This window comes from Apium graveolens, chromosome 3 (assembly GCF_009905375.1).
Source record: "Apium graveolens cultivar Ventura chromosome 3, ASM990537v1, whole genome shotgun sequence".
NCBI lineage: Eukaryota > Viridiplantae > Streptophyta > Magnoliopsida > Apiales > Apiaceae > Apium > Apium graveolens.
The window spans coordinates 2,682,113-2,754,201 of NC_133649.1; the positions used below are offsets into that span (position 1 = coordinate 2,682,113).

At 34.1% G+C, this 72,089-nt stretch overlaps 5 protein-coding genes across 5 annotated transcripts; 4 read left to right on the forward strand and 1 right to left on the reverse strand.

Annotated features, from left to right (window-relative positions):
- The first annotated feature begins 22,236 nt into the window (after nucleotides 1–22,236).
- On the forward strand, nucleotides 22,237–23,254 carry LOC141711415 (F-box protein GID2-like). Its single transcript, XM_074513849.1, has one exon. The coding sequence runs from the start codon at nucleotides 22,425–22,427 to the stop codon at nucleotides 23,001–23,003; it is 579 nt and encodes a 192-aa protein (XP_074369950.1). The 5' UTR covers nucleotides 22,237–22,424; the 3' UTR covers nucleotides 23,004–23,254.
- Nucleotides 23,255–35,441: 12,187 nt separating this feature from the next.
- On the forward strand, nucleotides 35,442–39,087 carry LOC141710520 (cation/H(+) antiporter 15-like). The gene is made up of 3 exons (XM_074513085.1): nucleotides 35,442–35,982; nucleotides 36,497–37,477; nucleotides 37,608–39,087. The coding sequence occupies exons 1-3, from the start codon at nucleotides 35,764–35,766 to the stop codon at nucleotides 38,907–38,909; spliced, it is 2,502 nt and encodes an 833-aa protein (XP_074369186.1). The 5' UTR covers nucleotides 35,442–35,763; the 3' UTR covers nucleotides 38,910–39,087.
- A 707-nt stretch (nucleotides 39,088–39,794) lies between these two features.
- LOC141711416 (putative receptor protein kinase ZmPK1) lies at nucleotides 39,795–42,941 on the forward strand. The gene has a single exon (XM_074513850.1). It carries the CDS (start codon nucleotides 40,197–40,199, stop codon nucleotides 42,591–42,593), a length of 2,397 nt encoding a protein of 798 aa, XP_074369951.1. The 5' UTR covers nucleotides 39,795–40,196; the 3' UTR covers nucleotides 42,594–42,941.
- An 873-nt stretch (nucleotides 42,942–43,814) lies between these two features.
- On the forward strand, nucleotides 43,815–50,097 carry LOC141711261 (putative carbohydrate esterase At4g34215). Its single transcript, XM_074513663.1, has 5 exons — nucleotides 43,815–43,929; nucleotides 44,050–44,276; nucleotides 47,712–47,724; nucleotides 49,049–49,293; nucleotides 49,802–50,097. Exons 1-5 carry the CDS (start codon nucleotides 43,815–43,817, stop codon nucleotides 50,030–50,032), a joined length of 831 nt encoding a protein of 276 aa, XP_074369764.1. The 3' UTR covers nucleotides 50,033–50,097.
- Nucleotides 50,098–55,840: 5,743 nt separating this feature from the next.
- Nucleotides 55,841–58,023, reverse strand: LOC141711417 (cyclin-D3-3-like). Its single transcript, XM_074513851.1, has 4 exons — nucleotides 57,458–58,023; nucleotides 56,805–57,006; nucleotides 56,557–56,687; nucleotides 55,841–56,442 (listed from the first exon to the last, which is right to left on the reverse strand). The coding sequence occupies exons 1-4, from the start codon at nucleotides 57,896–57,898 to the stop codon at nucleotides 56,218–56,220; spliced, it is 999 nt and encodes a 332-aa protein (XP_074369952.1). The 5' UTR covers nucleotides 57,899–58,023; the 3' UTR covers nucleotides 55,841–56,217.
- Between the last annotated feature and the right edge of the window lie 14,066 nt (nucleotides 58,024–72,089).

Below are 72,089 nucleotides of genomic sequence, written 5' to 3' on the forward strand. Positions count from 1 at the left end.
AGGACGTACATCTTTTTTGTTACTTGTTTTTACAACTTGATTTGTATTTTTCTTGAACTAAGTTGAACTTATTTTTAAGTACTTTTGACTATTCATCAAATAATGTTTCATAATCAAAGTTGTGGAAATTTGATATGCACTTTAATTGTGTTATTCAACCTTAAAGTTATTGTATCGATGTTATGTGAGATATGTATTTGTTCACTATCCTCACAAATTGCATATTCTGAAAAAAAATATCATTTTTCTTTTATAAGACCAATATTACGTTTCACTCTCACTTACGTGCGTAAAGATGATATGCAATTTTAATTGAGCTATTCAATCATAAAGTTTTATGTATGTTCACTGAACTTGGTATCCTTTTCATATCCCTACAAATTGCATAAACTCAAAAACCTCATTTTTAGCTATTGTCAATTCTTTGACCAACACAAACATTTTATTGTAATGCTCAATCATGTTTCACTCTCATTCATCCTTAAAATATTATTTATGTGGCGTATAATAATCTGCACATTCACATCAAACATTAAGTTATATATCTTTTCATGGACTTTCCGACTTTTTTTAGCGTAATTATAAGTCTCGAACATCTTACTTAGTCAAACTCTAAGTATTGAATATCATACTGGTTTAATATAAATAAAACTACAGATAAAAAATCGTTGATGGTTAAATATTACCATTCTCTATCCAGCATCTTTGTATTTCTTCAAGTAAGCATGGAAATGGAAATGCTCCTTTATTCTCTCAAACATGCAAATAGGCTGTCATATTCCTTTTGTATACAATCAACCCATGTGACTGTCAAGTCACTCTCAACTGCTATTTGAATTGTTTATCCGTTGAGACTTCAGTGTTATCCGTTGATACTCCACATGAGTTATCCGTTGAGTCTCTAATGGATCATCCGTTGAAAATGTCTTGAATCATCTGTTGAAACTTTGTAGTTTATCCGTTGAAGGTGTTTTCTTAGCAGTTGATACTATTTCACTTATGCAAAATTACAAGACATCTAATATTTACAATTAGTCAACATGTTTTGCATATCATTCTAGTAGCCAACATGACTTAAAATTTTCGACAACTTCTAAACTTCTAAGACATTACAGTATACAGAAATGTGCTACAAAAACTTATTGAAACATAAACTACTTTATCAATCGGATGAACAAGTGTGGTTATCCGTTGATAGTTACAAAATCACTTAATTAAATCTACTAAGGTGTTTTGGTGAATTATCATCAAGCCTACAACATATTCCTAACAAAGATCTTAATGGGCTTCCTTATCCTATTACATTTTGGGCCCTTTATTACATTCTATTCTTTATATTTATCCTAATACAATCTATTTTCACTCCTTTTTTGGGCTTCTTGGCCCAACATTTGTCCCTCCCTATCCATTTCCCTATCCTCATTATTTTCTCTGGATTGCCAGGAAACACCTCAATATCGATAGATTGTTCGACTGGTGAACAGGTGAAATCTTTGCTAGAGCCGGCGATGTCGTGAGGGTCGATATCTATTTCCGTACTAGTTTCTATGGCCAGTGTTTCTTGTTTCTTAGAACGAACTGTCGTTAAATAACATTGTCGAGCAATCGCCTGATCACCCACAACTTCTCTGATTCCGAAGTTTGTCGAAAATTTCATTTTGAGGTGAGTGATTGACGTTATCACCTTAAGAGCCCCGATATACGATAGTGGTTTGGCCTAAGATTGCATTATAGCTCTATGACGTCGCACTGACGACGAGGAATTTGGCAAATTTGCAGATTTGGCATAGTAATGATCCAAATAATATGGGGAGATCAGTGGTTCCCACGACTTTCACCTCATTGCCCATGAACTCGTATAGAGGGTTTTGAACATGTTATAATCTCTTGTCCCTAAATCCATGTGAGAGAAGGCATGATGGTATAAGATGTCCACAGAACTCCCGTTATCGACTAGAATCTTCTTTACCGTGTTCGTGCCAATATTTGTCGTGATAACTAGGTCATCTTTTTGTTCATCGAGGAGACACGAACGATAATCATCATCAGAGAATACAATAACCGGGGACGGGTTACGCCTCGGTCTCTATACTATTTCTGGATTATTATTCAGCACTTCCCAAACATATGATTTTTTATAATTATTAGATGATCCTCAAGCGGAATGACCTCCGAAGATAACATCTATCAAGCAATCATCTTCACGTCGTCGTTCACGAGAATTCTTTGTTGCATTTTCTGTGAATGGACAAATTACCCTCATTTGATCTTGCTTTCAATCAAATTGCTGAGTTGATAACATTGTTCAGTGGTATGGCCAGTGTCTCCATGGTACTCGCAATATCGAGTACTCGGAGGCCGACCCAGGCTTCATGGGACGAGGAGACCTATAATCTATCTCAGTTTTAAGGATTGCCAGTATGTCAGCTTTCTCGGTGTTAAGCTTGATGAATTCCTTTTCTTGTCGAATGAGAGGTTGCCAAGATCTATCTCTTCTTTCAAAAGATTGAGGTTCTCGTTACTTGGATTGAGATTTGTAGCGTGTGTCGCTTCTAGGCTCTCGCTTTGGATATTGTGGACTATAATCTCGATTGCGTTCATAGCATCGGGAAGACACTTATCGTGGAGATTGAATATTACCCACTGCTTCTTAAGGTGTCATTCTATATTCCACTAACTGAAATGCTTCTTGGATTTTTCTCAAAAAAAATCTCGAGGAATGTCGCATGACGGTGTTTGTCTATGTCTTCGGCGAGATAGTTGAGAACAAGCTCTTCAACGAGGTTTGGTACCCGGATCATACCTTCACAGAATCGATCAAGGAACTTTTGTAGAGACTCTTTATGTCCTTGTCGAGGGTCATGAATGAGGCTGTTAGTTTACCTCCTTTGAAATTGCTGGAAAAACGAGATTGGAATTTGGCCTTGAGTGTTGACCAGGAGTCTATTGATCAAGGAGGGAGTTGTTTTACCACTGGAGAGTTGTGTTTTGGAGGCATGTGGAGAAAAATTGGCATCTTGCTATTTCAAAATGGCCGCAAAAAGTCACGCGTTCATTGAATATTTTGAGAAATGATGATGGATCTTTCGATCCATCAAAATGGTCGAGAGTTGGAGTTTTCAAGATCCGATCTATCATCGCGTTCTCAACGGCTCTCGAAAGTGGACTTTCCCCAGTTAAACCAAATTTATCCCGGCTAATAATGTTTTCTCGAAAAATTGACATTTCTTCGTGCAAGCGTAAGATTGCATCAGAATCGATAGACTGAGTATGTTCTGTTTGTTGAAAATTCTCATTAGAGGTCGTGCCCTTTGTTCTGTAATTGAATTTTGTTTAGGTGTAGCCGTATGTCGCTTGACTAGAGATGCACAAAAAGGCCGGGCCCGAAAATCTGGCTCGGCCCGATCCGGTCAAAGCCCGGTCAAGCCCGGCCCGGGCTTCGGGCCTCGACGAGCCCTATATTTTTAGGCAAAGCCCGGCCCAGCCTGGTTAAATGCCCGAGTTTCGACCCCGGCCCGGCCCGATTAAAAGCCCGGTTATAATCTGATTATTCTAATATATTTTCTTATATATTTATAAATTCACATTTACTATAAATATAAATAATACTTTAAACACATATATATTTACATATTTGTGATTAATAATATTATTTATATACTTCGTTACATAAATAATGAAACAAGATATAATAAGTACATTATATATATTTGGATATCATTGTTATCATAACAATGATAAAACATATTATTCTATAAACATGTTTGTTTTTTGCCCAACTTAAATGTTTTCAATGAAGTAATGTTTTCATAAAATATTCCATGTAAACCAATACATTTTTACGATGATCTAGTTGTTAACACATGTATTCTTCGGAATCTCTGATAATACTCGATCCGATTTAATTTAGAAAAAAGCCCGGTCCGGTCAAAGTCCGAGCTTTTCAAGGCCCGGTCAAAACCCGGTCCGGTGGGCCTTTTGTGCATCTCTACGCTTGACAGAACTTTTTTACCGGAGGCCGTTGTGACTCGTTTGGCACGATGATGTCCACTAACTGGCTCGGAAATGGCTGGGCGTTTTTGACGACCTTTACTATTGTAGTTGAAGTATTAAATAGATGTCGAGGACGAATTCCCGAGGGGCCTTGATATGCTCCATATTTCGGGGGCTTCCCCGTATCCTTCATACCTTTAACTTGATTCGTCGTTTTTTCTTCCATTTTTTAGCAAGCTTTCGTTGGATAAATGAGTAATTCGAGAGCTTTTTGTATTGCCAATTATTGAGTCCGTTATAATTAGTTAAAGAATGATCGAATAATTATTATAATAAAAGTCCATAATGATAAACAATAAATGAACTCATGAATAAATTTTTTCTCCTTTATTTAGTCTTCAATTATCCAACCCTAAGGGGATAATAAATATCCTATTGGAAAGTCCTTAGTGGGCTTCCTATATCCTATTACATTTGGGCTTCCTATATCCTATTAAATTTATCTCAATACTTTTTATTTTCACTCCTTTTTGGACTTCTTGGCCCACACCATCCTTAATTATATAAATTTATTAACATATTAGTTTACTCCAACGCCTCCCTTTACCCAAATATCTCATCACTACAGATGTAATCCCTTAATCACAATTCACAAGCCACGGAACTCGCAAGCTTAATGTTATATTATAAGTATATATAGAGAGCAATGGAGCATTATGTCTGCGGACCATCACGTAAAAAGTGAATTTAAAACATTCAACTACCATGATGGATAAATCATGCATTTCGGGTGTAGTCGAAAGTGCAAACAGTTTGAGCGATTAAATTAGTTAAAGTTTGGAGAGCCTGGTGACTCAGAAACTAAAATACATAAACGAAAAATAGTTAAATTATATTTTAACTTATTAACTTCCTATTTATTCTCGTGTGTATATATATATATATATATATATTTTAAGAATTTCAGAGCACCGCATATTGAAAATTTTAATCAAAAACTCGTGTAATTTACCCGGTACGCATCCGAATGGTAGCGGCTGCGGGTTCACTAGGATAAAAAAAATAAAGTATAACGCAGCTACACACTGCTGTAATACGAAGTAGAATTACTTCGTAGTAACAGAACAATCACAAGATAATCGAAATTTAAATAAATTTTCCCCAATTTTAGAAAATAGTCCCAGTAAAAAATAAATATTTCGTATCTTTCATTTTATCTGTCTATTCACTTTTCAGCACACATTTCAAAATATACTGACCGCATAGTAAAAATTATTATTTTTTATTTTTTTTTGTAAGTAAAAGTTTAAGATCTATATTTGTTATTCAACAAATTAAAAAATTAAAAATTATTATTTTAACAATGCGGTCAAAACACTTAGAAATTAATGCAGAAAAGTTAAACGAGTATTAAAAAGAAAAGGAGTATTAGGCCACCATCCTCGTGCTTTCCGTTTCAAATAAAAAATTACTCCGTTGACATTTCTAAATTTTGTGCTCTGTTATAGAAATCGGCCGATTTTTTAAAAATCGTCGATAAATCGCTCAAAAATCGGTCAAAAATACTTGTCCGATTTGACCGATTTCCGATAAATCGCCGATTAATCATCCGATTTTTTAAAAATCGTCCGATAAATCGTAAATTGGTACCTCAACCGAATAGTTCCGATTTCCGAAATCTGTAACACTGATTCTGTGTAATGCATAAAAATAAAAGATTCAGTAAACTGAATTAACTCTTTATATCAATTATCAGTAGCTAAAATCTAAAACAAAAGGTAGTATACTATACAAATTTTCCCATGGAGTAACTGACAATTGTAGCTATCGGAAGGAAGATATTGGAGATAAAAATAAAGATAACATCTTTTCAAATATGTAACTTTTTTTTTTTTAAAAAAAAAAAAAATTGTTCGAGAATAAAGTGAAGAAATCAATTTTTTACATTATTTTTTTTTCTCTCCAAAAAAAATTTCTAGAACATAGTATTGCGGAATGTCTTAGGTCGCAGTATTACAGGGAATGCCTTAGGCCGTAATTATACGGAATTAGATTTATCTATAGTAAAAAAAGGAGTTGATGCGTGTAAATCCTAGATTTATAGATACACACAAATTAATAAATTACTCTTATATTAATATTTAATATATTTGTATTATATTAATATTTAATACAAATTTACTTTTATATTCAGTGAGAATAATTTGATATTAATTTTAATAAATAAATATATATTTAGGGGGTCATATATCATCTCAAAAAAATTACGGCGCCATCACCAGCATCAGTCCATCCAAGTTGCGTTGACATGTGGACGTAATTTTCTCTCATTGGTGCTCGTTAGGGTGTACGCGGTTCTGATTGGATCGATTTTGGGGTAAAAGTTGAACCAAATAACGAAAAGCGGTTTTAGAAAATTGTCATCCGCAACCGCATATCAGTTTTGGGGTAAAAGTCGAACCAAACCGCGAAAAGCGGTTTTAGAAAATTGTCATCGGCAACCGTAAATGCGGTTGCGGTTAACCGCGTCAATTGCGGTTGCAAATTTGCGGTTATTGTGGATCGATTTGCGGTTCAACCACTTATTTTAAAATAATTAATAATTTGCAAAAAAATAAATTCGGAATATTAATAAATTCAAGTTTAAGTTACGTGATAAATTTACATTCAAAAATAAATTACAAATTAACGCTCCGTGTGGAATAACAATATTAAAAACATACAAAAATATGAAGGCGAGAGAAAAGAAAAAAGAAACGGATAAAAATAAAATTACATGTTAATTACATTTTCTATTTATTTTGGTTATATATCTTATAATGATTGTGAATCTTATGAACGAAATCTTAACATTAATCTAAGATTAGTTAATAAATGTGTATACTGATTAATTTATATGATATCAACTAAATTTTTGGATATATATTTTATTATAAATAAATGTTGCGAGTTGCGGTTGCCGTTGTGATTTTGCGATTTTCAAGAATTTAAAACCGCATCCAAACCGCGAATGAACGGTTTTTAAAATTTAAATCCACGACCAATCCGCGTTTCGCGATTATCCTCGCGGTTGGGCGGTTGGATGCGGTTGAGCGGTTCGTCTATACACCCCTAGTGCTCGTAACCGAAATCTTAACGTGCCTCGTTATTATCAAAATTCTCGTCATTTAATTTTTTTTTGTCAGTTTCAATTTTGTTCACAATATTTGTAGTCAATCAAGTATCGTAAAAATCGGGAATTGAAGAAGATCTGTCGAGCTACCAATTTAGGATTAAATGAAAATCGGGGATTATTTAGAAAGATTAATCGGAGTAAAAATCAGATGTATTATAATATTAAATTATATTTAATATATTATTATGATTATATTAGTTATTTATTAACAAATATATATTTATTCTATCATAATTTCTATAATTATTCATTTTTAAATTAATTTAGTATTTTAATTTTAATAAATAATTATATATACTGCAATAAAGAAAATTCGTAAAAATAATTCAGATTTCAAAGATCAAATCGGTCGGATATTTTATAGGGAATTAATCGGGGATTTTTAGAACATTGTCTATCATATCATTATTGATTCCAAAAACATGTCTTCAAGATTGAAATTAATTAGTTTATTATATTATCCAAATAAATGTATTTTGTATGTCTAATTTTAAAGAATGAAAAACATAATAAAAAAAATAATATAATAGTTACATACATTAACCCTTATCGATATACATTTAGCCTAATGTGAAAATCAATTGTACTCATAACTTTAACGAAAACAAACGACCAACCACTGGCAAGAACAATTCTTACTTGTATAAATTTATTAACGTATTAGTTTACTCCTATTATCCTATACCTCCCTTTACCCAAATATCTCATCACTACTCATTTAATCAGAAACCACAGATGAACTCACAAATTTAATGTTATAAATTAAAAGTATATATATAGAGTAATGGCGCATTATATCTGCCGGCTATCACATGAAAAGTGAGTTCAAAACATTCGACGACCATGATGGATAAATCATGCATTCATCCTCGTATATAAATTTTAAGAATTTTGGACCACCGTATATATTTTATTCAATTTTTGATGAAAGAAAAAAGAGGATTTCTGCGTGCGAGAGTTGTCTGAGTTAGTTAAAAAAGGAATAACTATTTTCTGGGTCATAAGATTCGAATCACGTGAGCCATAAAATTTATCCAGTGCGCACCCCAATGTTAGCGGCTGCGGGTTATTTACGGTAAAAAAAAATTTTAAAATATCACAAGATTAATATTTTTGATAATTATTCTTGTTATGCCGTAACAACAAGAATCACAAGATAATCGGAATTTTGTTCTGCCTGTCGCTTAAACGCGGTTTACCTTGGTTCACGAGAATTGCAGGGTATTGCGTGAGTCCGTAAGATTTATCCAGTGCGCATCCGAAGGATAGCGGCTGCGGGTTATATACGATTTAAAAAAAACACAAGCTAATCGGAATTTAAATAAATTTTTCCTAATTTTAGAAATTAGTCCCGGTAAAAAATTAAATATCAGGCGACCTTCCTCGTGCTTTACGTTTCAAATAAAAAACGACATTTCTAAATTCTCCGAGTGAGACACTAAATTGTACAAACATACATATAATGCATAAAATAAAAGATTCAGTAAATTGAATTAACTCTTTATATTATCATTTATCAGTTGTTAAAATCTAAAACAAAAAGTAGTATACTATACAATTTTCCCCATGGATTAACTAACAACATCTAGCTGCACCTTTGTGCAACAAAAAAACTTTAAAAATAAAGCAATTAAAGAACCATATACTTAACATATCATGAAAAGAAAAAAATAAGTTAATAAAAAAGCTAGTGAATTGTTATCTAATGCCCTGGGCCTCGTTTGCTAGGCCCAGAAGCCAATTTGAACATTAAGCTCCTTATGCTAGACTCTCCGTTGCTTTCACCAGCACTAGAATTGTTCTCAGAAGAAGCAACTCCAAACTGAGTCATTCCCATTGAGCCTGCAGCACCTTCGGCTGTTGCTTGATCACACCCTGACCCCTCCGCTATCGTTGATCGTAAAGCTCGACATTCAATAACTCGTAGCTGCGACACGGTGAGCAGAATCATGATCCCGAAAACCAACCAGAAACTCGAACTCTTGTTTGCCATTATACTATTACTCTGTGGATAACTTGTAAGTTGAAAAATGAACGTATTTTCGACTTATAAGTAACTTATAAGTTGCAACCTGCAGACGAACAGATACTAATTTCGTATAGTTTCTGAAGAGTAAAAGAATGTTTATGTGTATGTGTAATTGAGGAAACGAGGATTATGAAGTGCAGATGAATTGCAAAGAATGAAGGATGATGATTTATATATAGGGAGGTGTATAGAAAATATTGACTTGTTCCGCAAGCCTATATACGTGATGTGAACATATATCGGCTTATGTGTGTGTGGCCAAGACCAAGGACTAATAACAAGTTGGAAAGGGTATGCATGAGCTTATACTTTGAAAATTTGAAAAAAAATAGTTTATTGACTCTTTGTTGTTGTTCGAATTTGACATTTGCATATAATGCCAATTTTCATTTTATTATTCTTATCGTAGAGAACCCGGAGCCGATATTCTTCAGATGCGTACTGGGTAAACTCCACGTTCATTATTTCAGTAACTTATATTTTATTTTTGTACCCTCTATTCTAAAAGTTATTGATTTTATCGATAAATCAACCGATTAATCGTTTTAATATGTTGAGTCGATTCGATTTTATAATCCGATTAATCACTGCATTTTTTTCTTAAATTTATTATTTTCATATTTTATTAAACAAGTTTAACTAATGTTCCGATTAATCAATCCGATTAATAATCGATCATTTGATAAATTGCTGAAAATTTAATATATAATGTTTATTAAATTAAAAAAATTCGTATTTTATAAACACATCCAAGTAATATTTCGATTAATAAATCCGATTAATAAATTCGATTAATTACCGATCATCCGATGAATTGCTGAAAGTTTGCTCTACCGAATAACGCTAATTTCTGTTTTTTAGAACAATGTAGCTTATACCAACTTCAGTTGAAACTTGTAGTCTACATTTGCCTCCTACTCTTAATTAGACTAATCAAATGTACGAGAGGAATAATTTGTAAGAAAAATAAAATCAAGTCAAATAGTCAAACTACGAAACAGTTAGTTCATCTTGTGAGAAGAGTCAAGATTGATTGGTGTTCATTCTATAGCTTTGAAGATTTGTACACAAATACTGAAAATCTTGTGTAATCCCCCGGACGAGGAAATGTTCACATGTCAAGACTTAGAAATAATTTCATGTCCTTATTAATTTCAGTGTGTTTAAATTATCGCTTGTTTAATAATTAAGTAGTGATTACTGATAAACGATTGTTGCAATTGTGTATCTTCTATAATTTTTTTACCGAGAGTTTTTTTTATTAATTACACTTATATATTTTAAAATTAAGTATCTGTTCTTCGGGCTGTCAAAAAAATTCGAAAAATCCGATATTCGTCTGAAAAATCCGCATCCGTATTCGAGAAAAAAACGGATATTATCCGTATTTGAGAAAAAACGAATATTATCCGTATCCGAATTTGGTATATTCGAATCCGAAACTAAATACATATATTATATTTAAATTACATAAATATATAATTATATATAATTTAAAATTCATTTTTATAGTTTATAGTGTGTGTAAATGTATTAAATAATACGTTTATAAAAAATTTATAAAATTGTACACATACTTTATACATATATAAATATATTATTTATATTTAATCATAGAAAATGTTCTATAATTATCGTCAAAACGGTAGGGACAACAAAAAATTCAAAAAATTCAAAAAATCCGATATTCGTCCGAAATATCCGCATTCGTATCCGAGAAAAAACGGATATTATCTGTATCCAAAATAAAGCGGATATTATCCGTATTCGAATCTGATAATTACGGATGCGAATCCGTATCCGAATTATCCGTTTCACAACCCTATATATTCTAACAAATCTCGAACTGAGCAAAATCGAATTCAGAACATTACGACAAGATATAAATCATTTAGCACTTGGATTATCTTACCAAGAGTTTTAATGCTGAGAAATTTTATAAAATCGGGAGCCATGTCATTTAGTACTATTCGTAAAAAAATTATATTGGGCAAACAACTAATGACAATTTCCAGGCTGTTAGAGAATCAAGCAATCTGTTACTCTAAAATCTCATGATATTGAGCTCTTATAACATCTCGAAAATCAGCTCAGATAAAATCTCAATATATGAGAAAATGACTCTTTTCGGAATCTTATATTCTAACACGAGCTTCATCGTCAGTACGTTAGTACTTTACACTTAAGTTGTGATTAACTTACCTACACTATGTTTATCCAACACAACCTGTGTGGGAGGGTAGTTAGATGTACACAGGTGAGTGAGATCGAACGCGTAGATTTTCCATCTGTCCCGCGTCGCTATTGTCTTTGGGGGTGATTTTCTTGGTACGTTCTTCAACTAATACTATTATACAAGCATATCTTTACAACTTGTATAAGTTACTACAAAGAAATCAATTGTTTGAAGGATAATACATTAGCTGGCACTCTATCTAAAGGACAGGCAGCTGGGAAGTTGAGAATGTCATGTTTGTATCATGCCAAAGCTTAATCTTTTTGAACTGTTTGTGTGTGTTTGTTTTTCTTTTTGTATAAGACGGTGCAGCAATTAGTAAGCGCAAAAGTCTAATCTCATCCCTTTATATTCGACAAGACGGTGCAAATTTCAGTTACAATTCTTTGCAATAAATAACACTTTCATGTTGACGCACGCAAATCCGTCATACATACATACACCGAAGACAGGTCCGTCAACATACATACACCGAAGACAGGGCTGAAAACGAATTCGAGTAATCCGAGTTTGAATTCAGATTCGACTTGTTAATAAGGAATATAATCGTATACGAATACACAGAATGAGTGAATTCGAATCCCGTTTTAAAATTTAAACGAATATCGAGTCGAATCTCACCATTCTGATATTCAGTCATCTATCTATTTGTATTATATAAAATACGAAATATTGAAAGTTTTGGTATGGTACCTGTTTTTTGGTACACGTTGAATTTACCTAATTAACCTTATTTTACTTAAAAAATTTGTTATCCTTAGTAATCGGATTATAATAGTAAAAGAAATAAAAATCGTTTTCAACTATAACACGTTACCTTTTTTTATTTCTCTAATTAAAACAACTTCTTTTAGTAATCGAATTATAATAGAAAAAGAAATAAAAATCGTTTTCAACTATAACATGTTACCTTTTTATTACTCTCAATTAAAACAACTTCTTTTAAATATCACGGACAAGTTTATTTAATAAAATAGAATAATAATATTATAACCACTAATAACTAATAAATTACATTTTTCAGCTATTTAATTGTTTCTTTTATTTAAATATTGTTTACAAATAGAATTGTAATATGTCTAATGATTTTGATTTAAATAAAATAATGTATAATATCAAATAAAATTATACTATTGATTCAATCCTAAATAAAAAATAAAAATAAATTACATATAATTAGTTGGATATGCAGCCTCAGATTAAAATAAAATAATAAAGATTGATAAAAATTTGAAATCAAATTCTTTTGGTTGATATAATATCGTCAGCCTAAAACTAAAAAATAAATGAGCTAAAACAAAATAAATTATAAGTAAATTCGTTTGGCAGATATAACATCATGAGGCTAAAATAAAATAATACATATTATCAATTCGGTCTAAAACATAATAATATTCATTCCGGGATAAAATGAAATTAAACAAAAAACTAAATATAATTAACTACATTCTGAGATTAAAATCAACATTTGCTACCTGAGGGTAAAACAATATAATAAATACTTCTAATCTAGCTAAAAAATATTTTATTAAACTGGGTTACAACATAATGTGTTGGTCGATATACTGTCATCATAACAAAACAAAATATGTTATCTATTCGGCTTAAAATAAAATAATATTTAACCAGAACTAAAATTAAATTAAAAACAGTGAAGATTTGGTTGATAGTCGGTCTGATCAAGGTAATTATAGTAATGTTTAAAATAAAATACTCTCATAAATAGATTACCATTCACAATATAATTATATTAATACAAATAGAATTGTAATATGTATAATGGTTTTGATTTAAACAAAATAATATATATTATTAAAAAAAATTATACTCTTGATCTGATCCTAACTAAAAATATAAAAACAAATTACGTACAATTAGTTGGATTTGTAGCCTCAGATTAAAATAAAATAATCAAGACTGATAAAAATTTGAAAATAAATTCATTTGCTCAATATAATGTTAGGATAAAAAAAACGAGTTAAAACAAAATAAATTGAAAGTAAATTCGTTTGGCAGATATAATGACATCTGTTTAAAATAAAATTATATTGATGATCAATTTGGTCTAAAACATAATAATATTCATTCGAGACTAAAATGAATTTAAACAAAAAAACTAAATATAATTAATGGGATTTGGTTGACATAATGAGTGTGAGGCTAAAACCGAGATTTGCTACCTTAGGATAAAACAATATAATAAATACTACTGATCTAGCTAAAAATAATATTATCAAACCGGGGTACAACATAATGTGTCGGTCGCTATAATGTCATCAGAATAAAATAAAATATGTTATTTATTCAGTTTAAAACAGAATAATATTTAACAAGAGCTATAATAAAATTAAAAATAAAATAAATGTAATTAGATGGTTTATATAACGGGCCAAGACTAAAACAAAATAATGTATATTATTGACCTACGCTAAAACTAAAATTAAATTAAAATTGAAGGCAACTTTTATATTATTGATTAGTGTTAAGATAAAATTAAAGTCAACCTAATTTGTTGTTAAGTATAACGTAGGCTTAAGATTGTGGGATAACTAAGATCTGACCCTAATAGCCGAAATATTAAAAGTTTGATTGCAGATCTATGCGTGGAATGTTTGGGTTTATATAATTATCGGTTTTTCAATTTTTGTAATATTTAAAACTATTTTAATAAATAAAAATAGGGATGATTCCTTAGTTAGTATAATTGCGTAGGACTAATATAAATAAATACCTGTTATTCATCCGTGCTAAAAAAATTATACAAATGATTCATAATAAATCAAAATTAAAATAAGAAAATAACTATACCGGATAAAATAAAATAATATGTACTTTTATTCGGATTAACATTTTTTTATTATTATTGTACATTAACTTTTTATCATTGATTCGGGTTTAAACAAATTAAACCAAAATAAATTTCAATATAATTAGTTAGATTTGTTTAGTATATCAAAGTAAAGATAATTCGTTTACTATTGATGTGACATAAATATATCTTTTAATTAAAACATAATTATCTTTTGTAAATGCAACTATGAATTTCAATAAAATTAAATCTTACAATCAGTGATATTTCTTTAAAAACTAAACTTTCACTAAATTATACACATGCATATTTAAAATAATTATAAAATCATATTATCAAAAATTTTAAATAAATAAACTTCAGAGCTTAAAATTTTCAGTTCAAATTAAATTCAAAAAAAGTATAATATTAAAAATAATCCGTGCATCGCATGGGTTTTAGGGCTAGTACTATACTATAATAACCGGAATGAGTTATAATTTATATTTTGGTTGACCCCTCATTTTGGTTATCTCTTTATATCACGACCGTCTAATCTTCCTCATCAAATAATCAGAACCGTTAGATCCACATACTAAAAAAATACACACCACAAGTTCTCAGGTTCGAATCTCGTCAACAACAAACATTTATATTATTATTTATAAATATACATATAAGTTCTCATGTTCGAATCACGTTAACAACAAACATTTATATTATTAGTTTTATAAGGATTCGTATAAATTTTCAGGTTCGAAAGTCACCAATAACAAATATTTACATTATTATTTATGAATAAGATCTCATCATTTATATATTTTTATACTATTTGAAATTAAATTGAAATTATATACAATAAAATTATAATTATATAATCATTACTTAGTATTTTAATACTTATATAGAATTTTAATAAAATTATATAAAATAGAATGAAAATATATAAATATTAATAAAAACCCGTGCATCGCACGGGACGTAAGCTAGTATATATAAATAGTAGTTCGAATAATTTCAGAGTAGTTAAATATGTAAAGATATTCGATTCGATTTCGTTAATTATGTTTATAGCATATATTACATGTCATGCATATATAAATGATCCTATTTTAGCTTTGTACTTATTTATTCCGGTATTCTTAATTTTTTTAGTATTATTTTAGACGGATTTGAATTCGAATATATAAAAATTAGTAATTTGGTACATAATCGAGTGGAACCGAATCATACAAGTATTTATATTCGAATTTGAGTCGAACATGAGCAAAGAGTATAAATTTTAACTTGAATTCGGATCAAATCTGAACGAATATTTATAAATTTGAGCCAAATATGACATTACTATTGTTCGTATATATTCGACTTGTTTCCCCTCTTAATTAAAGAAACCATTGTGTGTGTATACACGTATGCTTTATACTACTATATATGCACTAGGATAATTTCTTTAGTGTGTACTCTTAATCATGTATTTGTTGATGATAAAATAATTTATTTTTGTATTTTGTTATGAAAAATATTAGGTATTCCGAACTCGTATCAAAAATAATTTTCAAATACTTATATATAATACGGATGAAAGGTATATATATGTGTTAACGAATTAAAATGTGTCAAATGACATGTCATCTCATTTGAAAGAAAATTGGGAACTAATCCGTAATACGTTACACTCACTTTAGTAGTTGTAAATTGATTTGGCGTAAATTTGAGATTCCATCAAAATAACTTTTCCTAAACTGAATTAAGGAAAATAACAAGATATTTGAAGTAATAAAACAAAAATAATAAGGGTCTAACGAATTAAAACTTTCATAAATTAATTAAAGAAAAATAAATATTCTGATATTTTGCTGCTGTTGTCCAGATTTTATGTTAATCATGTTTTTTTTTCTTTCACAAACCTTGGCCTGATAATAGATTGCAGGCTTGAAGCTAATGCCAGCCTAACAGAGTCGTTTTGGGCCCGCCACAGTTCTGTTTTGGGCCAGTCTCATCATCTTTCGGCTGTCGATTATGTGAAGAACTCGACAGGCTTGTAATTTTTTAATGTTGGGCCAGTGCAGATAGGTCCAGCTTAAATCATCTCCCTCTTTTTTTGATAAGCAAATCATCTTTCTTGATGGTAGTGTACATTTTATAATTTATTTATTTTTACCAAAGCTACCAAAAATATTGTTTACTATATTTTTTTTCTTAAAAAATGCATATAGGAAATACTCAAATTGGTAAACAAGTGGAGTAACTTTTTTGAAAATTAGAAGAAAAATAAAAATGTACCACTTATTGGGTGAAAAATCAAAATACCCTTATTTATGACAAATGCCCAAAATGCATTTTGAGTATATATTCTTCCCAAAATATTGACTGAATATGCATGCGGGAGATGCTTTTACACTTTTTTTAAAATTTTGTACAGAACACATGTGAGACATGCGTGTTGATTTATTGTTTTACTTAAGTACGCTTCTTTTTTATACGTATTCTTTTAGATTCAAAAAGGAAACACAGAATTTTAAAAGTTAAATATTTACCTCATAAATACGTACTTTGTGAGTATTTTGGACGGAACACATCGTCAATCGGTATTTTGAACAACTTCTAGGGAGATGGATTGTAAAAGGTGTTTTATAAGACATGAATCTATACTATACTATAATAACTGCAATTGGGTATAATTTGTAGTTTGGTTACGCCTCATTTTGGTTATTTATTTCGATCACGACCGTCAGATCTTCTTCATCAAATAATCAGAGTCGTTAGATCCAAATACTAAAAAAATATACTCAACAAATTCTCAGGTTCGAATCCCGTCAACAACAAATATTTATATTATTATTTATAAAGATATATATAAGTTCAGGTTCAAATTCTGTTAACAATAAATATTTATATTATTATTAATAAAGATAAATATAAGTTTATATGTTTGAATCTCACCAACAATAAACAATTACATTATTATTTATGAAAGAAATCTCCAATCATATACTATTTGAACTAAACTTGAAATAATACATAATGAAATTTATAATTATATAATTATTATTTAATATATAATTATTTATATAAATTTTTATTAAAATTATATATATAAAAAATATTAACCAAGACCCGTGCGATCGCGGGCCGTAAGCTAGTAAGAATTAATTAGTAGAGTTACTTATATTGATTAATCGGATTCTCGGAAATTAATTGAATATATTTAAAGTATAATAATATTTAATTTACTAAACTTGATATATTAACTTACAAAAGTTATGCAGTGATAAATCATATTCTAAAATGGAACCGAGAAAGTATAGTTTTTTTTTTGAAAAACAACTAATTCATTAACCGAAAGTCATACGATATTTACAAAAATAATAAAAATTGAATGAACATGCAGTAAAATATAACAAATCATAATTTTTTCTTTATTCAATATACGATTGTTGAGCATATCTTCAATTATTGTATATATAAGTAATTTTTTGAAAAGACAATCTAACAATATATTAAAACTATGAGGAACATATATAAATAATTTGTTAAAATGTATCTGAACAATGGACAAATATTGCAATCTCTTTGGAATAATATGTTTGTGATGGAGAAAAAAAAATCAATTTAGCAAGTTTATTACTCTACCGAGAGTAAAAATAAAATATTTTCAATATTTTGTGATCGAAGATAAATACCATTTTAATAAAATTATTATTTTATAAATTATAATTTAATCGAGATTCAATTGTACCTTATAACGATTAACTAATAAATTAATTTTAGAAACTAAAAGCCGCATTTATTTGGGAGGATTATAATCTCGAAATAGTAATTCGGGGGATGACTGATATTGTTATTATTAATTTTATGGATAAAATAATTATATCATGTATTTGTTTGTAAGGAGTAAAATTCTTTTAAAATTTTATACAATATTTATTTTGAGGAATAGTTACCAGAATTTGGACTATAATACTTTAAATTTCAATCTTATATTTGTTTCACGTAGGATTCAACTAGGGTTTTATAATCTTTAAAAACATAACTTGTTAGAAATAATACAACATTTTTTCCTCCCACTAGGTATTAGTGTTATGTTTGTTTGAGGGATTATATATTTGAATAACAAATTCCGGGATAACCCGTCCCATTAATATTAATCATATGAATTAAATCATCTCATTTTATGTTTATTTTAATGAATTAAGTTTAGAATTTGACTTTAGAGTCATGTTCTTCGTAAAACCCTTAGATAAATAATTGATAGAATATATACATCTTAGGCAAGATTTCAACCGTAGAATTTGCTTAATTCGTTAGGTAACTGCAGCAGAGTTGCACAATTGTTTTGGGAAAATATTTTAAAAACAATTTTTAAGTTTACAGAGCGATAAAAAAAGCATGTATATATGTTTTGATTATCATATTCTATTTAAAATTTAGGATTCTGCACCATAATTTTCCTTGTATTGTAACAGTTTTAAAGTTCTATTTTAAGGATTGTTTCTCCCTTGAGCGAAACCCTATGAATTTAATCATTTAAAAATTTATCCTATGTTCGTGAGAGAGTTTTTGAGATCGTACTATAATTTTTTAAATTTTCAATTCTATGAATTTTTTTTAAAATATTTTAAAAAATAACATGCATCAAATTATATCTCATCCAACCAGATATTGTGATTCTGTTTTTCAGATCTAAGATTTTTCTTTGAATTTTTAATTTTTAGTTTCAAATTCGTTTGTTAGTCCTTAGTGCGAGGTGTTTGTTCTCTCCTTAATTTGAGGGTTGATTTTGATTAAGTGACGAAAGTTTGTATGAGATTTTGTTTATAGTTGATGGGTTAACCACTTAACCTGGTTTTAACGAAGCGGATACTGGCAAAATCGATAGTTGTAAATATATCATTTTCAACATACTGTTTGATTGCCTCAGCATGAAAACTGACAATTTAATTTATTTTATATTTATTCGACTCAGTCATTTTTGTAGATGCTAATTTTTTTTTTATTATTGAACCATCTCCTTTTTAATTCAGAACAGTATTGGCAGAGATTATAAAGATTATAATGCTATCGTCTAATCCAAACTAATAAACATGTGATAGAACAATTTAAAGAATTATAATATTTAAATCGAGAAAAATAACTTCTTGTAAAACAACATGTGACTAGAAAAAATGGGGAGTACTAAGGATTAAAGCAAACATGTCCTAGATGGAATCATCGACTCTAACAAAATAAACACGAGACAAGATAGTTTAAGAAATTATAATTTTTAAATTCTCCTTCAATAAATTATTATAAAACAAATATGAAATAAGTGATTTTTTTAAAAAAAATACTTCTAACATAAGTGTATCTTATTAACAAGAAACAAAAATATGGTCTAAGAGCATCTTTAACAGATTTTAACTTGGCTCTTAACATGGAATTTGAGGAGGGAGACGATTTTTTTTGCTTCAAGAGACTCTTAGTGGCTCTTAAATTTACTAAAAGTCTCTCATATGTGATCACTTTTAAGAGTTTTTTCTCACTATTAAACAATATTATGTTATATATTTTTGAAAACAATATATTTTCCCTCTCCACTATCTTTTGTCCTCTATAAACTCAACTTTCATTTAATAATTAAAATTTAATTAAGAGTTCATATATATATTGATCGAAGAATAACATATATTAACATACAAAAAATTAATATTATATATCATATTTAGAGTAGAGATAGATGAGTTACTTGGAGATGCTCCAAGAGCAACTCCAATAAAATGCTAGTCTATTCCTTAAATTTAATATAAAATATTAGATCTTAATAATTTAGAACATTGACAAGGATTGATAAGGACATTGAGTTCCAAAAAATGAGGATTTCAATGAAATAAGGACGTTCGAGCACATTCTTTAATCTTATTCATTAAATTACATCTTAGGATAATAAATATGGAATCTTTTAGAGCAACTCCAAGAGCTTAACTAATTGGAATTCTAAATTAAATATAAGGAATATGAGAAAAAAAGTCACTCCAACAGTATCATAATGATTCCTTAAATCACTAAAATCTACTAATATTTTGTTTCAATTCCTTATCTGTAGCTAACTTATCTACTTTTTTAACTTTTATTTTATAATAAATATTTGAATGAAGTACTTTCTCGTTCTTCACTTTTTGTAATAATGATATTTTTTAATGATAAAATATTATATAAGGAATTGATATAGGGAATGTTGTTGAAGATGAAAATAGATATTGACGTTTTAAATTATTAGGATCCAATATTTTATGTTAAATTTAGGGAATGAACTAAAAAGTTGGTGGAGATGCTCTTAGAGTCATTCTACAGGTCACGTTAGCTATATGTGATCCTAAACTAAAATTTAAGGAATCTTGCAGAAATTTGAGATCAAACAATATGCTAGTGATTTCTTAAAATAATAACATATTTCTCTCATGACTTATCTATAAGGAATCACTAGTGATTGCTTATCTTACTTTTAATAATAAAAAAATTATTTCTCTCCCTTTTTTTATTTCAAATGTGTGACTAGAGTTTAAATATAATAATAAAATATTAATAGAATATTTTATAAAGAATGTTGTTGAAGTTGAAATATAATAAAATATGTTAAAACATTAAAATTTATTTTTATAATAATATTTTTGAGAAAGACGGTAGGATTGTATTGAAGTTAGAGATGTACAAAAAGTCCGGGACCGAAAATCTGGCCCGACCCGATCTGGTCAAAGCCCAGTCAAGCCCGGCCCGGTCAAAGCCTGGCCCGGTCCCGGCCCGGGCTTAAGGCCTCGATGGGCCCTATATTTTTAGGCAAAGTCCGGCACCGCCTGGCCCAATTAAAAGCCCGGGTTTCGGCCCGACCCGGTCTTTGGACCGGCCCGATTAAATGCCCGAAAAACCCGTTGAAAATCTGATTATTCTAATATATTTTCTTATATATTTATCAATTCACACTTACTATAAATCTATACTATACTATAATAGCCGGAATAGAGATAATTTGGTTCAACGGTTTGATTCAACGATAATTACCTAATTTTGATTATTACAAAAATAGATAAATAGTGTTATATATCTAATAAACTGCTAGATTATTAAACTACTACTAAATATAGTATACTTATCCTACTAAACTACGAATACAACTTATCCTATTATTAAAAGATATAAATAATAGTGTTATATATCTGTTAAACTACTAAATTGTTAAACTTCTAGAAATAGTCTATTTATTCTACTAAATTACGACCACATGTTATTCTATTATTTTTATTATAAATTTATAATCATTATATATTTATATAAATATTTTAAAAAATATAATATAACTGGATAAATAAAAATTTAAAATATTAATGGAAACCCGTGCATCGCACAGGATTTATGCTAGTACTATATTATAATAGCCGGAATAAAGATAATTTGGTTCAACGGTTTGGTTCAACGATAATTCTCTAATTTTGATTATTATAAAATAGATAAATAGTGTTATATATCTAATAAACTACTAAATTATTAAATTATTACTAAATATAGTATATTTATCCTACTAAACTACGAATACAACTTATCCTATTATTAAAATATATAAATAATAGTGTTACATATCTCCTAAACTACTAGAAATACTCTATTTATTCTACTAAATTATAAATAAAAATTTAAAATATTAATGGAAACTCGTGCATCGCACGCACGGGATTTATGCTAGTATAAATAATACTTAAAACACATATATATTTACATATTTGTGATTAATAATATTATTTATATACTTTATTGCGTAAATAATAAAAAAAGATATAATAAATACTCTATATAGGCCCGGCCCGGTTAAAGTCAAAGTCCGACCTGGTCAAGACCCGGGTTTTTTCAGGGCTCGGTCAAAACTCGACCCGGTAAACCTTCCATGCATCTTTAATTGGAGTCGCTTTATAGCGTTCTTAGTACAACTTCCCTACATTATGCACACCCCTTTGACAAGTTGTGCAAAAGAAAACAAAAAACAGATGGGGGCAGGCATGAAGTAAATGATAAACAACTAAGGGCACAACCGTCATTTCCCCACCCGCATTCATTTCTCACACTCCCCTTGTCTTCTTCGAAAAGCATCAAAAACGGTTGGCCCATATCATCCCCCAACTCTCTCCCCCAATTTTCAATCTCATCGTTCCCTTCCTTTCAATCATCTCTCTTCACAATGAAACGATCTCTCCTCTCCGGCACCGATTCCGATCATCTCTCCGGCAAAAATTCCGATTATCTCTCCGGCAAAAATTCCGATTATCTCTCCGGCGACGATCGGAAAATGAAGAAACTCAAATCAGACTTGGAATCAGCTGAAGATAAGATAGAATCAGTGTTGTTAGATGAGAACTTGCTCTACGAAGTGCTGAAACACGCCGACGCGCGCACGTTAGGCGTGGCGGCGTGTGTGAACACGCAGTGGCACAAAACATCAAAAGACGAGCGTCTCTGGGAGCTAATCTGCACGAAGCAGTGGGCGAATATCGGGTGCGGTAAGCAACAGCTTCGTTCTGTTGTACTCGCGCTCGGTGGATTTCGGAGACTCCACGCGCTTTATCTCTGGCCGCTGGCGAAACCGGCGGTTGTGGCGCCGGAGACGACGTCGGCGTGGCCGTGTATTCCGGTGGCGAAGGCTGGCACATCGGCCGCTCCGGCGAAGACGCGGTGGGGGAAAGATGAGGTTCATTTGTCGTTGTCGTTGTTGTCGATTCGGTACTATGAGAAGATGAATTTTAGTAGTAGAGGCAAATGAAATGATTGAGTGATCGGTTTCGATTCGTTTGATGTTTTTTGAATTTTTAATTTCGAGTTTGGGTTCGGGTTTTAGCAGTAATAGATAAATTGTGTATGTATGTGTTTGATAGGGAGGGAAGAAGGTTCAGCTATGTATTTGTATGATCAGATCTATTTATCTATCTCTGTTTGTTTAATTTTGCAGTGTAATAGTATTGTTGTTATAGATCTATTCATACTCTAGTATGAAATTTCTGGTGTTTGACATAATTAGTTCTTCATCCCATTTGATTGTTGCCTTGTTCTGTGATTTGATCAGTCGTGATCTTTGTTTTAAAAATTGGTTGACTCGAAAAGTACTCGAAACCAGGACTCTGACCGATAAATGAAAAACAATTACTTGGATTTCGACCAATAAACGAAAAACAATTACTTGGATTTCGACCGATAAACGAAAAACAATTACTTAGATTTTGAAGACGCAATCGAACAAAACCGATTTCCGACTTATTGTAACTTGTAAGTTGTAACACATATAATGAGTTATTGTAACACATACTGGGAACCGAGTTCCCGGTTATTGTAATACATATTGTGAACCGATTAATTTCCGATTTTTAATTTAATCCTGTACTGGTAGCTCGCTCAGCCGATATTTCCTGATTTTTGATTTTTACAATACTAGTAAAAACACGTACGTGAGAATTAATCGTAATGCGAGCTTCGTAACATCTTTAGATTTGCTGCCTAGGTTCCGATATAATCTTACAAACAACCTTGCTTTGGGTAGTTCGATTATGTTGGGGGAGGCAGAGACGGATCTAGTAAGTGGCACCGGAGGATACGTGTCCACCCTAAATTAAATCATATCGTTTTTCACTATTTAAAATTTTCAAAATATAAGAAAGTGCCCCCATACAATTCAAAATTATAAAAATATCTTCCCGAAATTTGTTCGATAAAATATTTCTGGATCCGCCCCTCCGCACTTCCGGAAGAGGGATGCTTTGTAGGAAATAATTACAAAAGGAAAGAGACACAATAGGTATGTGAACATATAATGTTGTGTGGATGCGTGTATAATGGCGCACCTTTAATTGTGCATAGTGTTTTGGCATTTGGTAAGGCCTCTCTATAGTGTTTTGGCGTTTCGTTTGGCTTTATTACACCAACACAAGAGCCATAGCAAAAGCGAGAAGCCAGACAAATGGTGTTTGTTTTGTTAGTGGTACACTTGCATCTTCTTCGTTGTTGTGACTTGCTAGACAAATCCAAGGAATTGGATGGAGAGAGCAAATTGTCACACTCATTGTTTCTTGTCCTTTTTAACTTGTACAGCTCCATCAATTTTTGGATTGTTACATTTTTTTATTTATTTTGACGCTTGCTATTATTTTTTATTTTGTTACTATGCTGCGAGACAGTTCTAATTTCTTTAAGTATTAAAAATGATATCGTGTCTTCTTGGTGTTGTGGACTTAAATTTTACTCCCTCCGCATCCTAGGTATCGTAAAATGAGGGACAAAAACTCGGCACACAGAAACTCGGCACACATTTTAAGTCTCCTTTATTGTTTAGTTCCGTAAATAGTTTTTTTTATTTTAAACAAAAATATGTTGTTTAAAGTTTAATAAAAAAAGAAATTTCAAAAATAAATTTTGAAGAGCACGGTTGAATAGCTCAAGTGGTTAAAAGTTTATCCTCCGTTGTCCTAGATCCTGGGTTCGATTCTCGCTCACCCCGAGAATTTCTGAGCACAGATATCATTTGTAAGACTATAAGTCATATTTGTCAAAAAAAAGAATAAATTTTGAAAATATACATTATATTCACCCTAAAATACGTGTCGAATATTAAAAAAACTAAACAACTAGTATACGTACAATTTTGGGGTACTTGTCTCTTTTTATCAGATGTCGAACATTAGAATTTTATCAAATATCAGGTGGATGTATACGAGCGGGTATAACTTAAAAAGAAAAATAAAAAAACTAAATATTTATATGAAAAGATATTTAAGATATATATTACTACTTGTGCTGTGCTTGTGCCCTGTGTGACTGTCTATATCTTGATGACGTGAAGCGCCGTTGGATTGAGTTGGAGCAGATAGTTAAACAAAGGACTCTGGGCCGTGGCCCGTGGGCTAAAGGTTAGCCCAAGTGTTTCACCAAATATTAGCCCATCGAATCAAGTTTGTAAACAAACATAATCCAGTAACAAGACTACTGATATGACAACAATAATTCTTATTTGTAAATCGAGAAAGTTTCTATGACGTAGACGTGCATTACTGAACTATAAATAAGTTTGAATTAAATTTACGAATTAATTATCATAGTCTCGTATATGCCAACTTCAATAGGATGTGATGTGACTATAAGCATCTTTTGTGTCTTATTAGATGTTAGGGTGTCAACAAAATTCGAAAAATTCGATATTCGTCCGAAAAATTCGCATCCGTATCTGAGAAAAAACGGATATTATCCGTATCCGAATTCGGGATATTCGAATCCGAAACTAAATACATATATGATATTTAAATTATATAAATATATAATTGTATTTAATTTAAAACTTATTTTTTTAGTTTATAGTATGTGTAATTGTATTAAATAATACGTTTATACAAATTTTATATAATTGTACACATACTTTATACATTTATAAATATATTATTTATATTTAATTTTAGAAAATGTTCTATAATCATCGTCAAAACGGTAGGGGCAACAAAATATTTAAAAAATCCGATATTCGTCCGAAATATCCGCATTCGTATCCGAAAAAAACGGATATTATCCGTATTCGAATCCGATGATTGCGGATGCGGATACGGATATAGGCATATCCGTATCCGAATTATCCGTTTGACAGTCCTAATTAGATGTTATAATCACAAACAAGATTATTATAATTTTTTAATTGATTTCGGTTCTTTATAAAATCATAAAAACCTATTTATTTCCAACCGAGTCGGTCATTGTTGGACGTGACGCGAAAAGTTCATGACTGCTGTGCATTATAAGGCGAGACATATTAATAACATAATCAATTGAATATCGGTTGATTTCGATCATATTTTCAATGAAATATTAGTTGATTTTAGTTGGTCAGAAATGAAGAGCATGACCGATCAACCAATCATGAAGGAACATGTTGGGTTGAAAATGAGTATCAAAATCAATTAACATGTTACGATGACGTTTAAAATACGTCACTCTCACTTATAGCCTTATTTCTTGAAATGCAACCAACATAATATCAAGAAATTTTAGTCATTTATTATCCAGTGATAAAACAGAATTAAAATATGCGGTTATTTTTAATAGCTTAAATTTTATTAATCAAACGGAATAATCCAATAATAAAGACTCCAACATGCAGGAAGGAGGAGAACTAAAATAGTTCACAGTTCTTGACATACAACAGATTCTAGCTATGCTACGAGCTACCCTATTAGCCTGTCGTCGAACATGTTGAATTTTGAAATCATCTATTTGACGAATAAGAGACCTACAATCTTAAAAAACATCCCCTATATCAGACACATACAAGGTATTGTTTCTTAACGCATTAACCATACTGAGAGAAACGCTTTTCACAGTCACCTGCCTAGTTCCCAGATTAGATAACCAAATGAGAGCTTCTTGTACTCCTATTGCCTCTCCTTCTAGAATTGACACCTTCTCGTCTCGACTAGTTTTCTGCCAAAAACTCACCATTAGCATTTCTCAACACCATTCCAATCTTAAACTCACCATTAGCAATTCCTTGCATACTGACATTCAACGAAAACATGACGCAGCGTTCAACGTCCACATTGCACATATGACATAAAAATAGGGGTATGAACACCTTTACCTCTCAAAGAGTTCCTTACAGGAATGTTATTTTTGCAGATACGCCAGAGAAAGTACTTCATCTTATTCGATATTGTTGTAGTGTCTCTCTTGCCAATAAGAATACCCAGATTTAGCTGTATACCTGTCATCCATCGTTTGAATCCAAGCTAGTCTGTTCTTAACCTGGTTTTGAGGAATTCTAACCTTCAAGATGCACTCAACATTAGTGACATGAAAGACCTGCTGTACTTTAGTGTTTACTATCAGAACAGAAACACTCGCACACTTTGTCATTCTTGTTGTCGTTTACATGTTGATCATCCACTCGATAACTAGCTTCCCGTCTTAACCACTGGCCCGAGAAGATATTAATGCTTTGCCCATCTCCCAAGACCGATCTAAATCCTTCAAATAGCTCGTCTCTTGCTTCACAATGACCCGACCAAATGAAACCATCGTCAACTCCTTTTTAGCTCTGAGGACATGATCATTGCGAAAATATTTTGCCTTGAATACTCTCACCATCAAGGACCCCGGATTATGCATGAAATTCCAAACGTGTTTACCTAAAAGTGCAAGGTTAAACCCATATAAACTTCTGAATCCCAACCCTCCTTTCAACTTCGACTTACACATCTTGTCCCATTCCAGCCAACGTAAACTCTTAGAGCCATTTGAGTTACCTGACCACCAATACCCATTCATAGCTCTCTCCATCTCCTGAGATAATGATTTAGGAATTAAGAAACAAGACATGCATTATGATGGAATTGTCTGGGCTACGTTTATGATCATGACAGCTTTGCCTGCAGCTTTCGATATTTTACACCTACCCCATCCTTGATGAACTCGGTTGCACATTCTCTCCTTAACATAGTTGAAGACTTTTTTCTTTGATCTCCCAATTAGCGATGGCAAACCCTATTGTTTATTATCCTTTAGATCACTATGAACATCCAAAATCTTAGAAATCTCCTTTTGTTTATCTCTTCTAATACTAGCACTGAAGAAGATACCTGACTTATTAAAATTTATTAAAATTTACCGTCTGGCCAGATTGTTGTCCATAGTCGTTCAACAGACTCTTAATAATTTTTGCTTCTCCTGGATAGTTAATTCAGTTAATTCAGAATAGTTTTTATTTGAACTACGTTATATATAAAATGACAAAAATAGCCGGTTTTTTAAAAAAATTAACAAAAATAGTCATTCTGAAAAAAGTGGCCAATTTTAGCCGATGGAATACTCCACTGTCAGTTGGGTATCCCAATTTGTATAAGACACTACACTGGTAATTGGGTATTTCATATATGGGATACTCCACTGACACTTGGGTATCTCATATAAAGTTAATACACCACTGACAGTTGGGTATCCCATCGGCTAAAATTGACCAACTTTTTAGAAATATGTCATTTTTGTTAATGTTATATAAAAATAGGCTTAATTTGTCCTTCACCCGTTATATATATAGAGTAGAACCCCTCTAAAGTGATACCCTTGAAATCAGGAAAAATTATCACTTTATCACATAAGAGAGTTTGTATTTTTTTAGTGTAAAAATAATTTAATTTTAATTTTAATTACTAATATACATTGAACCTCTTATATGTCTATATTCAACTAACTAGAATTATAAAAAATGATTATTCAACATATTTCTATATTCAACTAACCATAGACTAGTAGTTTCTTAAATTTCTAAAAAATTAATGACCATTCAATCACATTCATGGACTTGAATCTTTTCAATTTTAAAAGTTACGTGTATAAATTAGAGAACCTTATCAAAAGTTATCTACTCTTCTAGAAAATATGCCTCCTAAACAATCTTCCCATGTTACAATGACCGATAAAATTCGAAAAAAATTATGTCAGTACAAAAAAGAGCACCCTAATGTAACTCAAAAAAAATCTATAACAGTGGCCGAAGGAGAAACATAATCTCAAAATTTCCCAATCTACCATATCCAATAGGGGTGAGCAAACAAAAACCGAAAAACCGAAACCGGACTGAATAACCGAAAAACCGCACCGAAAAAAACCGAAACCGACAAAAACCGAAAAAAACCGTAACCGAACCGAACCGACCGGACGATTTGGTAACGGTTACGGTTTTATCCTTAAAACCGAACCGAAAAACCGAACCGCTAATATTATTTTAAAATATTTAATATATATTTATTTACTTATCTATTTTATACAAATATGAGTATATGATACTTGCCAAATTTATATAAGAATTTTAAAAACCTTTTGTTGTTGGGCCTGTAGATGGATTATGATAGTCATTTACTTGCACTTGGACTTGTCGATAGTCATTCATATTATAGCTCTATTAATTCATCAATACGAATCCCTCATTTAACGATGCTACTTGTTTGTTACATTATACTAAATAATTAATTTTCTTAGATCTATATTAAATAACGTCTATAAATATTCTTAGTATTATATTAAATAATTATTTTTTTTAAAAAAAAAAAATCCGAAAAAACCGAAACCGATAAACGGTTAACCGAACCGAAAATAACCGTTCCGAACGGTTCGGTTACGGTTAATAGGTAGAAACCGAACCGAACCGACATACACGGTTCGGTAACAGTTTTCGGTAAAAACCGAACCGAACCGAACCGAACCGTGCACACCCCTAATATCCAATACACTTCGTCGTAGTGCAGAACTACTCAATGTTAGTAAAGTAAGTGAGAGTTCAAGGCGCCAAAAAATGGTTACATGCCCGCTCATGGAAACGGCGATGTTGGAGTGGGTTCATACGTATCAAACTAAGATTAACATCATTGGTGATATTATGAAAGAAAAAGGTGTGTTATTTCTTAATAAGTTGTATCCTGATGCAAAATCATTTGACTTCTCAAATGGGTAGTTGGAGAGATTTAAGCAACGACATGGAATAAAATCTTTTCGACGTTTTGGAGAAAGCAGAACTGTTGATGTGCAAGCAATTAAAAATGTGATTCCTAGTTTGAAGAATGTTCTTGATCAATACGATTGGAAAGACATTTATAATATGGATGAAACTGGACTCTTCTATAGAATATTACAGGTAAAAATTATTTTTAATATTTAATTTATTTGCATGAGTTTTCATGGATGCATGTACTTTAATAAAAATATGATCAAACTAGGCTGATAACTCTTTGGAAACGAAACAACTCGAAGGTTGCAAGCAAAACAAGGAAATAATGATTGTGGTTGTATGCACTAATGTAGATGGCAGTGGCAAATTTCCCTTGTGGGTGATTGGAAAATACTTAAATCGACGATGTTTTAAGCATATTAATCGAGATAATCTTGGTTGTCAATATCGAGCAAATCAAAAGTCTTGGATGACATAAACTCTCTTCCTAGAATGGCTTAAAGATTTTGATCAACAAGTAAAAAATTGAAAAGTGTTGCATCTCCTTGACAATTGCAGTGCACATGTACCACTGGGAGAGCTTCAAAATCAAATCAATCTTAGAAACACTACAGTGCATTATCTCTCACTAAATATGACATCAAAATTGCAACCATGTGATGCTGAATTATTCGTAATATTAACGCATACTATCATCGTCGTTTCACTCTTAAATTTCTTGAATGTTTAGAGACTAATACTCCATATCCTGAAAAAATTGATATCCTGGAAGCAATTCGTATGGTTGTGGCAGTATGGACATCGGATGTTAAACCACAAAGCATCGCAAATTATTTCCTTCATTGCAAAATTCGTACTGTCCCACCAAAACAGGTGGTTATGGAGAAAGATAATGACACGCAGGTTGTTATTCAAGGGCTAAAAGATTAATACAGAACATGCAGTATAAGAATCCAATGAATGTTAATCAATTACTTGATTTTCCGGTCGAGCAAGAGATTTGCTACACTTCAACGGAACAAGATATTGTTGAGACATTGCTAAGTCAATCAAATAAATATGAATTGTAGGTGGATGGAGAAGAAGATGATAGTCACGAGATACCTAAAATTCCGACATCTAGCGTTATTCAAATGTTACAATCAATAGAGATATTCTTATGGCAACAAGAGGGTGATCAAAAAGATGTGGTGAAGACAATTCAGAAGATATTAGATAATGTAAAAGTTAATGGACAATCAAATCTAAAGCAAGTTAGTATAATGAAATATTTTTCTGGTTCATAGGGGACATGAAATATATGTATTTAATTGAAATTATCATTTTATGCGAAAATTGAGACCGATATTTAACACTAAAATTTTCTGAAAAAATATTAATTATAACGATAAAGGGTTTATTAATTTTTAATACTGATCCCGAGTCGGGACCGGAATATTTTATTAATTTAAAGAGATTATCATTTAGAGGGTAATATTTAACAGTGTTCCAGAAATCGCTAGGCGTGCCAGGGCGGTTAGGGTACCTTCGAGAGATTAATCAGCAAGTCGAAGATTAATTGGACTGATTAATCGGAACATTAATCGGAATAATATAAATAATATTTTTAATTTTTATAATTATATAATGATCAATATGTCAAATATTTGTTTGAAAAAAGAAATTCGAATGGTATTAAATAATATCTACACATTTGACATTAGTTATGTACTAATTATTGAATTTACAATATTAACTATATTTTAATTCACACTTTTAAACTAATTACAATATGTCTTTTTTTATATTTTAATTGAGAAAATAAATATATTAGATTACTTGTTACTTCATACCAATACTTTATATTAGAAATTTACATGATATTGTGTGAAATTATGAAATTAATGAATTAAAATTATAAAAACATAAAAAAATATTTTTTTAAAATTATTTCCCGCCTAGGACCGATTTTTGACCGCCTAGCCCGCGTAATCCCGATTTTGACCCGATTTTTTTTAAAAACGCCCAAATCACCGCCTAGGTCCGAATCGGGGCGTTTTAACACCGCCTAGACCGATTTTTAGAACACTGTTATTTACACGGGTTATACTGTAACAAGGAAACATCTCGCATTGATCCGGGAGAAACAACGTCACAACATATATTTTGCAACTTTGTTTTCAGTTTAGGCGGCCGTCTACACCGATTTTTAGAACACTGTTATTTACAAGGGTTATACTGTACCAAGGAAACATCTCGCATTGATCCACAGGATACAACGTCACAACATATAATTTGCAACTTTGTTTTTAGTTTAATTTAAAAAGGTTGACACTATATTAGAAAATTGATAAACCTAAATGAAGCACTATTGATCCAGAAGATACAACGTCACAACATATAATATGCAACTTTGTTTTTAGTTTAATTTAAAAAGGTTGACACTATATTAGAAAATTGATAAACCTAAATGAAGCACTATTGATCCAGAAGATACAACGTCACAACATATAATTTGCAACTTTGTTTTTAGTTTAATTTAAAAAGGTTGACACTATATTAGAAAATTGATAAACCTAAATGAAGCACTATTGATCCAGAAGATACAACGTCACAACATATAATTTGCAACTTTGTTTTTAGTTTAATTTAAAAAGGTTGACACTATATTAGAAAATTGATAAACCTAAATGAAGCACTAGGGTAAAGTAAACAAACAACACAAGCTCCTATCTCCCTTTTTTTTATTTTAGTTTCATCTGCGCACCCAAAAAAGTTACATATACATAGAATTGCTTTTTGGCTCTAAAATTAGTAAAAGAAACAAGCTTATAGGCCTTTAATCTAGCTTATAATATGCATGAATATGAAACATGTATATTTAAGGAAATGTACAATTTTGAATTCTGTTTTTTTTATCACAAGACAAAAAGACAATATATAAGATCTAGAAGAAACTGATAAAGTAACAATTAGATATTTCGTCGAAACATAGATTATATAAGTGGGTTAGATGTGTATTTTTAGTTCACACCACATATTTGACCAACTTCAGACATAAATATTCAATTTGGTCTCCTGTTTGAGAGTCAGTTTTTTAACACTCATAATTTTATCAGATCTGTCCATGTGATAATTGACTGATAAAACTAAAATAAGATAGTTGGTTTTATTTTAGGAAGTTAATACGTGCACACCCTTCGTTTATAGTTGCATATCCTTTACTGACATTCAGACCAAAATATATTTATGTACATATTTAATTTTATTCTCTTTTCATGCATGACAAGAATAATTTGGTCTTAATTTCAATAAAAGGCGCGCACCTATAAATTAATGGTGCACATATCAGCTTCCTAATTTCATAAGGTTGTCTGAAAGATTCAACTTTTTTTATAAAAAAATGTAAGTACCTTGTGGATTTCAGGATTTGCATACAAACTCTATTAGTTAAATTTGCTTCAAGTAAAATTATGATAATTTTATTGTTTTCCAATCTCATTATTATGAACAGAATGTATTTCAAATTTTGATTAGTGAATGTATGAGAAATGTTGTATAACCAAATCGGTTCTCAAAATCGTTATTGATAACCTTCTCACGTGGAGATAAGACTCGCGTATATGCACATGCGGTCACAGATTAAAACATGAAAAAGATACTAGGCCATGTTATTTGGGGTCTTACTCTAATACTTTAAAATTTTAGATATATTATTTATTTAAATTAATATATTTAGGGAGGGACTCGAGTTCGAGTCATGCCATCCCTATTTGTTTAATTTAAGGAAAATTCTTGGTGTACAGAATCGTGTACAAAATTTTGTGGAGGGTTTTAATTGGAATGACCCCCTATATACACATCAACAAACCCAATTAAAACACCCCACATCAATTGTCATGTCATTCTGTACATTATATGAGTATTGGTATTGATTATATCAATTGAGGATGAGTGTTAAAGTATAGGATCATGTTCGGGCATTTGTTAGTCATTGGGAAAAATGTTGGTCATGGATTAAGGAACTTATAGCAATACTCTTATATTAAATCCTACCCAAATCTGACAACTAACTAAAATGTATGTTTAATTATATAAAAAAAACTATAATGTTCTGTTAGTTAGTTACTCTGTTATGGAATTCAGGTTTCTTTTGGCCTTTATTAAACTAAGGCAGCCTCCCCCCACCAGCAAATTTGACTGTAGCACAATGCCACTCCCAGTCCTGGTCAAACCACCCTTAACGTCACCCCATTTGCATGCATGCACTACCTCTATGGCCTCTCTCTATATATACATGTCCTTAATTGTTCTTTCACTTCATTCATTCATTCTTAATCATCTGCTAATTACACTCATAAACCTTAATCTCTTCAGCCTTAAACACACTCTCAGACTTTCTCATACTTTCTCATACTCATTCTCATACTCATAAACCTGAATTCTTCAGCCTTAAACAGATTATCAGCTAATAATGTCTACTAACTTCATCACCATCTTTGTTATTTTTCATTTATTCACCTCTTTAAGTTACTTTAGTGAAGCCCGGCCACTTGTTGATTTTAAGTCGAAAGAGAGTTATATGAATACCGCGATTCAAGAGATGTTCAATGGTTTCTATATTGCTGCAATGAAAACTGGAGGTCCTGGTTCTGGAAGAAAAGTATATAATTCTCCAGTTAGTGTGGATTTTGAAGATATTAAAAATTCTGGACGGTCTGAAGGAGGGAAAGGACATGGATCCGTAAACACTGTAATTGTCGAAGAAATGAAGAATTCTGGACCTTCTTCAGGAGGGAAGGGACATGGATTTGTAAGTTCAGAAATTACTGAAGAAATGAAAATTTCTGGACCATCTGGAGAAGGTAAAGGACATGCATCTGTGAACGCACATATTACAGAAGAAATGAAGCATTCTGGACCATCTGCGGGAGGGGAAGGACATGCATCCGTGAAAGCACATATTACAGAGGAAATGAAGCATTCTGGACCATCTGCGGGAGGGGAAGGACATGCATTTGTGAACGCACAAATTACAGAAGAAATGAAGAATTCCGGGCCATCTGCAGGAGGGGAAGGACATGCATTTGTGAACACACAAATTACAGAAGAAATGAAGAATTCCGGGCCATCTGCAGGAGGGCAAGGACATGCATTTGTGAACACACAAATTACAGAAGAAATGAAGAATTCCGGGCCATCTGCAGGAGGTGAAGGACATGCATTCGTAAATGCAGAAGTTACTGAAGAAATGAAGAATTCCGGGCCATCTGCAGGAGGGCAAGGACATGCATTCCTAAATGCAGAAGTTACTGAAGAAATGAAAAATTCTGGACCATCTGCCGGAGGGAAAGGCCATGAGTTCGCAAATTCTGAAATAGAAGATGCCAAGACTTCTGGACCTTCTGCCGGAGGAAAGGGTCATGATTTTAAGACTCTGGGAGAGGAGAACAATGCAGGACCATCTGCTAGAGGAAGAGGACACTAAGTAGTTGTTTTCATCTCTGCTAGGCATACATTTGTTGGTGTTTATTTATTTTATTAATTCTTTGTAACTCTCTATTATTGGTTTATTTTTTTGTAATTGATCTAATTCTTTATCTAATTATTCACTTCCTCTTAGGCAAGTGTAGTTTGATCATTTAGTTCCAACTCTAGCTACTCTGTAATATTTTTGTAAATGCATTATTTTATACAAAGTGATAAGAGTTACCTGATAAATTAGCTTATGAACAATACAGATACTTCATATTCAATATTTTGATTTAGCAGAAATAAAAAATAAAAATCAAACACTACCCAATAAACCGGAATACCATTTATTTTCCCCACAGAGAGAGCCACAGAGTCTAAATACATCAAAATGTGTATTTTTATTATCTTCCTTTCTCTCTGTTTCCAACTTCATTGTTTCTGAACTTACATTTCATGAACCTTGATGACAATTTAGTGATTCTATTTCGTGCAGTGTTAAAAATTTGGCCCTGGCAACCGGAGGACCTGAGGCCGTGTCACAAGCTAGCCATCGTGTTCCAGAAACATAAGAATATTATTTATAAGTGAAAAATACAAAATGGAGGATCAGAGCCATGCACTAGATTCTGTGAACAGAACAATTGTGTGTTTTGCAGAAACAATTTACAGGACAAATGGTGTATGGGAAGGGCCTAATCCATTGTCTCCAATAGTGCCTATCTTTGTCTTTCAGTTACCTCTTTGTATATTCGCTGCTCGTGTTGTCTATCTCCTGTTAAAGCGTTTCAATATGCCTTCCTTCATTGGCGAACTCATCGTATGTAGTTTTCGTCTCTCTCTCTCTCTCTCTCTCTCTCTCTCTCTCTCTCTCTCTCTCTCTCTCTCTCTCTCTCTCTCCCCCCCCCCTCTCTCCCTCTCTCTCTCCCCCCCCCTCTCTCCCTCTCTCTCTCTCCCTCTCCCTCTCTCTTCCTCTCCCTCTCTCTCTCTCTCTCTCTCCATACACCTTTGATTGTTGCAATGCATGCATGATGCGGCCCTGAAGTTTATGGGGCCTAAATTGAAATCAAATTTTGGGGCCCTAACATACACGCTGCAGATTTAGCAAATTCATAAACAAAGAGTATTTCAGAATTTCGGGGCCCTTGGTGTCAGGGACCCTAGGCGCATGTCTTGTCAACCTATAGGCAAGGCCGCCCCTGCATGATACGTGAATTAGCATAAATTTGTCAAATGAGATAGAAAAGCATATGTTCTGATCATCAAACACAGGATCACTAATGTTATATGTATGTGTTTCTGTATAATTTCCTAAGCAGATTATGTTTGTGCAGGGTGGAATACTAATAGGACCGACATTTTTCGGGAAAATATTGCCATCATACTACAAATGGTATTTTCCAGCTTATGCTTTCATAGTGATAGAGCCAATGGCACACTTTGCACTAATTTACTACGCATTCATCATGGGGCTACGGATGGACATCCTAACGATACGTAGAACAGCAACTAGGGCTGTTGGCATTGCTATATCAGGCACCATCATCCCTTTCTTGCTTGGAATGAGCTTCTTTTTCATGATCTCCAATGGTGAAAGGATCTCTGGTTGCATATTCTGGGGATTTGCACTCTGCGTTTCTGGCTACTCATCACTTGCTCAGATAACTGAGAAGCAATCACTCATGCACACAGAGATAGGAAAGTTAGCTATAGCTTCTAGCCATATTAGTGAGCTCATCTCATGGGGCCTTCTTACTATAGGACTAGCTATAGCAAACACTGAAGCTGGATTTTTTGTTGCAACTATAGCATCCGGTCTATATGCTTGCTTATGTCTTTATGCTGTCCGTCCAGCATTGGTATGGATCATACGTCACACAGCTGCAGGACAAGGATACAGTGAATTTTACCTTTGCTCAATTTTGAGTGGAATGGCCTTGAGTGGTGTAATCACAGATGCCATAGGTACACATCCAATGATCGGAGCGTTTGTGTTTGGCCTAATTGTACCTGATGAAGTGCTGCAATCTACTTTGGTAGAGAGGACTGAGGACTTCATTATGGAGATTATGATGCCTGCATTTTTTGCAGTCTGTGGACTAAGAACAAATCTAGCTTCTTTGACAACAAACAACGTATCGTGGATGGTGGTTGCAGTTGTTATAATTTTACTTGTTATAACAAAGATTATTAGCGCTCTTTTTGCTTCTTTTTTCACCAATCTGGCAGCTAAAGAAGCTGCTGCTGTTGGAATCTTGACAAACACCAAGAGTATCTTGGCCTTGATCATTCTCGAAATTGCCCAAGAGCACGGGGTATTCTCTCGTTCTCTTGATTCTAATGACCCTTATTACTTTCAATTGCAGTCCTATCTATAGTTTTTTCTTTAGTATCAAGTAAAATTGAATGTTGACATTAGTGTTCATCAATATATGTTTTATCCAGGCCTTAAGCACCCAAGAATATTCAATGATGGTGGTTTCGATTATAATAATGACTGTAATTGTTCCCCCACTGACAATGGTTTATCATCCGGTTGATAATGTTGAGCCCTACAAGCGGAGAACAATTGAAAAATCAAAACCAGACGAAGAGCTCCGAGTACTTGCATGTATTTATGACATGCGCAATGTTCCCTCCATCATCAATCTCCTCGAGGCCTCGAATGCAAGCCAAAAATCACCCATCAGTGTCTTTGCTCTCCACCTAGTAGAGCTTATTGGCAGGGCAACTGCTATGGTTATTGTGCACACCACCCGCAAAGCAGGAACCAAACACCTTACTCAATCAGAAGCCCAAACAGAACAAATTATCAGCGCTTTTGACAATTATGAGCTTCGTTGTAATGGAGTTATGGTACAAACACTTACTGCAAGATCTGCATTCTCTAGCATGGATGAAGATATCTGCGGTGTGGCAAAAAGTAGACGTGCAGCTTTTATTATCTTGCCATTTCATAGACAACAAGCACATGATGGGGAAATGGAAGACATTAATCCTTCCATACGAAATGTTAATGAAAATGTCTTGTCAAGCACTCCATGTTCTGTTGGTATACTCATAGACCGTCGAATGCCTGATTCTTTTGAGTTTCCACGTCGCGTTGCTGTGTTATTTTTTGGAGGCCCTGATGACAGAGAAGCATTAGCATATGCCTGGAGAATGTCAGAACACGAAAATGTGACCTTAAAAGTTGTTAAGCTTGTACCAGCAAAGCCTATTGCGCCATCAGATCCAATGGATTTCATGGGTGCAGACAATAGCACTGTGACTGTGCCAATAGATGCTGAGAAAGAGAAAGTGTTAGATGATGAATGTATAAACAAGTTCAATATCGACACAGTGAACGATAATTCAGTAGTGTTTCAAGAATTAGTACTCAATGATGAAGAAGAAACCATAAGAACTATCAAAGGAATGGATGGCAATCATGATCTTTTCATAGTAGGAAGAGGACGAGGCGCGATATCACCTCTAACTGCAGGACTGGCTGATTGGTGTGACTGTCCCGAGCTCGGGCCTATTGGAGATCTTTTTGCAACTTCTGAGTTTTCTTCTTCATTTTCTGTGCTGGTAATGCAACAGTATGTTAAAAGTGCAGATGGTAAAGAAGAATCAGAGCTAGCCTCCGAATCATTTGCAAGACCGGAATCAGAACAGCATCAGTGGAGACCATCAAACGCAACAAGTGAAGATGTATTCGGGTCCTTTGATAGTAAAGAGAGGAAGTTTAGTCATGAAAGTTAATCCAGATTTTGCCACAAAGTAAATATAAATTTTACATTGCCTATTAAGGTATATTCCTGGCATATAGCTAATTGTATCATGTAGTGCAATTAAGTGTAATTTTTTCGATAAACCTCCAACTTTCCCTGTTGTCTTATCTTTTATTTTTGTTAATTTGTTTAATTTTCTTGATTATTATTCAAAACTATCCAAGAACATATGTTTCTAGTTGTACAGAACGTCCGAATTGGGACAGTTTTCTCCTATTCGGACGTTCTGTATCAATCGTCTTGACATACTAATTCTACAAACAGTGCTATGTTAGAAGATCTTAGTATGAAACATACTGCATTTCAATCAACATTCTTACTATCATATATCATCACGGAGCATGCACATCTAGGAAGCAAGGACACGGGTGCGGGAGTGTGAGTGCGTAGTGCGAGAATACGGGAATTCGACAAATATAAAAATACGGGGATACGGGTGCGGTGGCACACGGGAAAAATAAACAAAAAATTCGTATATATTTCATGTTAAACATAATAAAACTTACTAACAAAACCAGAACTTGCTTGAAAAATGAATCAAATGCATCATTTATTAATGTAAAACACAAAAATGCAAGTAAAATCTTTTAGATTATGCAAAAATGAATACGATAATCAATACTTATGTATTAAGTAATAGACATGAATACTTAATTTTGTAACTGTAGTTCGCTGAAATAGATTTTAACTACAATTTCTAAAGATAAAATTCATATTAGTATAATAGAAGAGTCCGTGCGTCCGATACGGGGATACGTGTGTCCGAGAATCCGACACGGGGACTCGGCAGCGACCCAAGTGTCCCTGCTTCTTAGATGCACATTAGTCTGTCAAACTGTTACAAACAAAACATAGCACACTAATCATAAAAGATCGACTTTAAATTCATTGTCTGGAGACTGTCGGGATCCCTGGATTTGCTAAATTAATCATAAAAGATCGACTTAAATTTAAGGTAGACCATAGCACATTGATTTGAGTAGACTTTCTAACATTGCAAAGTGTTTTGTCGTAGAGGAAAGGTAATAAGACCTATTCAAAGAAAGGGGCTTCAATTGGCTCGAATGAAAGTCAAGGAAAGTAACATCTCTGCAAAGTAAGAATGGTGAATTGCAGAAACAATAAGCTTCAATTGGCTAGAATGAAAGTCAAGGAAAGTAACATCTCTGCAAAGTAAGAATGGTGAATTGCAGAAACAATAACATCTCTGTATGACATTCTGCATTAAGAGGATCTTTGTTAACTAGTGATCCGAATTATGTTTGTACTAATTTTTTTTCTGTCACTACTCTTTTCTGTAAAAATTTCATCATCTTCACTGCCTCATAATCTGAAGCAAGGCTTGTCTCTTTCTGTGGAGAACAACGACGACATTTTGATTTCAAAAAATGGTGTTTTCTCTGCAGGATTTTACAAAGTTGGAGAGAACGTCTTCTGTTTTTCGATATGGTATACTCATGTAAACGATACCGTAGTTTGGATGGCCAACAGAGACAGGCCTGTAAATGGGAAACACTCAAAACTCTCTCTACAAAAATCTGGTGATCTTATCTTAAAAGATGCAGGGGCTTCTGTTTTTTGGTCTATTGAGAATAATCGAAACTCTTCTGATCCTGTTCAACTTCAACTTAATGACACTGGCAATCTTGTTTTTCATACACTGAATGGTAAAGCCTATGGTGACACAATTTGGCAAAGCTTTGAGTCACCGACAAATACACTTTTACCTAATCAAGGATTTACTAGAGAAAGGAGGTTGGTGGCCTCGAAGAGCAGAACTAATCATTCTTCTGGCTTCTACAAGCTCATTTTTAGTGATGATAATATACTGAGTTTGGTTTTTAATGGCTTGGAGACTGATAGCGTGTACTGGCCTGATAATAATGGACTGCCTTGGGAAGTTGGGAGGAGTAATTACAATGAAAGTAGGCGCGCAGTTCTTGATTCTTTTGGATATTTCTTGTCTACAGATAAACTGAATTTTACAGTTGGGGACTATGGACTGCGACGACAGCCTCAGAGAAGATTAGTGCTTGATCCTGATGGTAACATTCGAGTGTATAGTTTGAATGAGAAGAAAACATCTTGGGATGTTCAGTGGCAAGCCTTTTCTCAGGCGTGCAAGATTCATGGAATTTGCGGAGAAAACAGCTTGTGCAGTTATGAGTTTGGTGGTAGAAAATGTTCTTGTTTGCCTGGGTACAAGATGAGGGATATCAAAGATTGGTCTAATGGATGTGAACCTGAAATGAATTTTACATGCAATGGAGGAAGCCGAAAAGATGAAGAATTTATACAAATTCCTCATGTTGAATTTACTGGTTATGCTATGGATGATTATCAGAATTATACTTTAGATCGGTGCAAGAAAAAATGCTCGGACATCTGCAGCTGCATAGCGTTTAACCATCTGTATAACAAGGACAAAGGTTTATACGTTTGTAGTATCAAAGCTCTATTGTTAAATGGCTACAGATCTTCTTCTGTCGACAATTCAATGTATATAAAGCTACCAAAAAGTGTCACAAGCTCTTCTCAAAAACAAAATCAAGATTTGAAGTTGACTTGTTCGCCAGATGATCATGTGTTGCTGGACAGGGTGTACAAGAAAAAGCACAAAAATCGTTCAGTCCAGTCTATTTTCTGGTTCACCATTGCATTTGGGGGATTCGAGATTTTCTGCATCCTGGTTTACTATTACAAAGCTAGGGGACCTTCCCATGCAAAATCTAGTATGCAAAATTACCACCAAGTTGCAACTGGTTTCAGCAGATTTACCTATGCTGATCTCAAGAAAGCATCGCGAAATTTCAGTGAGGAGATTGGAATAGGAGGTGGTGGCATTGTATACAAAGCTTTGTTACCAGATGATCGTGTTGCAGCAATTAAGCGACTAAACAACACTGATGAACAAGGTGAAGCTGAGTTCCTAGCTGAAGTGAACATCATTGGAAGGCTTAACCATATGAATCTTATCGAAATTTGGGGGTACTGTGCAGAGGCAAAGCATAGGCTTCTAGTGTATGAGTACATGGAACATGGTTCTTTGGCAGAAAACCTCCATACCAGTTCCCTTGATTGGGAAAAAAGATACCAAATTGCGGTAGGCACAGCCAAAGGTCTAGCTTACTTGCACGACGAGTGCCTAGAATGGGTATTGCACTGTGATGTAAAGCCTGAAAACATACTTTTGGACTCAGATTACAGACCAAAAATATCAGATTTTGGGCTCTCAAAACTACTCAACAGAGGAACCAATGTTGGTAATTCAGCATTCTCCAAGATAAGAGGGACTAGAGGATACATGGCTCCTGAATGGGTTTACAATCTTTCCATTACTTCTAAAGTCGACGTTTACAGCTATGGCATTGTTATGCTTGAACTGATTACTGGCAGGAGTCCAACGACGACAAGAAGTGCATTAGGTAGCAATGATAGTGTTGGTAATGGGGGAGAACCTAGAGGAATGATGAGTTGGGTGAGGGAGAAAACGAAAGAAGGTGCAGAAATAGTCGATCCCAAAATCAACGGAGCGTACAATATTGGAGAATTGGAAGTTCTGCTAAAAGTTGCTCTGCAATGTGCAGAAGATGAGAAAGATGCAAGACCTTCCATGAGTCAAGTTGTAGATATGCTACGTTCTGGTCATGATTGATAAAAGCATGATACATTCTTTAATTTCTTACTTTTCTTAGTTTTACAGATCTATTATTGTGTCATCTTCTTCCTCAGTCACTTGCATTTCATAGTTGCATGTCTAGTACATCTAGCTCCAGTATAAATAGAAAGTGCAAATATAATCATCCATTGTCACATAGCTGTCTTAGTTTTGATGAATTTAATGTTTGTGTTTAATTATTGATACTGGCATACTGCTCTAGACTATAGTGCTTCCTTGATGTTTCTCCATTAACTATAGTTGTCGTATTTTCTTCTTCATCTTCTTGTCGTATTCTTAGCTACATTGATGGAGACAATTTACCCTTTTGTGCATGAACAATTTATACAAGCACTTGATTATTTATCAAATAGTATATGAAAAACTTGTTTTCAATTGATAGGTTGCAACTGTATTTCCATCTATCCTTCGTTAAAGGTAGATCTCCCTCGTCTCTTAAGTAATCAGTCGTTCTAAGTCCTCTGCCGGCTTGAGCTCTGATTAAGGAACCAATCGCTCTAAAAGCTCAAGCTGTCAGAGGAAGGCCCTTTGCAGGATCTTATATTATTATTCTAACATCTTTAGATGGTGTCTGGAGCAAGATGTCTCTGGCACGTATAATTGAAGGCGTCTTCTTATTATATAACCAGATTAATGTTTCCTGTTGTCTAGGTTAGTTGCAACTGCAGTCTGCAATTGATGTTAATGCACTTGCAGTTTGTTAGGTAGTGGCTAAGTTCCAGATTTGTCACGATAACGGTATTTTAAACAATAACAGTTATCAGAAACATCTGTAGGCAGCAACATCTGTGAATCTTATAGGGCTTAGTTTCTGTTATGAAGATGCTACTCAACAAATGATCAGATAGAAACTAAACACGCATTACATAAGGTTGGTGTCAATGCAACAATACAAATTGCTCGAGTGACTCAAGGTTGACACGCTTTCTGTTCATGGTCAATACTCCCTCCATCTCATATTATGTGTCTTGTTTTGACTAGTTAATGGTCAACTTTTTTATATTTTGACCATAAATTACACTTTATTTATAATTAAATATGATTCAAAAACTTGTATCATTAGAAAATATATCTAATCCTCTTCAAAATGTATTTTTCAATATTTTAAGATAACTTATAAATTTGTCTTAATTGTCAGTCAAAGTGTAGTCAGTTTGACTAGATAATAGTCAAAACAAGACACATAATATGAGATGGATGGAGGGAGTATTATATAAGCGCGATAGCGCAAACCTCAGACTGTACAAGGGATACAGGTATTTTTTCGACAAAAAAGTTGTTAGTAGGATTGACTTGCAATATAAAAACACAAGTGCCCAAGTTATAATAGCAAATAGCCTGTAAACTTGCCAATACTCTGATAAACGAAGCAATGCTTGCCTTTTGTTGGTTAATGCTGTTGAGTTACGCTAGTTTTGTGGGGTGTGAAAAGCACATTATTCTTCTAGCCGGACAGAGCGTGGAGGCGTATTCAACGACACCTGGGATGGAATCGTGCCTCACGAATCCCGGCCTAGTCGATCTGTCATAAGGCTCACAGCAGGGCTCACTTGGGAAAAGGCTCGAGAGCCTCTTCACAAAGACATTGACATAACCAAGACCTGTGGAATTGGCCCGGGAATGGCATTTGCCAATTCATTACTCCACAAATACTCGAGTGTCAGGCAATTGGCTCTAGTCCCTGTTAACAGATGTCATTACCTGTACATATCAGTCAATAGCTGTCCATATCACGTATATATGGTATATCTAAGTATATCCTAAGGCTGATCTTGTGACTGTAATTAGGGAGTTTATTTTGGTTGTAATCATGGGATACACGTAGCTGTTAGAATCTGTATATGACTGTGTTGTACCTATAAATACAGCAGCTCGGCTGGATCAAATACACAAGAGATTTCTACATTCTTCATCTCTTTAGTCTGATATTTTCATGGTATCAGAGCCTGGTCCATATACTGTATAAGCTTTTAGGCAGTTCTGTCTGCATTGTCCATTCCTTAGGCCTTGCGAGGTATTTTCAGTCTTAATTTTTTTTTCGTAACACCTCTAAAATGGAGCCACAACACCATAGATTGGCTATAAAGTTGGATGGGAAAAACTACTTCCTGTGGGCGTCCTATTTCAAAAACTTTTTGGAGGGTCAAGATCTGTGGTCATATGTTGATGGCACCACTACCAAACCCACTGAAAAGGAACCTAGTGCCAAATGGGTGATTAAAAATGCCAAGATTAAAACTTGGTTCATGGAATCTGTGGACACTTCCATCGCTGTTAATCTCAGCACTTTCAGTACTGCAAATGCGATGTGGGAGTATCTTAAGCGCATCTACAAACAAAGCAACGAGGCAAGGATGTATCAGCTTGAACAAGAGATAAGTAATTTAACCCAAGATTCTTCCAGTATTCAAGAATTTTATTCTGCCATGATGTTACTTTGGAATGAAATGGATATGATTGATGATACCATTCCAGAGGCTGCTCTAGACACTGTTTTAAAGCTCAAACAAAAATATCGTGCTCGGCAATTTCTGATGAAACTGCGACCAGAATTTGAACTTGTTCGTGCTGCAATTCTCAATCGTGGAGGAAAGTCAGATCTTGATACAATTCTTCCAGATCTCCTGGCCGAGGAAACACGATTGATGTCTCTTTCATCACACAAATTGGTCCAAGATACGACTTTGGTTGCTGCTGCCCAGAAGTCAAAATATCGCAATATGAGCACAACAGAATATTTTATTTGCCATGAAAAAGGCCATATTGCTAGTCATTGTTCGAAAAGAAAAGGATCAATGACAAATGCTGCATCATCTCTATTTTGTCGATATTGCAAGACATAAGGGCATCTAATCGAGAATTGTAAGATAAGACCTCCCAAGAATAGAAATCACAAGGCGTATATGGCTTCTTCAACCTCAACGGTTGAACCTGCTGAAACGAATTCACAAATTTCTGGTCAAGCCCCTCATTCTACCTCTCCTTCTCCTGAACTCATTCAACAAGCCATTCAAGCTCTTCAAGCTTCTGATTTTGGTAAGACAAATACACATAACTCTTGAATTATAGACTCCGGTGCTTCCCATCACATGACGGGAAATTCAGATGTTTTTCATTCTAGTGTACCTTATGATAAACAGAAAAATATCATTTTTGCTAATGGGGACAGTCTTCCTGTTAACCGAGTCGGATCTTTAAAACTTGATCTTCCAAACTCTGGTTCTCTAACACTATCGAATGTTTTATATGTACCAAAATTATCTGCCAATCTTATTTCAGTAAGTCAGTTGGTACAACCAAATTGCATCGTCTCATTTTCTGCTTCTGGTTGTTTAATACAGGACTTGCGAACCGGGAATATGATTGGGAACGGCCATAGGAACAGGGATCTCTTTGTTTTGGACTTTGGTGACACATCTTCCACTCAATCTACTTGCTTTCTTGCACCTTCCTCTTCTGAAATAAGTACCTCAAATAAATTGTGGCGATTTTGGCATAACCGTCTTGGCCATCCTCATGCTTTAAATTTGAATTCTTTGTTTTCTTCTGGTGCCTTAGTAGACAAACTTGATATGTCATCAGAAATTGATAAAACTTGTGAGGAATGTGCTCTTTCCAAAGCACATACTTTACCGTTTGTTAAGAGTAATAATCATGCTGTTAGTTCGTTTGATATTATCCATTCTGATGTTTGGGGACCTTCCCGTGTTGGTTCGTTAAGTGGAAAATATTATTATGTTGTGTTCATTGATGACTGGTCACGTTATTCTTGGGTGTATTTTCTACGTCAGAAATCTGAAGTATTACAAGTGTTTAAGTATTTTCAAGCAATGGTGCAAACTCAATTTAATAAGAAAATTAAGATTCTACGCACAGATTCAGGGGGAGAATATATATCCAAAGAATTTAACCATTTTCTAGCTGAAGAGGGAATCATTCATCAAACAAGTTGTCCTCATCAACCCCAACAAAATGGTGTTGCTGAGCGAAAACACAGACATTTAATGGAGACAGCACGTGCTATTCGTATTCATGCAGGTTTATCAAAGGTATTTTGGGCAGAAAGTGTGGCAACATCAGGATATTTGATTAATAGGTTACCTACTCCAGTGATAGGTAACATATCTCCACTAGAGAAGTTGTTTAAATATGCCCCCGACTATAGAAAGCTTCGTATTTTTGGTAGTACTTGTTATGTGCTTCTTCCTAGATCCGAGTACTCAAAAATAGATTCAAAATCTGCAAAATGTATCTTTCTTGGTTATTCGGAATCACAAAAAGGATATCGTTGTTATGATTGGGAAAACAAACGAATGAGAATATCTCGGAATGTGATATTTTTTGAAAGTAAACCATATTTTAAGTCTTCATTTTCTTCGTCTGAATCTGTTGATAATTCCATTCATCTGTCTGTTTTTCTAAAAGATGCGCCAGAAATTATTACTTATCAACGAAGAGCAAATCTTCCCCCTCATATGGCTCAACCATCACAAACTCGGGATCCAGGTAATATCGATTCTCTTAGACAACAAAATGTCCCTCCATCCCCACCATCACAAAACTTTGTTCCACGCCGATCATCGCGTATTTCTAAACAACCTGACCGGTTTTCATTTTTATCTACATTAGATCAATTTTCCATTCCCAGATCATATAAGCAAGCAGCAGAAAGTACAGAATGGAGCCATGCTATGCAGGAAGAGCTGGATGCCTTGATATAGAATAAAATATGGGAGCTTGTTCCTAAACCTGAAAATCAGCCGGTTGTTGGATGTAAATGGGTTTATACAGTAAAGTTGCGGCCTGATGGTTCATTAGATCGATACAAGGCACGGTTGGTAGCACAAGGTTACAAGCAAAAATATGGCATTGATTACAGCGAAACTTTCGCTCATGTTGCTAAAATGACTATCATTCGTACCTTGATAGCTGTTGCTGCAGTTCGAAATTGGGACATATATCAGATGGACGTTAAGAACGCTTTTCTTAACGGTGATCTCTCGGAAACAGTTTACATGCATCCTCCTGTTGGATATTCAACTTTTCCAAACATGGTTTGCAAATTACGGAAAGCGTTGTATGGATTGAAACAAGCTCCTCGGGCTTGGTTTTCTAAACTAAAAGCAGTGTTACAAAAGGCCGGATATTCTCAAAGTCATAATGACTACTCTCTTTTTATTTCAAACACATCACAAGGAACTGTTTTCGCACTCATATATGTTGATGATATTCTAATCACAGGTGACAATCAACAAGGTATACAACATCTTAAGCATATTCTTCAACAATCCTTTCAAATGAAGGATCTTGTCCTTGTATCATACTTTCTTGGATTAGAAATCTCACGACATTCTGATGGTTACTTTGTAAGTCAGCGTAAATACACTCAAGATCTTATCGAAATGGCATGCCTCACTGATGATAAGGTTGTCGATACTCCTCTTGAGCTGAATGTTAAGTACAGCAAAAATGATGGCTCTCCTATTTCAGATCCAAGTCTTTACCGAAGCATCGTTGGAAGTTTGGTCTATCTAACTGTGACCCGTCCTGATATTGCTCATGCAGTCCAACTTGTCAGTCAGTTTGTTTCTGATCCTCGACGATTGCATTTAACCGCTGTTCATCGCATTATTCGGTATCTTCGATCCACTCCAATGCATGGCTTATCATACTTGCATAAGAGTCATTTACAGTTGCGAGCTTTCTCTGATGCTAACTATGCAGGCTGTCCAGACACGGCTCGATCGACTACTGGTTATTGTATATTTTTGGGTAGTTCCTTGATTTCTTGGAAATCAAAGAAGCAACCAACTGTATCAAAGTCATCAACCGAAGCTGAATATCGAGCCATGTCCTCTACGAGTAGTGAGATTATTTGGCTTCAACGACTACTAAAGGACTTTGGTATCCACCTGAAATTTCTCACACCTCTGTATTGTGATAATGAAAGCGCGGTTAAAATTGCAAGCAATCCTGTTTTTCATGAGAGAACCAAATATATTGAAGTCGATTGCCATTTTGTTCGAGAAAAATATGAACAAGGCTTGATTAGTCTTCCGCATGTTTCATCTAAGGACCAACTTGCTGATTTCTTTACGAAGTCACAAACAAAAAGCCGACATAATCATTTTGTCAGCAAACTAATGGTCAGTCCACCATTAGTTTGAGGGGGAGTGTTAACAGATGTCATTAGCTGTCCATATCAGTCAATAGCTGTCCATATCACTGTTGTATATATGGTATATCTAAGTATATCCTAAGGCTGATCTTGTGGCTGTAATTAGGGAGTTTATTTTGGCCGTAATCATGGGATACACGTAGCTTTTAGAATCTGTATATGACTGTGTTGTACCTATAAATACAGCAGCTCGGCTGGATCAAATACACAAGAGATTTATGCATTCTTCATCTCTTTAGTCTGATATTTTCAGTCCCTTGTGCCATTGGTGGCACAAATATAAGCCAGTGGGCTCGTGGATCCCAACTTTACGACCAACTCGTCCGAAGGGCAGGAGCTGCCCTTCGAGATGGAGGCACCCTCCGGGCAATGTTGTGGTATCAAGGTGAAAGCGATACAGATACATTAGCTAATGCAGAATCGTATAAAGATCGATTTGAAACCTTTATAACCAACTTGCGCCAAGATCTTGTGTTCCCTATGCTACCAGTCATTCAAGTAAGCAACTTAAATTACAATTTCAATTTTAGTTTTTTAGTAATAGTCATGTAATTGCTTAAATTTATGTTCACGAGTGAGCCATCGCACATGGCCCCCGAAAATATTAATACTTCATATATATTTATAAACAACAATATCGCAATATTGGATAAATAGACTTGATCAAAAGTGCATTTTTGGAGAAGTGAACAATGAAAGTGTTTTAGAAAAAATTGTTATAAAATATAAGAAAAGAACTTCTCTTTTAAGTGAATGGTCAAAATATATTTTTTGTTTACAATGTATTTTAATAGTTCCTTTTATTAGTCGAAATATAGCTCTTATAAATTTATATTAAAAATTAAATTGAAGACCCAATTTTAGGATTTTGTACAGGGCCCCCAAATTTTTTGCTCCGGCCCCTGCAATATAATTACACCAACGTACTCATACTGCCTCCGACTCGAACATCAAACTCTTATTACTGAACGTAGGATATCACTACCGTTTGTTATGTACAATTAAGGTAGCGTTGGATTCGGGACCTGGACCGTATGTAGAAGAAGTGAGAGAAGCGCAGTTAGGTTCCAAGCTTCCCAATGTGTGGTGCATTGATGCCAAGGGGTTGCAGCTGCAGGCGGATGGACTGCATCTCAGCAGTCCGGCTCAGGTTCAGCTAGGGAAAATGTTGGCTGATGCTTTCCTTCATGGTGTTCTTAGTCCAGTTCACAAGAGTGCCACAACAGGGCTTCCGTAGTCCATTGACAAAAATATAGTATGTGCGGTTTTACTGTAGAGCGGGCAATCGGGTCGTGTCGTGTACTTTCGTGTCGTGTAATTTCGTGTTTCGTGTACGTAAACATGAAACTCATATCCAACCCGAAATGATTTCGTGTACCCATATGTGAAACCCATATCCGATTCGAATCGTATCGTGTACTTTCCGTGTACTTTTCGTGTACTTTTCGTGTATATTAAATAAAAAAATAATAATAATATAGGAGTATATACATATAATATATAAAAAAATCTATTTTAATGTATAATTTAATGAAATATGGAGAGTGTATACAAAATATATATATTTTTACATAGTATTCTATAAAAACTTGTAAATATTTATATTATATACATAAATATATGCATGTGTTATATATATTAATTTATAAATATATTTATCTCGTGTAATTTCGTGTACTTTAGTGTACCTAAATTGAAACCCATATCCGACATTAAATCTATCGTATAATTTCGTGTTCGTGTACCAAAAATTAAAACCCATATCCGTATTTTTCGTGTCGTTTCGTGTCGTGTTCACGTGTCGTGTACCAAATTGTCCGCTCTAGGTTTTAGTAATGATATCATCGTCATCGATGGTTATAACTATTTGTTTGCCGAAAATTTCCGTTAATAAATTTAACATGAAAAATTGATGTAAATACCTTCAGATGCATCATGCATGCGTCATTCTATCCCTACTTAAGTTTTTTGGAGGATTTTTCCCATCCGAAATTCCGATTGACCTTTTTAAACACACGTTCAGCATTGAGCCCAAGCACCAGCAGAGCCATTTAATAAAGCAAACCGGGCTAGCCTAATTGAAGTCCACATTAGGTATTGGGCTGGCTTGAAAGATGTATGGATTTTGAAATGAAGCCCGTGATAACCAAATTTTTCAATTTTTTTTTTTTTAGGAAATGCTATTTTATTATTTCAAAGACTCATTCGAGATACAAGATTTAACATTAATTAACTGGGATAGATCCCAAGTCAAACACAATAAACAACATCACATTATGAAGTTGAAATAGAAATGCAGGTGCAACCAGGAGAATCTAGTAAAGGGTACCGGAGAACACGTGTCCCCATAAAATTAAATTATACAATTTTTTACTATTAAAAATTTTGAAAATATATGAAGTGCCCCGTCAAAATTTTTGAAAATATAAAGGTATTTTTTCAAAATTTTCCGGATGCCCCCCTAAACAAAAATTTCTGGATCCGCCCCTGACGGCAACTCACGAATTCAGAAATAATTCAAATTCAATTATTTCAAATTCCAAATATACTAGTAATAAATTATTAACACTCCAGGATGTTTGGACCACATGTAGGGCAAGCAGAGTGTCTTGCTGTATTTGACAGAAATAATTGAATGAACTAGTTTGGCTTAAGCTTCCCCAAATTCCCCCAGAATACATGAAAGACAAAGTTTACATACGCATTGCGCACCCATATATATGTATGGTACTAATTTCTACTACACAAATGGTGCAAATGTTACACACAAATGACAATTTGCAGATTTGCAGTCTGTCCCATCTTTTTATCACATTGGGGCACGGGGATGGACACGTATTTTAAAACCCCCGTAAAGTATGGTTACCTGAATAATTTTAATTTTTTTTTAAATAAAAATATTATATTTAAATTTTTATACAGGAAAAGAAAATTTTAAAAATAAATTATAAAACTATACTTTATAATAACCTTAAAATACGTGTAAGTATGAGGAAAAAAGTATGTAAATTATACAATAGAACGGTAGGGAGTATTACCATAGGACCATGCCTCAATTATATCTCAAATCATTTTTTTGAAAATAAATACTCTCTCCGTTTTAAATTAACCATCGACTCTTTTATGATGAATTTAACTCAACTTCATCTTAAAATTAAGAGTTATTCATTCGTAATTTCAAAATTTTGAATAAACAGGACACGTTAAAATGAGACGAATGAAGTACATAATGTTAGTAGTTTAGTTGATACGTTTTAATTCTTTAATCGAGAAAAAAATCGAGTCCGGAGTAAAATGCTCAATATCGAAAAGCAATGAAATGTGGAAATTTTAATTTCGACGAATTTAAGAGAATCGAATCCATTGCCAGAAGATTGGACCTATCATCTGGATAAAGAAGTGAAGGGCTCTACATGATTTCCAATAGGACCATTACACCGATCACGAATGGTTTGTGTGTGCATATACTGTATACTATCTGGCAACAAAGATGGATATGAAGAATCCTATCCCAAAACTTAGTCTTGTTTCAATCAAATCTTATATTTCAGGGACCCCTTCCATCAATTTTTGCAGTTCTCCTTTTCTGTAGTTATGTTTTGTACGTGTTTACCACTCACTAATGTCCCCGGTTGCTGGGAAATAGCGAGTAATTTTCGCAAACAGATGACTTGTCAATGATCGTTGGACGTGGACTCTTTTAAAACAGAAAAAGGAAGATGAGTGAGTAGTCATGTATTTACTAGGTCAAACTTAGATAATGAGAGAGTGATTAGAGAATAAGATATGTATTTACTAGGTCAAACTTAGTCATGTATTTACTAGGTCAAACTTAGATAATGGACTCGATTAGAGATTAATCGAGTCGAGTCGAGCCGACTTGTTTAATTAATCGAGCTTAAACCTCTACCCGAACTCGACTCGTTTAATTTCACGAGTCGAGCCGAGCCTGCTCGTTTAGCTAAACGAGCCGATTTTAACGAGTAGGGCGAGCCGGCTCGTTTAATTTTACACTTAATCGAGTCTAAAATTCTACCCAAACTCGACTCGTTTAATTTCTCGAGTCGAGCCGGCTCGGGTAATTAAACGAGCCGGAATTTCTGCCCGAACTCGGTTCGTTTAGCTAAACTAGCCGAGTCGAGCCCACTTAAATGAGTTCTAGCGAGCCGCCCGGCTCGAATTATAGCCCTACACACAAGTACAATACTTGTATCCGCAAACAGATGATTTGTCAATGATCGTTGGAGTGTTTTAAACGGTGTACTCTTTTGAAGCAGAAAAAGGGTGATTAGTGAGTAGTCATATGTTTACTAGGTCAAACTTAGATAATGAGAGAGGGATTAGAAAATAAGATATGTCAACCGGAACCAACAACTCTCTCTGACTCATCATTGTGTGTTAATTTATTTAAAAATGAGTTGAAATAATAGCAAAATCGATTCCCCGGAGTCTTGAGTTAACCAACAGAAAGGACATCACAAACAAAATCAATGTATACAAACACAACTACTGTCCCCAAATTTCAACTCTCCTCTCCTTTCACATTTTCTGTGTTCTTAGTGTGTTTCATCATGCTACTCAATCTAATTGTAACATTGCATCTGCATTCTACATATTAGTCCTCATAGACACGGTAATCTTCCATTAGTTCATGTGGAATTATATATGTCCCCGATCATGGGCAAACGTATGTTGTAGCATACAGACCAAGCTGTGGTGGGCTGTAGTCAAAGTGTAAAAAAAATTATTCATATTTTTTCTACAAATTAGCCAAACTTTTATGTTATTACTAGTTGTATGTCTCATAGTACAGGTGAAAAAAATTTCATGGCTTCGCACTTGACAGTATACCGTATGCCGAAAAGTTTCGACAACACGTTATACGTGTAAAGTAATATTTTTGATACACATACATGAAGGGACCATCATTTATACTTATCGCAAAATAAGCTCTCATATAATATGCTATAACATACGTTTGCTCTTCAACATGTCATGTTATATACGAGTCTCATATGTATATGTCCATCAGCATGCATGCAAGTGTGCAAGTTAATTTGTGAAACAGTCAGCAGTTGCACACACATGTACTTGCAGACTTTTATTTTGTCAAACACTCTATACACACACTGATCCTTCATTTCTTTTACATAAATCCTTGATTACGTGGTAGAAGATGAGTAGTATGTTGAATTCTTGCACTACCTTTAATAGCTGGCTAAGACATCCAAAAGTCTTTCTTTTTTATATATAACACAGATTTCTTTGTTCGGTTTTTCTATGGCATGCTTACAGACATACAATAAGCACAAATTTTTTATAACTTTAACTTGTTTTGATTCGTCAACACTTCTTAATAGTAGTGGACAGTGGACTCCCTGCATTCATAATAACTACATTAATCAAAACATTTCAAATTTATAAATTAAGTGTTTAGCATGTCCCCATGAGCATACACCGGACAAGCCGTTCTTTGTTATATATAACACAGATTCATTGTTTACCGCAAACAATGTAATCTTTTGGCTAGTAGTTGTAATTTATGCAGAGATGTTGATTCCAGTGGACTGGTGGCAATATATTATCTCATGAATATCACCCCCTCCTTTTTTCCCGTGCTTAATTGTCTTTTACCCTTTTCCTTTTCTCTTTTTCTTTTACATTCACACAATCATATTTCTAACTCAAAAAATGAGTCAATAACTGAAGTTCCCTAAATCTGCTTTTATAAATTTCTCAAGAATTTCAGCAAATGGTTAGCAGGTTCAAATACAGAATTTTAGTCGCGAGTTACCTCCCATTAGGGCTGTCAATGGATCGGATTTGGATCGGATCTCCCTTGATCTATATCCAGATCCATTTATTTTTATCGAATTCGGATTCGGATCGGATCATAGCCGGATTTTTTAAAGCATGATCTATATCCCGATCCGTAGGATTTTCGGATTTTCGGATCGGAGCTCCGCTCCGTTATATTTAGAAAAAGGCTTAATTTAGAAAAAAAGACTGAATTTTATAGTACATAATAGAAGTATCCGGTTCTGTTCGATTATTCGAAGCCATTAAAAGCTTAACAGATTTACGAAGATTTTTTCGAACATATTCAAGCCGAGACTTAAAAAAGATAATCATGGAATAATCCTTCCCTCCTGTCATGTTCATTGTACAAAAGAACTCCACAAATTCAATAGGCGGTACGGATCGGATCTTATTAAATCCATATCCTACGTATATCGGATCGGATTTTTTTCGGATCGGATTTTATTTTAAGCAATCAATATCCGCTTCATTGGCTCTCGGATCGAATCGGATCGGATATCCGATTCATTGACAGCCCTACCTCCCATTATTCTATCATAAATATTTAAGCGACAGTTTGGATCATAAAATTTGAACACAATTAATGAGAATGAGGTTCTAATATATTTTATATTGAAATCTCATTCTCATTCCCGTTAACTGAATTGAAATCGCATGATCCAAACTGAGACCAAAATTGTTAGTGACAATGTTGTTTGGTCTTAGAAACTAAGGTCATGGACTCATGGTCACTGGCGTGCTCAACTGTAAATATATATGTAACAAAAAGTTACAAAATACACTGATCTGAGTGATCTCCATACATACAGGCTAAAATCTGTAACGAGATTAAATCCCCCAAATAACAAAAATGTATTTTAGTGGCCGACAATCAATCCCTCCACTCCACAACCAAACAAATTTACCCTTCATATTCCCTTAGATTTTATTCATGATTTTCTTCTTACTTTTCTTTATTACCAACCCTTTTAAATTTAAACTTTTTTAGGTACTGGAAACCAAGCAATGGATCTCCTCAAAATCCAAAACAAACTTCAAACTCTGACATATTTTAGTGCCCGTTTGGATCACGAGATTCTAATCCGGTTAACGGCAATGAGAATCAGATTTCAATACAAAAATGTACCGTAAGTGTAACCTTGTTACCATTCCCGTTAACCGGCTTGAGTTCTCATGATCCAAGCTTCTCCTTAGTGTTAGTGAAGTGGTAACATCAAACACAATGTTAATATTAATAAAGGAATTCATTATTTAAAATTGTAGGTTTTTTTACATGGAGGAATTAAAAAGAAAATTATGCTAATGCTATAGTACTATCTTCATGTTCTTCATTACCTGTTCTGATAAAATGCCAAGTTGCCAACCATCTCTACCTCAGTACCTCCGAATCGGATAACATATCTTCTCCAAGCAATAGGTAGAGATGAGTTTTGATGCACAGATGGTGGGCAATTTAACTTGCATATGAAACGAAGAACTTGTCGCTGTTATTAATCGTACTATAAGACTTAATTAGGCCATCATATAGAAAGATCCTTCTCTTTAGGAAGGAATGCTGAGGTTATCTGCAGCTGCATTGTCGAAATTCTGCTAATGCTGATCCTAGGCCTTTCTCTTCTTCGACACCGGCTCTGGGGAGGATGATACAGAGGCTGATGCAGATGTGATCACTTCCCCTGGCTCATTTGAGCTATCCGAGCTAAAATACAGATCCATGACCCCTCTGGGGCTTCCTGGCAAAGAAACAAACTTGCGTTTGTTAATGTTGTTGCCATATCCTTGTGATATCAGCTCCTGAATCAGCTTGCTGCAGTCTTCTAATCTGCGCTGTTTATTAAATAACGATGCACATGAGAACGGTCACTAACCATAACGATACAATGCAATGTACTTGTGAAGAGAACACAATGGAATGAAAAAAATCAGAAGTTGGAGCGTTACCTTATCAATCCGAAGAATTCCCAAAAGCTCAGTTTGGTAATCTGGACCGATACAGGGCTTAACGCTACTGATTACGAGCAGCATTGTAGCAGTTGCTATTACAGACGGAAGATAACACATGAACTTACAATCTGCAAAGCAGCATACATGCATAATAAATCAGTAACCAGGTTGTTACATTAAATTTGTGCATTTTTCAAGATTTTATTGTAAACCAGGAATAAAATTATCGATATTTATAATCTTACCAGCAATGACAGAGAGTAGAAGGGAGTCACATCCCCGGAGAAATTCCCAACAGATGTGGCTATTTAGGCCAAGCCTCCTTGTGATATAATCAAGAAATGAAACTGGTGTTACAGGATTCATCTTCCACTCGAGAGTTGATAACACCAAAACCTCCATTCTCTGAATCGTTTTCGCCTCGAATATGTATGGAGGCTCCTCTACCTTCACAACCACAAATCATAAACTACACAATGATCAACACATTTCATTCAACAATGAACAAAACCAAACATGCTCCTAGCAAGCGTTTAGAAATTTAAAATGTACGCAGACTTTATCTGTACTCGTGAAAATTAAAAGTAATATTTATATTCTTTTGTCAAACAAATATTTGACATATTGATCATTATATAATTATAAAAATTAAAAGTAATATTTATATTCTTCCGATTAATCGGTCTGATTAATCTCCGACTTGCCGATTAATCTCTCGAAGGTAGCCTTCGGACGCCTAGTTCTACATTAACTATTTCCTTGCTACGGCATTTATGAAACAACAAATTAAATAACCAAACATATATAATATCGAGTTAGTAGGGAGACTGTTTCCGTAAAGACACACGTTCATCGGACAATAGTGTACATAGTCAAAGTCAATGAAAGAAGGTTTTACCTGAAGATCTATAAGCAGAGGAACATGGACTTCCTCCATTTTAGCAGCAAGTGATAAGCAGGAAACAGAAACAAGCTGTATCATCCATAACTTCTCCCTCTGAAACTCGACCTTAAACATAAACCTATCCAGATTGTTCACAGCAAGAACAGCAGTGAGTGATGAAAATGAGTAATGCCTAACAACTCTCAGCATCCACTCCACTGCATCTCGCCGAGATTCAACTAACAATGGATTGTTTTCAAAGTCACTACAGAGAAGGTTCAGCTCTTCTTTTGACAACAAAGAAGAGAGCTCCTCTTCTTCACAAAACAAGTCTTGGTTAAGTACAAGAGGTTCAAGTTTACATTCAAGTGTCTGATAATCATCATCAACCAGATGTTGTTCTTGGCAGTACAAAGAATCTAAAAGAAATGGAGAGGTGTGTTGTTCACAAGCCATCTTCTTCTGGGAAGAAGAGCTTTGAAAGTTGAGTTCATTTCATTGTGTAACAGTAATACTATATAAGTGAGAGTAAAAAGAAAGATGAGAGAAAGAAGGGGTGAATGAAGTTGCTAATCTTGGTCTGTACAACGTGTATAATATATGCAAGAAAGTTGGTCCAGCAAAGCGATTATTGTTAATCATCGGTCAGTTATAACTTTTCTCGTTAAGAAGTGAAAATTCTTGAAGAGATTTATTTAACGTCGAAAGATGACATCACCCGCATTCACAGCAATATAACGGACAGATGATGATAACAATCGTTAAGCATACAAGTATTTTACTTGCTGAATCCGAAGAGTTGCATTCTGACTATGGAGTACAGGAGTAGTAAGCAGAATTGAAGAATTTAATTTTTTAGTTACCGCCAGTGTTCTAAAAATTCCCGATTTTTAAAAAAATCTCGATTAATCCCCCATTAATTCTTAAAAAATATTTGAACGATCTATTTTTTGAAATCCGATTAATATTTATATAAAAAAATTGAATTATATATTTTATAATAAATAAGATAAATATATTAAATATTATTAAAATATATAAATATATCCGATTTTTGTTCTGATTAATACCTCCGATTAATCCCCGATTTACCGATTAATCCCTAATCGGTACCTAAACCGATTAGTACCGATTAGCGATTTTTACTACCATGGTTACTGCTTGCTTAGTATCAGCTCCTACTTGGTATTATATATATATATATATATATATATATATATATATATATATATTTAAATTATGCATGCTTGTATTTTGTGACTTTGTCCACTGGACCTGTAATAATTTATTCAGTGATGCAATCTGTAATAAATTTTAATTTTGATTTACAAACTCTACCTAACATTAACATTATTTGTCTGTGTATCTTTCTATTCTTCCACATAAAAACAAAATAAAATTCTGTAAATTGTGCAGAAGAGGAACTCATGCGTGACACGTGACATTGTACATCTGACATTTTTATATACAGCTGGATTCAATCTTCAGCCCTTGCTCTTGCTGCTATCAAAAACAGCCTATCAATCTTCATATTTTATAAAAAAATATGAATTCATAATTGATAACTCCTGGTGGCGGGGCTGCTCCTTCGACGCCGTCCTGGATCCTTCGCCGCTGTAGAGGTGTAGCTGTGGTTGGGTTCCTACAAAACAACACCGGAAGGGGGTTGGAGTCCCGCGGCGCCTCCGGCGTGAGAGTAAGAACTAGCTTTTTGGGAAGATGAAGATGAATACGAATGTAAGGTGGTTGTGTGTGTATATGAGTGTGAAAGAATGATTAACCCCAAAACCTCACATTCTTGGGCTATTTATAGCCCAAGGATAGAGTTTTAGGGTTGGTACCTTTGAATCGTAGCCATTGATTCTGGGAGCGGAGGACACCTGGCGGGAGTGGATGTTTTACATGTGTCAGTGCGGGACTGGCCGAGGAATGTTTTGAGGATACTCTGACACGTGCCTTGATTATCCCCATGATTGACGCGTGACAGTTACTTCCATCATGTGCTCGGGTCAGCGTCTCACGTGCTGGGATTACTCAAGGTTGGGGTCGCGGGACTGGACTAGTTAGGACTGGACTGAGTTGGAAGGTCAGGACTAGTCATTCCCAGGAGCTGAGTGGAGTTATGAGCATAAGAGTAGGAATCCCAGGAGTTGTATGGAGCTAAGAGCTAGGAGCTTAGGAGTAGGCCTCCCAGGAGCTGTATGGAGTTGAAAGCCTGGGAGTAGTCCTCCCAGGAGTTATATGGACTATCAATAATAATCAAATATATAAAAAAAATTATTTTTAAAAAAAAATCGAGCTGAGCCGAGCTCGAGTCGGACATGCCAAAAGTTCGGTTTGAGCTTATTTTCTTAATGAACACATTTTTATGTTCGAGTTCGAGTTCAAACCTTTAACGAACCGACTCGAACCGAGTTCTTAACGAGCCGAGCTCGAGTTTATTCATTTTAAAAAAAAAGAGGTAGAAAAAGAAAAAGGGAAAAATGGGGGATGGGGATAGGTGAATGGAAATGAACAAGGCAGGTAAAATAAATAAGGTCACCTGACCCAACTCAATTGACATTTAAGGCAACTTTCTCAATTTATTTTTTCATATTTTCGTACCTTTTTATGTTTTATTTTATTACACAATAATGATGAAGGGTCTTTCCCCCCTACCTGCACAAATCACAATCAATTATCATAGTACAAATGATTATTCTGTTTGTGCTAAATTTACCACGATATTAAGTAAGTGCTCACAAATTTATCAATAAAACAAACCAAATTACATACAAGATCATAATCCGAAAAAAGATAACATATACGCAGATCTTGTACTAGTTTCGGATAGTCCTCCGGCACAAAATGTTTGGTGGTGAAATAGTATATAGTTCATAACTTATCATCATAATTCTAAAAATTACCGATTTTATTGATTAAACACCCGATTCATCATTATAAGGTGCTCTTTTGATTCGATTTTAGAATTTAATTAATCACCGCCTATTTCTTTTAAATTAACATATGGAGCTTTATAAATTAAATAATAGTATATATATTTTAAAATATTTGATTAATATCATGATTAATCACCAATTATCTTATTAATCACTGACCGTTCGGGTAAAGGTTTAGGCTCGATTAAATATAAAATTATACGAGCCGGCTCGCCCGACTCGTTAAAATCGGCTCGTTTAGCTAAACGAGTCGGTTCGGCTCGACTTGTGAAATTAAACGAGTCGAGTTCAGTCAGAGGTTTAAGATCGTTTAACTAAACGATCCGGCTCGGCTCCGCTCGGCTCGATTAATCTCGGCTCGAATTACGTCCGGTTCGAAACTCATCTCGCTGGGCCCGAATTAGTGCCCTAATCACGGTAAACAGTGCTTATCACCAAGGGAACATTTACAACATGCACTTGCTGATCAGTGATCATGGAGGGATCACAAATATACAGTGCTACAGCCAAACATGAGCAAACCGAGTAAAAAAACCTCTGTATTCTTTTCTTTCGTGTCATCCCTTTCTATGCAGTAAAGCAGAAATGGCAGCTAAGCAATCTTTATTCATGCGTACAAGCATCTCTTCTACTTCTCTATTTCACTCATCTCTCCCAAGTCTCAACATTATACCTGCACTTGCTACAATACTATTGTAGCTAGCTTGTACACTTTAAACAAGGTATTTAATAAATGGGACCGGAGGACTCGAACCCGGATCTCTTCCTAAATCGAGCCCTACCCTGATATCATGTTACATAATCAGTCATTCTAAAATCTTAAAATGACAAAGAAAGCTCCAACAGCATCTTACGTTTCAACATAAATATCACAAAAACTCTTTAGCGTATGTTGTTAACAATTGTGTCAGCATTCTAGTCAAAAATTAAATTCACTATACAAAAACACCAATAACAAACCCATTCTCAATACTCATTTTTCTTCTCTTCCTAAACTGAACTCCCATATCATGTTACGTAATCAGTCAAGATTCCAACATGATCTTATATGCTTCAACATAAGTATCGCAAAAACTCTCCAGTGAGAATCATTTGCATAAGTATCGCAAAAGCTCTCTGGTGTAAGTTGCTAACAATCGATGTGTCAGCACTCTAGTCAAAAATTAAATCCACTATACAAAGACACACAGTAACGAACCCTGTCTCACTACTCACTAGTGTATCCTAAGCTGATTTCATTATGTAAGTGCTTAACTATTTTGTACGTAGCGTAGGAATATCAAAGCTCTAGAGCTCGTAGCTATTTAAAGCTGCAATTCAAGGCTCCGTCCTTTTACGTATTTTAGAATGGAGAAGTCATTTTTTTGGTACATCAGTTCCTTTTTTGGTATATTAGAATGGAGAAGTCATTTTTTTGGTACATCTGTTCAAAAAATTCCATACGCATGTACTCTTGGGATTCTCCAACTGACACCCCTTTTTTTCTCTTTTTCCCGTGATGAAGTTGTGTTAGTGTGTTTTTGAACGAAATAAAATAAGGTGAAGGACTGTTTTTGGACTCCGATATTAAATAAATGAAAAATGTTTTCATTAAATTTTTTTTTGTTGGCTTGTAATGTAAACCTAATTTATGTGTCTATTTTTTAATTTAAATAAAAAACCGTCTAAATATGAATTTTGTAGCTCCAAAAAGGGTGTCATGAAATGTGAGTGCATAATTTTTAGGTGAGTGCATGTTTTGGCACGTGCGTATATAAATAACCGTAGTTTTTTTTGGATCCAAATTTTTTTGTTGTGTTGTAATGTAAACCTATATTTTGGGAAAATTTTAATTTTGAATTAAAAAATTATATGACCAACACTTTTGTAGCTTCGAAAATGGTGTCTTGAGCGGCGAGTGCGTAATTGTCACGGGAGGACAAATTTGTGCACGACATATTTAAATAACCGGAAATTTGTTTGGGTCCATTTTTCTATTATTTTGTAGGTATGTAAAAACATTTGGAGTCTGTATGATTAAATAATAAATAAATATTTGGAGTTTTTTTTTATTAAAAACTAATATCACTAACACTATTGTAGTTTCGAAAATGGTGTATTGAGCGGCGAGTGCTTAATTGTAAGCGAGGGCATGTTTGGGCATAATTGGCAAAAAAATTGTATATGTTACATTTTAGATTTTAATTTGAAACTGGAGAAAGGGACTTGCTATAAGGCATTGTAAAATCTTAGAAAAAAAACAGGCAGCATTTCCGCTATATTATCACTTTCCCAATCCAAAAAGCCAACCAACAAACTCAGTATAACAAGCCTGTCATCCAATGAATGTACGAACTAATTATTTTGGTGATAGCAATTAATATAAGTAGATCATTATTAATTACAAACTAATTTCGAAATCTAGCTAGTGCAATTTTGTTACAAAGACATGTATCCAATTTATTCTCAGTGTCCGTTTCAAATAGCCATATTAATACAAAATCCCGGGAAAAGTAACTAACTTTACTTTTAAAGTCATCCGAAATTAATATAAACCTTACTTAGACAATTGTAGATACAAACTTTTTATAATTTGATGCATTTTTATATTTATTATATCATAATTTCTATCATTATTCATATTTAAATTAATATAATATTTTAATTTTAATAAATAATTATCTATACTCGAATAAAGAAAACATCGTAAGAATAAATAATTATATTTACTCGAATAAATTAATTATGGATTAATCGGTTGAATCAAAAATCCCCAAGTTCACTGCATTTACAATAAATAACTTTTAAAAAATTGAGATAAAAATAATTTCATAATTTTTTACTTTTTAATCATGCTAATGTTAGGAATGTATGTGCATTAGTTTGATGATATGTTTAACAAAATACTTAAGTAGAAATTTAGTGTCTGTAGCCTCAACGGATAAGACCACTTTGGCTATCCGTTGATGGTGTAGCTTTACTTAGAAATAAGTCTAGTGTTGTAGCATATTTCAGTCTCTGTATTTAAAATGTAATTCTTGGAAGTTGAGAGAAACTATGAGTCATGTTGACTACTAGATGATATGCAGATAGGAAGGCCAATTGTAAATACTTCATGCCTTGTAATTTTGTATAAGTGAAGTGGTATCAACGGATGACTTAAAGACCTTCAACGGATGAGAAGCTAAGCTTCAACGGATGTCTCTAAAGCTTCAACGGATAAAGTCATCAACGGATAACATCCTTCAACGGATGAGTGCATCAACGGATGAAAGCTTCAACGGATAACATCCTTCAACGGATGAGTGCATCAACGGATGAAAGTTTCAACGGATGTTCTGATGATTAGCCGTTGATAAGAGGTAGTTGTACCTACAGACAGAGGCACATGGGTTGATAGAGACAACTGAGATGTGGTAGCCGAATTTCAGGAACAACAGAAAAAGCAGCCGTTCTTCTCTGGTACAAAGATGCAATAGTCAACAAAGTACTGGAGTGAACAGGAAAAGAAGCAAGTGAAGATCTTATTTTATTACTGTATTTTATATTGTTCTTCACTTGTACACTTGGTAATATATAAACCAAGTAGAAGCTAGTAATCAGATGTGAGATTTTCCAGAGCTGTTTAGAAAAATATTGAGAGAAAATTCATCTAGTTTGTACTAGGATGCAGCTGTGATCAACATTGTTTAATCACAGATTTTCTAATATACCATCTCTGGTGGAACAACAAATCCACCAAAAAAGTTTTTAAGGTCTGTTGTGTTCTTTACATTTGTGCTTGAATATATATCTGTCTGCATTAGCTTAAAGCAATTCACACACTTGTTCTTCTTGAACACACAACTTTCATAAACTGCTCAAAACTTGAAAAAGTTTTGAGATTTACATTCAACCCCCCCTTCTGTAAATCTCATTGTTAGTCCACTAGGAATAACAATTGGTATCAGAGCAGGCTCTTGACATACAAAGAGTTTAAAGATCTTGGAATCTAACAAAGATGAGTAAGAAGGATATTGGAGTAAAGATCCCAGTTCTTGACAAAGACAGTTATCACCATTGGAAGGTGAAAATGCACCTTCATCTACTCTCCCAAGATGAAGGTTATGTAAACTGCATTGAGAATGGTCCTCACATTCCCCACAAAGTAGCAACAGTTGCTACAGCTACAGTTGCTGTTGGTCAATCCATTCCAAAACCTAGAGCAGAATGGACAATGGAAGACACAGAAGAAGTCCACAAGGATAAGAAGGCTATGAACATTTTGTTTAATGGTCTTAACATGGATATGTTTGATAATGTGATAAATTGCACAACTGCCAAAGAGGTTTGGGACACAGTTCAACTACTGTGTGAAGGTACAGAACAAGTGAAAGAAAACAAAATGCAGCTTCTCATTCAACAGTATGAATACTTTCATTTTGAAGAAAATGAATCTTTAAATGAAACATTCAATAGGTTCCAAAAGCTGTTGAATGGACTGAAGCTGTATGGAAGAGTGTACCAGGTGAAGGATTCAAATCTTAAATTTTTAAGATCCTTGCCAAAGGAATGGAAACCCATGACTGTCTCCTTAAGAAACTCTCAAGATTATAAGGACTTCACTCTTGAAAGATTGTATGGAATCTTGAAGACTTATGAACTAGAGCTGGAACAGGATGAGGTATTGGAGAAGGGGAGAAAGAAAGGAAGTTCAGTTGCATTGGTAGCTGAAGATGAGAGGAAATGCAGACAAGAAACTGCGAGATCTACATCAAACTCCAAAGATGGTATAAGAAATCAGGAATCAAGCAAGGGGAAAGAGCAAGTTGCTGAAAATGAAGACAACTCCAGCCAAGATGACTCAGATGGTATTGATGAGCATCTTGCATTTCTGTCCAGAAGATTTGCAAAGATGAAATTCAAGAAAAACACTAGAGCCACTAAACCTCACAAAAACACTGTGGACAAATCCAAGTTCAAGTGTTTCAATTGTGGTATAAGTGGACACTTTGCAAGTGAGTGCAGAAAGCCAACTTCTGAAAAGAAGAAATTTGAACAAGTAGATTACAAAAAGAAATATTTTGATCTACTCAAGCAAAAAGAGAGGGCTTTCATTACTCAAGAAAGGGACTGGGCAGCTAATGGAGATGAAGAGGATGAAGATGTGGAGTATGTCAACCTTGCTCTCATGGCTGATTCTGAAGAAAATGAAGTTAGTTCATCAAGCAATCAGGTAATCACTACTGACTTAACACAGCTTACTAAAGAAGAGTGCAATGATGCTTTTAATGACATGTCTACCGAATTGTATCATTTGCGTGTGTCTCTTAAATCTCTTGCTAAAGAAAATAGTAGGATTAGAGAGAACAATCTGTTTTTAAGTAATAGAAATGCTTTGTTAGAAGATAAGATGATTGACCTAGAGAAAACAAAGTTGCATTGTATATCTGTTGAAAATGAACTAGCTGAATCTGTGAAGAAAGTAGAAATACTTTCCAATCAATTAGAGAAAGAGCAAGAGGTGATTAAAGCCTGGAAGACATCTAGGGATGTAAGTGCTCAAATTGCTAAGGTCCAAGGAATTGAATCATTCTGTGAAACTGCCTGGGATAAAAATAAAAAGAAACTGGAATTAATTGATGGGCTGTCAACGGATGTGGAATCAACGGATGATGAAAGTTATCCGTTGAAGGAAGAAAAGGAGCATCCGTTGAAGGTTCCTCAATCAAAACAGGCAGATGTTTCTAAAAGAGAGAATCTAAAGAAACTCAACAAAAAGTTTGGTTCAACTTCAAAGAACTTTGTCAAAGAAGAAGCAAGCACATCCAAAGATGTCAGTAAGGTGAATGTAGGGCACATGACCTTGGAACAGTTAAATAATAGGCTCAAGATGGTTGAGGATAAAAAGGAATCTAAAAGAAAATCCAACAGAAATGGGAAGGTAGGAGTTAATAAACACAACAATTACACACCTGATAGGTATGCTCCTAGGAAAAGCTGTGTGCATTGTAGTAGTGTTAATCATCTATCTGCTAGTTGTAAAACCATTAAGAAGACTCCCATAAATGTACCCTCTTCTATGCCTAATATGTCTGCATCACCTCTGCATGCTATGCCTGTTATGTCTCAACACAATCCTTATGCACATTTTGTAAACATGCCATATCTTAACAATCCTTATCTTGTTGCATTTAGTATGCCTCAAATGCCATACAATATGCCCATATGGAATAACATGTTTGCACAATCAATGCCTAATAATTTTACAAATGTGCTAAATGATTCTGTGACTAACCCTACACCTCAACCAACTACATTTAAGACCAAGGTTGACTCAAACTTACCTAAGTCTAAAGATGCAGGAGGAATGAAGTCTAGGAGAAAGGCTAACAAGAATGGACCCAAGGAAACTTGGGTACCAAAATCAAATTGATTGATTTTATGGTGTGCAGGGAAATGGAAGAAATCTATGGTACTTGGACAGTGGTTGTTCAAGACACATGACAGGAGATTTCTCCCTGCTCACAGAGTTCAAGGAGAGAGCTGGCCCTAGCATAACTTTTGGAGATGACAGCAAAGGGTTTACTATGGGATATGGCTTGATTTCAATAAGGAATGTCATCATTAATGAAGTTGCATTAGTTGATGGTCTCAAGCACAATTTACTGAGCATCAGTCAACTATGTGATAGAGGGAATACAGTTTCCTTCAACTCTGAAGCCTGTGTTGTCACTAGTAAGAAAGACAACAAAGTGGTTCTAACTGGAGTTAGAAAAGGAAATGTGTACATAGCTGACTTCAACTCTACAGATGCAGAATCCATTACTTGTATCTTCAGCAAAGCAAGCACAGTTGAAAGTTGGCTATGGCACAAGAAGCTATCTCACTTGAATTTCAAGACAATGAATGATCTAGTCAAAAAGGACTTAGTTAGAGGAATTCCTCTAGTTGAATTCTCAAGGGATGGTTTGTGTGATGCTTGTCAGAAAGGCAAACAAAGGAAAGCATCATTCAAAAAGAAGCTTGAAACAACAATTGATGAACCATTACAGCTGCTACATATGGATTTGTTTGGACCAGTCAATGTATTGTCTATTGCAAGAAAAAGATATTGCTTAGTGATTGTAGATGATTTCTCAAAGTTCTCATGGGTCTATTTTCTTGGATCAAAGGATGAAGCAAGTGAAATCATTATCAATCACATCAGGCAAGTCAACAATCATCCTGACTTGAAGGTTAGAAATATCAGGAGTGACAATGGAACTGAATTCAAGAATTTGACATTAAGGCTGTTCTGTGAAGAAAATGGAATCATGCATGAGTTCTCAGCTCCAAGAACACCTCAGCAAAATGGGGTTGTTGAAAGAAAGAACAGATCTTTAATTGAAGCTGCCAGAACAATGCTTGAAGAATCAAAGTTACCAACATATTTCTGGGCTGAAGCTGTTAATTGTGCCTGCTTCACTCAGAATATTTCTTTGATCAATCAAGCTAAAGGCATGACTCCTTATCAGTTGTTCAAGAGAAGAAAACCAACTCTAAACTTTCTTCATGTCTTTGGATGTAAATGCTTTATACTGAGGAATCAATCTGACCATAAAGGGAAGTTTGATGCAAAGGCTGATGAAGGGATATTTGTTGGTTACTCAGCTGGAAAATCTTATAGGGTCTACAATCTAAGAACCAACATTGTTATGGAATCTGTGCATGTTGTGTTTGATGATAAAAAGATTGATGGACTAACAGATGAGGGACATAATGAGAGACTCAAATTTGACAACATTGAGATATATTGTGATGATAGTGAAGAGGAGACTGATGGAGATGACACTTCAAAAGGGATTCAAAACATGCCCTTGGATAATGCACAAAATACTGCATCCGTTGATAGAGGCAGTGCATCATCCGTTGAAGTACAAAATGAAGCATCCGTTGATCATAGTTCATCAACGGATAATCGATTTACATCATCAGTTGATAGAACTCCAAGTTCCCTGCAAAGGACCAACAACTCAGGGGGAGTTTCAACTAGTCAACACTCTATCTCACATCATGACAATACTGAGGCCACCTCATCTAGAGCACATCTTCCACCACAAAGGAAATGGACCAAGAATCATCCCTTTGAACTGATCATTGGTGATGCATCATCTAAAGTGCAAACAAGAAAGGCCACTCAAGATGAATGTCTGTATAGTAGTTTTCTGTCTCAGGAGGAACCTAAGAAAGTGGAAGAAGCTCTATTGGATCCAGATTGGATATTAGCTATGCAGGAAGAGCTGAACCAATTTGAGAGAAACCAAGTATGGAAGCTGGTACCCAAACCAAAGAACAAGAGTCCTATTGACACAAAGTGGGTATTCAGAAACAAGATGGATGAAAATGGCATTATCATAAGGAATAAAGCCAGACTGGTTGCTAAAGGCTATTCTCAGCAAGAGGGAATAGATTTTGATGAAACATATGCTCCTGTTGCAAGACTTGAAGCCATCAGAATATTTCTAGCCCATGCAGCCCATGCCAATTTCAAAGTTTATCAAATGGATGTCAAGAGTGCATTTCTAAATGGGAAATTAGAGGAAGAAGTCTATGTAAGTCAACCTCCAGGATTTGAAGATCCAAATTTTCCAGACTATGTGTATTATCTGTTGAAAGCACTCTATGGACTGAAGCAAGCACCTAGAGCCTGGTATGAAACCTTATCAAAATTTCTTTTGGAGAATCACTTCACTAGAGGTACTGTTGATAAAACTCTCTTCTTTAGGGATGTTAATGGCTCTAGTATACTTGTTCAAATTTATGTAGATGACATAATATTTGGCTCTAGAGATGATAAACTTTGCAAAAAGTTTGCTAAGCTAATGCAAAGTAATTATGAAATGAGCCTAATGGGAGAACTAACCTATTTTCTTGGTTTACAAGTTAAACAAGTTAGTGATGGAATTTTTATTAGTCAAACTAAATATATTTATGATCTTTTAAAGAAGTTTGACTTAATGGAATGTTCATCTACAAAAACTCCCATGGCCACTGCCACCAAACTTGAATTAAATAAGACTGAAAGGTCTGTGGATATTACAAGTTATAGAGGCATGGTTGGTTCACTTTTATATTTAACTGCTAGCAGACCAGATATAATGTTTGCTACATGTCTATGTGCTAGATTCCAAGCTGATCCTAGGGAGTCTCACTTAATTGCTATCAAAAGGATTTTCAGATATCTCAAGGGTACACCAAATTTAGGTATTTGGTATCCTAGAGAATCTGGCTTTGATCTAATTGGTTATTCAGATGCAGACTATGCAGGTTGCAAAATAGATAGGAAAAGTACAACAGGCTCCTGCCAATTCCTGGGAAACAAGCTTGTATCATGGTTTAGCAAAAAGCAAAATTCAGTCTCTACTTCTACAGCTGAGGCTGAATACATTGCTGCTGGAAGTTGCTGTTCTCAAGTGTTATGGATGAGGAACCAACTCCTTGACTATGGACTTCATGTTGATAGAATTCCTATCTTTTGTGACAACACAAGTGCCATAGCCATAACAGAGAATCCTGTGCAGCACTCAAGGACCAAGCACATTGATATCAAGTACCACTTCATTAGGGAGCATGTCATGAATGGTACAGTGGAACTACACTTTGTTCCAAGTGAACAACAAATTGCTGACATATTTACCAAGCCACTTGATGAATCAACATTCACAAGATTGGTAAGTGAGCTAGGTATGCTTAATTACTCTTAAAATTCATGTCTTTATTGCAATTTGAATTGAAGCCTGAAATATATTAGTTGCTAAGAACAAATTTGACTTTTAACATAGTTTATTCCATCAACGGATGTTCCCTATCCGTTGAAAGTCAAAATTGCTCTATCAACGGATAATCATTATCCGTTGAAAGACAAATACATTTCTGGAATTTTTATCCGTCAACGGATAAAACTGAAGTACCTTTCAACGGATGACAATTTTCCTTATCCGTTGAAATGTCACATCAATCGATTCAGGTGTTTAACAGCCGTTGATTCTATTCTCTTAACCGTTGATACTCATACATACATCTGTATGTATTGGTTTTAAAGGTAGTTTTTAGAATACTTACAGTTTATTCTTAAAACGGCTGAAAATCACTAACGCATATTTATTGATAAATCTTTATTTTATATTTCTTAATTTGAGAAAGCATATAAGTCCTTCTGATTGTTCATTTTTACTTTACGCTTTCTTAAAATTTCAAGCATTTACCATTTTCTCTCAAGCATTTCAAGTTATTCTCTGCAATTTCTACTCACAACAATGGCACCAGTCGTGAAGATTATGTCTCAATCTAGGTTCATCTATGAAAAGAACAATTTCATAGCTTTGGTAGAAAAGAATGAAGCCCACTCAGACTATCACAAAATGATGGACTTCATCAAAAACTGTAAACTTAGCTATGCAATGCTGGAAGCCCCAACAATTTTCTGTGAAGTAGTTGAGGAGATTTGGACAACTGCTGAGTTCAACTCCATGGATATGACTATCTCCTTCACTCTCAAAGGTAAAACTCACTGTATTAACTGTGATGATTTACAGGCATGTTTTAAATTGCCTGAGAACAATGCCATGACACCACACACTGATAGTGATGTATCCAGCATGTTAGATTCCATAGGTTATTCTCTTAACTCTGCTAATTTAGGGAGTATTAGAAGAAAAGGCCTTAGGAAAGAATGGAGTTTCCTTGGGGATGCCTTTATAAAGGTTTTCTCTGGGAAAATTAGTAATTTTGATGCCATAACTTCATCTCTGGTTAATATGCTCTATATGCTTGTTTCTGATAGGTATTTTAACTTTAGCAACTATGTGATGCTAGAATTAGGTACTAGATTAGGTAACAAAGCTAATAGACCTAATAACATCTATTATGCTAGATTCTTTATGTTATTGGCTAACCATGTTGCTGAAGGTTTAGTCATAATCAATGAGAATAATAAACTCAAGTGCTGGGCACAAGAGAAAAGAGTTCTTGCAGACTTGATGAGAATGGATCTTAACAGCAGTGTGTCATTGGTATATTTACCAATCATGAATGCACCTCAGGTAGGTGAGGTAATTGCTTCTACAACTCCTACTTCTTCCAACCCCTCTATTTCTTTATCTTCTAGTGTGGCCATGAAATCTGTGATGCCCCAACAGATTTCTACCAAGGTCACCAAAACTAAACTTTCAAAATCAAAGACAAAGAAAACCACCTCTGTTGTTTCTCAAAAGACAACAGTTGTAACACCAACTATTAACCCTGAGGTGAGTGAACAGGGAGTGAGTGGTGAGGGGAGGGGTGAACATCAAAGAAACCCCCAGGATAAGGAAGGAAAGTTGAGTGCTTCCCAAGCTAGCCAAGCCACAGTTTCTCAAAAAGCTGTGGTGGTTGAAAAGGTATCTAGCACATCCCTAGTAGCATCCTCCCAAAAGGATGTTACTATTGAAAATAGTTCCAAACCAGGAACACAGAACAAACGAGGGAGGGACACTAAAGCCAAACACTCACCAACAAAAGCCTTTATTAGAAGAAAGAAGGCTAGAACCCAATCTTCTACACAGGGTGCACACACTGCACAGATACATCCATCTGTATCTATGCCTTCTCAAACTCAGTTTGATGTGACTCCAATAAATGTGGAGTCACAGCCCCATTCTCTCACAATAATCACACATCAATCACCAAACACTTCATCACCATCTCTGGATGTGGATATGTTATTCCCA

Coding starts and splice junctions, on each gene's coding strand:
- LOC141711415 (XM_074513849.1), top strand. CDS start 22,425: ATGAAACGATCTCTCCTCTCCGGCACCGATTCCGATCATCTCTCCGGC.
- LOC141711261 (XM_074513663.1), top strand. CDS start 43,815: ATGGAGGGAGTATTATATAAGCGCGATAGCGCAAACCTCAGACTGTAC. Junction 43,930..44,049: donor CTTGCAATATAAAAACACAA/GTGCCCAAGTTA, acceptor GGGTGTGAAAAG/CACATTATTCTTCTAGCCGG. Junction 49,294..49,801: donor CTATGCTACCAGTCATTCAA/GTAAGCAACTTA, acceptor TGTACAATTAAG/GTAGCGTTGGATTCGGGACC.
- LOC141711417 (XM_074513851.1), bottom strand. CDS start 57,898: ATGGCTTGTGAACAACACACCTCTCCATTTCTTTTAGATTCTTTGTAC. Junction 56,688..56,804: donor TCTACTCTCTGTCATTGCTG/GTAAGATTATAA, acceptor GCTGCTTTGCAG/ATTGTAAGTTCATGTGTTAT. Junction 56,443..56,556: donor GAATTCTTCGGATTGATAAG/GTAACGCTCCAA, acceptor TTTAATAAACAG/CGCAGATTAGAAGACTGCAG.
- LOC141711416 (XM_074513850.1), top strand. CDS start 40,197: ATGTTTGTACTAATTTTTTTTCTGTCACTACTCTTTTCTGTAAAAATT.
- LOC141710520 (XM_074513085.1), top strand. CDS start 35,764: ATGGAGGATCAGAGCCATGCACTAGATTCTGTGAACAGAACAATTGTG. Junction 35,983..36,496: donor CCTTCATTGGCGAACTCATC/GTATGTAGTTTT, acceptor ATGTTTGTGCAG/GGTGGAATACTAATAGGACC. Junction 37,478..37,607: donor AAATTGCCCAAGAGCACGGG/GTATTCTCTCGT, acceptor TGTTTTATCCAG/GCCTTAAGCACCCAAGAATA.